Genomic DNA, 66729 nt, shown 5'->3' on the forward strand with positions numbered 1-66729 from the left:
GGGCGGGACTCACTGCAGGTCCCTGCTGAGGGCTGTTTCAGGATGTTCCCATTGTCCACCAGTGGCTTTGTGTCTGCAGAGAGGTTTAAATTTTGATTGAGAAAAGGAAAACATAGTCTTTGAAATTTTCCAGAAAGAAAGGAGGTGAGATTTCACTGAAGAGCCAAGCCAGCTTTCCTCCACCACTCCCTAAGTCACAAACCCGCCACCCCCGGAGGCCAGACTCAGGCTCCTTTACAAACTGAACAAAGGCTTTGCCGCTACAAGAAGGTCACTACTGAAAATGGGTCAGCCTTTTGATCCAGCCAAGATGGGGATCCCGGGGATGGGCACACAGGCACACACTGGCCACACAGCTGGTGGCCCCGAGCTGGCAGGGACAGACCTGGCCCCATGGGTGTCACTGGCCTTGGCCTATGCACCCTGCAGCCATGGAGGGACAGCTCCCAGCAGAGAGGCCTGCACGTCTGCAGTGGGTTTCTGTGATGTAGGCATCAGGGAGGCTGCACCCCCTGGCCAGCGCAGGGGGTCCTAAGGGAAGGGTCATCTCTGGATTCACCTGAAATCTCGATGACCTGATTATTGGAGGTGAGGGAAAACTGGCGAGAAACGAGAGGAAAACTCTGGATAGGATGCTCCTGTGGTTTGGACACGGTCCTCATGTGCTGGAAGCTTGGTCTCCAGTGAGGTAGTGTTGGGAGGTGGCAGACCTTTAGGAGGTGGGACCTAATGGGAGGTCCTTAGGTCACTGGGGGTGTGTCCTTGAAAGGCTTTGCAGTAGTTCTCTCAGGGAATTGTTATAAAAAAGAGTTGAGACTAGACCTCCTCTTTCTGCCTTCCTGTTGCACCATGCAATCATGTCCCCTCACACAGCTCCTTTCATGAGACCATCTGCCATATGCAACTCAGCCAAGGGGATCCCCCCACCAGAGCTGGTGCCATGCTTTTTGGACTTCCATCACCCAAAACAGTAAACTAAATAAGCCTCTTTTCTTTATAAGCTACCCGGACTCAAATATTTTCATGTAGGAACAGAAAATGAAGCAAACAATGTAGATGGGGTGGACCTCATCTTTGGAAGAAGAGGAAATGATTCTTATTTTGAGTTCCAAACTGATTTGGAGAAAACTCCTAATTTTTTTTTTTTAAGAGAGAGAGAGAAGAGAGGGAATTTTTTAATATTTATTTTTCAGTTTTCGGTGGACACAGCATCCTTATTTTATTTTTATGAGGTGTTGCGGATCGAACCCAGCGCCCCACACATGCCAGGCGAACACGTTACCACTTGAGCCACATCCCCAGCCCAAAACTCCTAAACTTTTAAGTGATCCAAGTTGACAACTGACTTCCTAGGAATAAAAGAGCCTATGCGTTATCCCAAGCATGAGATGCCACTTAAAGTTGCATGAAAGGGGCGTTGGATTGAGTTCTGAGTTTAAACTGGAGTCCAGTTGTGTGGCTGGAGAGGTGGAGGAGGAAAGGAAGTCAGGGAGCAGGATTAGGAGGCATTGAGACTCAGGCTGCCTGTGGGAGGCACTGGTAGAAAACGATAGTTGGGGATTCGTGACAGCCAGGACTCTGAGCAGCCTTGGCCCAGCACTGACTGACATCGTTGTTTTAAGACACCTGTCCTCACCCAGATGGCACACAGGTCCAGCCCTAATCTTCTCCAAGGGGGGGCATGAGCTTTGGAGCAGGGAAACAATCTCCTCCCCAGTTCAGACCTGGGCACCATGGCATCAGAGGAGGGGGGATCTGCTCTTGGCCCCAAGGGCACTGCTGCCTGGCTGAGGGCATCACTTATTAGAGTCCCGAGCAGGAAGTAGGGCACTTCCCACTGCCCTGACTGTGCCAAGAGGAGCCTCAAAGGCAGGGTCCACCTTCGAGATACATGACCTGTAAACAAACACCCTAGAAAGTTAAGGGACATCCTGTGGGAAAGAGAGCACAGGGTGAGCAGCCCACTGGGTTTCTGCAGTTCTGTGAACCCCCAGTTCTCCAGGACACACTTCAGACCTCAGAGGGTGCCTGGGATTGTGGACACACTTATGCTCCTCAGCTTTCTTTCCATAATGGTGTTAACTATAAACAGCAGAAGGAGGAAAGGTGCACTTCATCTTAGGGTTGCACAGGGTTCCGCCTGTGGTCAGCTGCCTGCACTGCCCCTGGGCCAGTGGCTTCCTGGCGACTTGTGGCAGGAGCAAAGCGGCTCGCTTCACAAAGGCTGGGAATGAAACAGAGGGTGAGGAAGGTGGGCCAGAGCCCCAAACCCCCTTCCAGGGCACATCCCCAGTGACCTAAATCCCTTCCCCTAGCCCCACCTACTGAAGGCTCCACCACCTCTCAGCAGTGCCACAGGCTGGCCACCGAGCCTGGCACATGGGGGACTTTAAGACCCAAACAATAACGGTACCCAGCCTGCTGTACAAGCCCTGCAAGACCACCTCAGTCATATGGTACCCAGGAAGCTGCCAAGTAGGTGGGGGGCGTGTGCAGCGTGGACATGCTGGACCCGGTGACCCAGGTACCGGCCAGCAGAGTGGGGCACCCAAGAGCTCCTCACTCTCAGGGTGGTGTGCGGTCTTAAGCCTGTGAGTTGTTGATTTCTGGGATTTTCTATTTAATATATTTGGACCAGAGTTGACCTCAGGTAAATGAAACGGCAGAAAGCAAAGCCTCCGGTGAGGCACGACTGTGGCCAGACAGGAAGGCAGGGGCCAGAGAGCAGGTCAGGGACACCCACCCGCCAGCCCCGCAGAACTCTCCCGTCTACGCAGCCCTGGCAGCGTCTGTGCGGGCACAGACACGGCGCGTCCCGGGGAAGCATGGGTGCCCCTCTCCTTCAGCTAGTGCCATCTCTGCTCTCTTTTCTGCGGATACACCCTCACCCATCCATTTATCCTTTACTGCCCTACAGCTTTTACGGTCTTGGAATGACTACTAAAACCCTCAGAGACAGAATGCAGTGGAAGCTGTGGAGCCCCGTCTCTCCTTCAGCCGCCTTCCCGTTGGGCCTGGTCTGTTTGCCAAATTGTTTCTTGCGCTTTGTTTATTTGTTTTTATCAACTGGCTTTTGTTCTATAGGCTAGTTTTGTTTATATTGTCTGCCTAGGTTTGGGCAATAAATATAAGCTTGGCAAACCTCCAGCAGAGACTGTTCAAAATAGCACAAAGCTCATCTTTAATTATTAAAGATAAAATCTGGGAAATGAATAGACGTCAAATAAAACAGTTATTCCACAATGTAAAGAATTCACTGGTGCTTGTTCGTTTTTTTTTACTTGTTTTTCTTGCTGAGCTTGGAAGCCAGGGCCTCATGCGTGCCAGACAAGAATTCACTGTGCCTGCTTTTCAGTGCTGTGGGTCCGAGTCTCCATGCCTATTCATGTGTCCAGTGTTACAGAGCAAGCCATTTTACACACTAAACATCCTATTGAGGGAAAATTTTCATCTTATATTTAATAGCTTATTACTTTCAAGCCACAATTTTTCTCACTATCAAGATGCTTATCGAGGGGCTGGGGTTGTGGCTCAGTGGTAGAGCTCTTGCTCAGCATGTGCGAGGCCCTGGGTTCAATTCTCAGAGCTGCATATAAATAAATGAATAAAATAAGGGTCCATCCACAACTAAAAAAAATTTTGAAAAAAAAATGCTTATCATAATACATAAAATTGTATCTGTAAGACCGGAAGACGCCGCACCTCACGACACAGATCACCAAAGAGGTTCCGCTTTGGTACCAAAGGCTGTGTGTTCAATAGGTCTAAGAGAGGTCGCAGGGCTGAGGTAGATAACAGGTTGCCCGTTTATTGGCAAGCCCTTCCATATGTCATTCCGGAGCCCAAGAAGTTAATTCTAATTGGGGCTAAGGCTTCCCACCAGCAGGGTCTGAACGTTGGCGCCGCCGGTGGGAACGTTTCGTGCCAGTGAAAGAAACAGAGGAGAAAGGGGGTCGTTAGACGCCATGCTGGGGTTTTTCTCTGGGGTGCTGCTGCCGTTATATGTTTACCCAACAGTATCACATAGAATATATCAGAGGCACAAAACGATCCATCATAAATCATTATTATAGATATGAAGGATGCTGCAAAATATAAAGGAGAAAACTGACGTCCCCAGGTTCCATAGAGAAGAACACCGCGAAAGCTTGGGCACGCCTCTCTGCTCTGCTTCCATGAACACTCCCACAGACACCTCTGAAAACACAGGCTGCCAGTCTCTGCACGTCGTCTAGAAGACAAGTTCATCAAAATAAATAAGTAAATTGCAACTCTGGGTTTCTCAGCCAGGCTCTCCACACGAGGAAGATCATGCCCTCTTCACCCTCAGCTGACAGGGCCTCCCTGTCGGGGTCTGTCAAGAACAGCACAGCCATTCTGAGACCTTCAGTGAGCTGCTCCTGGCCTTGGGGTCCGTCGGGGCAGGATGGTGAGCGTGGACTTCTGGCTGCGCTGGGAACCACGTCCCGAGGTGCTGCGGGAGGCCACACCCGTGGGCCGGTCACTCCCAGAGGAGCCCCAGTGACTTGCCTCAAGACTTGGGAGAGCAGCATGGCCTGAGCAGGGCCCTCACACACCTGACCCGCTCAAGCAGCTTCTTTGGTGGCAGGAGGCTTTTTCATGCCACCTAGAGCAGGAGTGCCTTGACCTCAGAGGTGCACCCCCCCACACAATGTCTCCAGAGTAACTGACAAATCCAACCATCATTCTTGTGGCTGGCCTCCCACTGAGCGGACATACAGCAGAGTCCTCCCACAGGAGTCAGAAGTCTAATGACCTTGAGAAACAGCTTGCCATGAACACTTAAAATCTTCTAATCACAGAGTCAGGAAAACAGCCTCCAGCTCTGGGCCTGGGGAGGCCCCTCTCTCCATGGAACTGGGCAGGCTGAACTCTGGTTTCTAGAGAAGCACTTAGTTTGGCTCCAGGACTGAGCAGGGCCAGGCGGGCCGGCCTCCCTCCATGCCTGTGGCCGTGACTGGCAGCACCACCACAGTAAGAGGGCTGCGGTGGCAGCGTGGGACTGGCCACAGTGGAGTTGTGTGCGCCACAGACGGTGACAAATGCTGCAGTAGTTTTTCTATTTTTCTTTTTCTTCTTTCTTGACCTTTTCTCAGAGGGCCAGCTGTTAGGCATGTCCTTGTGCACAGTCGCACCATCCCGATGAACGGCCAGAGTGCGTTCCCATTGTCCCTGACAAACCACCGGGCTCTGAGGCCCTGGTGAGCCCCTGTGCAGTGACATCCCCAGCCAGCAATCTGCCTTCGCCATTCTGTCACGCTCAAGGCCCACCATCTTCTGTGTTCCAGGAGTCCTGCTGGCATGGAGGCCAGCTCTGTACTCCTGTGGTGGACAGGCAAGCTCCCCCCAGAGCAGTGGCCACTTCTCTTTCCAGCTATGTGAGAGCAGGCCCTGGCCGGGGGGCCTGGAACCAGAGGGGGGCAGGAGGGCAGGTGTGAGAGAGCACACCTCTCCCTGCAGGCAGGCGCCTGCCCCAGGGAGGAATCCAGCCAGATGTAGCCACCCTGCTCTCTGGGGGAGGGAGGCTTCTGCTGGCCTGGAGGCGTCTGGGGACCTGGGGGAGGGAGGTCCCTGGCTCTTCCACCCAGGGAGTGGAGTCTCAGGGCCATGCTGACTGGGTGGTGCCAGGAGGTGGGCTGTGGTTTCGCCTCCTTGGTGGCTCTGCTTTCCTGACCGCCAGGCTCCAGGCCTGAGTGTGCAGTCTGCCCAGTGGCCGTCAGAGACTGTGAGCTTCCTGAACTGCCGGCAAGGCCTTGGGGTCTTGGGAATCTGAACGAAATGGGCGATTAGCTGACCGAGCCCACACTTTCCATCAGGGCTCCAGGTCCAGCATGGGGGCCACTCTTCCTCTCATCAGCCATTATCTTTGTCCCCACTCCTAGGGCACCACACCTACTTCATCTCCAGGGCCTTGTTCTCTGCCTGCCCACTCACCCCATCAACCCCGTCCCCTGGTGAGCTCCAGTGATGGCCAGACAGGACCGGCAGACGACCTGCAGGGAGCACGCGGGTGAAGCTGTGGGCTGTGTGACCTCCCGCGTGCTCTTTGGCTTTGCGCCTTTAGCTCATCGGTCACACAGAACCAGGCAGTGGGCCGGATTAGGCCAGCAGGCCATGGTGGGAAACACCTGGTTGTTGCACTCCCGCTTACCACCAGGAACAGGGACCCTGTGGCTTTGAGGCGGTGGCTCCTGTCCCGTCTGTGATTCATCCCTCAGGAGTCCATGTTGGCGTGGGGGTGTGGGGGTGCTGCGCACCTTCGAGAGGTGGAACTCTAAGGAGCTCCTTCAGTCGCTTGAGGGTGCTGCCGTCAGGGGGTGGAGGTGATTCTCACGGGACACCTAGGTTAGTTCTCGAGTCGTGGCTGTAACATAAGAAGCAGGCCTGGCGCTGCTCTCACTCTGCCTTCTTGTCTGGTGATGCCATCTCTAATGTGCTCCCACCGTGATGCTGTTACCGCTGTTGGCCAGTGACAGCATGGCCTCCATTTTAGATTTCACTCGATATGATATTAGTCCCGATTTACCTAACTACACTGACTACCTGACTTTAAATCTGGCTTCATTCCCCCCTCTAATTTGGGGAACTCCTTACTGCTGTAAGGAAAGGGGGCGAAGATCCTTCTGGCTTCTTCAGGCTGAAAAGGGACGGTGTGGGGCAAGCAGTTTGGAGTCCCCCTTTAAAAATCGGGTCTATCGAGTGGTCCATGATAGAAGTCAGATTGAGAAGTAATAGGCTGGAGGGCCATTTGAGTGATGGGTGGTCTATAAGAGAAACAAGAATTCATTAGTACAGGAACCAGACTGATGCAGCAATAAATGCCACAGCACAGGAATATGCCAATGAGTATGATGACAAAGACAGAGACTAACAATGTTTCCCACCAGGAAGTACCAAGGACCAGGAGCTAAGATATTGTTTCCATGACAAAGTTGCTGAGGACATGGCTTCTATCTGAGCATGTAAATCTTTAAGGATATTTGTCACATTTCCAGAATTGTCAGGGATGTAAACACAACATTTAACTTTAAGGTTACAGTTGTCCTTCCCTTAAGATACAGTTTAATAATTTAATGTCATCTGATCTTGCAAAATCCTTTTACTAGTATGACCTCTGTGTCATAGAGAAATCTTTAATTCTGTTACTTAGGGCTGGATAACAATACTAGTAAACACTAAGCCTACCTGTGTAGGTTAGAAATAGCTGTAGGCTTTAAACTAAAAACTACTCTGGCAGTTCTTTTTGATAGTTATCAGGCATTCCTGTCTGAGAATCTCTTTTGCAGCCTCCAGTTTACTTATTCTCGGAAGTTACATTTAACTATTATTATCATTTAAAATGCCCAGGAATAGCTGTGTTTTGGCTTTGACTGTCTTTACTAAGTGTTTAAGATGAAGCAAGTCAAACTGACTTTTGTTTCTATCTATTGTTAACAGTCAGCTGAGTTTCCCTGGGTGTCCTGGGGGAACTTTACAGCAGCTTCTCAGTTCCGCTAGCGCCATTTGCGCTAGGATGGGTCCAGGCCTTGCTTGACCATGTGGCTTCCCTTGGAAGCATCAGGGATGTCTCCCTTTTCTGATGACCCTCCTCTTCACAGCAAAGGCACTGATTGGCTTTCTGTCCTCCAGTGGTCTCATTAATCTCCTGATCGGGAGGTTATGTGGCCCAGAGTTGCAAAGCTCTTTGGAGAAGTCCCCTGTTCCCTGGATTCAGACTGACTCAGAGGGCAAGAGCCAAATACTGGTTTTCTTGGCCCTTTTAATTTAACTTTAATTTTAAAACTTAATCTTAAACATCCAGCAAATAAGTTTCAACAGCCTTATATTAAGCGTACTGGGCTTTAATGTCTATCTCTCTATCCTGTAGGTGATAACTCCCTTATATTAAATTAACCCAGGTTGTGTGTTCTTAAATCAGTACCTCTGAAAAACATTAACAGACAATCTTTAGACCATTTATAAGAAAACTACAAGATGAAATTATCAAGAGTAAAAATATATTTAGTTCATGCAATAGCTACCTTGAATTTGGCAGAGTTATACATTATAATCCCCTGTTTGAGATCCTAGTAATCTTGACAAAAACCAACTTTTGGACACAACTTTAAATGTACTGAAATCTGGCCTACTTCTTTCATAGTCACTTTCATATGCAGTGAGATGGGACACAGAGCCTTATCTCAGGTAAGGAGGGGCTCTTCATAAATCTTAAGTATTGTAGTTCTGAAGCTGATCTTTGTTTTTTAAACATCATTTTACAAAGCCTACATAAATTGTTGCTCAAGTTCACATGAATATTAGCTAACACAATATAATATCACACCTAAAACATGAATTAAAGAAAAGCTGAAAGCTTTTAACCTTTTGTAGAAAAGTAGCAAAGTACTTTTGTGTTTTGCAATAAAACCTTTAAAAAAATCTCTCCAGGTTTTTAACTCCCATTTAATTATGACTTCTACATCAGTGGCACCATAGATTTCCCCACGAGTGGACCAGATGTTCTCACATAGGGGCAACTATAGGTGTAAAATCAAGGGTCTCAGTGTGACGACTTTACTGCATTCAGTGTCCCTTCTTTTTTTTTTGAGTAGACAGAGGTGGAGTAACCCTTACAGTGCAGGGAAGGAATGAGGAGGTTCCCCAAAGCGAAATGGCTTTGGCAGCTGCTGGGAGTCCCTCAGTCTCTCCTTTTACTTACAGGATTAGCTCCTTTGGTTAGGTCCAATCCAGGCAATCTGGCATATCTCCTAACTTTCCCGTAGTCAGTTTTTATCTGCCTTAGGTCTTGAAGGGAGAAGGGGGTATGTACTTTGATCAGCTCAACTTCTCCTCCTGGCATTTCCTGGAGAGGTAATATATTTGGTTTGCCTGTTGGGGCAGACACAGAGAGGCCAGCAGATGGAGATTTTGTGGGTCCTCCTGATTCTTTTTCCTCAGTGAGTCCCCAAGATTTTTTTTCTCTTCATGGCAGACATCATAGGTAAGTCTACTTTACACTGTTGGCATAATTTAGGATTTTCCCTTAGAGCAAAGAAAATCTGAACATACGGCACCTCACACCATTTCCTTTCCTTTTTTTGTAAGTTTTATCAAACTGTAAAATTGTATTAAAATTGATATTTTCCTCTGGTGGCCAGGTTTCTCCATCAGAGAGTTTGTATTGAGGCCAGGCCAAGAAAATGAGGCGCTTTTTCCTGATTGTCTGAGGGTCAAATCTATCCCAGTTTTTCAATACGCAGGCTAGTGGTGCACCTGGCATATTGGAGAGAGAGAAGCTCCCATCTGAGTGAGAAGAAAACAGGACTCAGGCGCCCCCGCCGTGCCGGAGATAACTGTTCTCATTAGGGACGTCTCCCTAAGTTTGAGCCTCCTAAACGGTCCAGAAAACCCGTCTCTCACCTTGCTTTGCCAAGGGGTGTCTGGTCCCCTTTAGCAAAGTGCTAGGGTCTCAGTTTGCCCTGTGCCAGAGACCCTGGGAGAATTCAGACTTAGGGCATTACTGCTTATCCTCCCGGCCACTAAAAACCCATTGCAAAAAGGAATCATGCACTCTTTTGTTGCCTTTGCTCTGTAGACTAAAGGAACCACCTAAGGGTTAAGGGATATCTACTGGTTGTAAGGTAGCAGATTACCCAAGGAGTTGATTCTAAAAAGGCCTCTCTAGCAGCTTAAAGAGAACACGGCACATTTTAAACATTGGGGCGGTAAAACAGACTAGTGGAAGTTACCTATGCATCTTAGGGAACCTGGGCAGATTTTGCTAATTATCCCATGCCTTTCTCTCAGTCCTACAACCTGAATTGCTAACATTTCTGACCTTCGAAGGAAGGGGAGCATCCAGGAGGGAATGGATGCGGATTTGGAAGTGTTGTGTAGCCCGTACGGAAGCAAATGTGATTGGGGCTTTCCCTTAGTGCCATTCATCTACTGATCACCTAGATACCCCTGAGGGCTGTCGGGAGGGGGCTCAAGATAAAGGAACCTTAGGAATACGTCTGAGTGTAGCCTAGACCGGAATTCCGCAGTTGTTCCAAACTCCTTCCTCCACCTCCACGCATCCGAGGCAGATCGGGATTCGGGACACTGTACTCACGCCAATTGCTCTACGGGCTGAGACAGAAAAGTTGGAAGCGGCTTTGGCAGAACCCAACATGCCTGCTCTGTATTGAACAGGTGATTGAGAGCTGCCTAGGCCGGCAAACCTCTCACCGGAGTCTTGAAGAGTGGCGGCTGCACTAATTGCATTTAAGTAGCCGTCGGGTGCCCACCTCACCCTCCAGAAAGAAAGAGAAAGATGCACCTCAGACAGACATGGGGTGCGTGGAGAGGGCTTACCTCGGTGTAGAAGAATCTCGGTGGGACCTCCAACATGTTACTGCTGTTGACCGGTGACGAGTCCTTGCTTCCCCAATGTTGAAGAATAACACCAAAGAGCACGCCGAGGCAAGGTCAGAGTAGAAATTAGAAGTTTATTAAAGGACAGCAGAAAAGACTTCTCCCGGAGGAAGAAGGGGACCCCAGAGGTGGAATCCGTGGAAGTGCGGTTGTCTCCCCTTTTTGTAGTTTTGGTGATGGAATGTAAGGGGAAAGGGTTGGGACACAGGTGGGCCAAACAAGTAATCTGGGCAGGAAGGACTTCATTATCACTCCTCAGGGATGGGCTATCTCCAAATCTGTTGGGGGCTGTTTCCTGGGTTCCATTAACATTTCTTTGGGGTGGACTTTGGCCTAGGGCCTTTCCGGGACTTCATTAACATTCCATGAGTTGTCCTGCATTTCCCGGAATCATTGTCAGCATGGCCTCCATTTTAGATTTCACTCGATATGATATTAGATCCGATTTACCTAACTACACTGACTACCTAATTTTAAATCTGGCTTCAATGCCACCCCACATTAAGTCCTCACCAGGGGTCAAATCGATGGGCTCCCATCTTGGATTCTCAGCCTCCAGAACTATTGGCTAAATAAACCGCTTTTCTTTATAAAATACACTGCCTCAGGGGTCTCCGTACACTCATGAAAACTGGGCCAATGTGGGAGGGCAGTTCAACTCCCAAATGAAGCCCCATGTGAGGGTCTGCTTTCTAGAACCACTTCAGCCCTCTGTGAGTCTTTGCTTGGGTTCCCTAGAAAGCAGAGCCCAGGGACAGGCTGAAGAACTAGCACCTTATTGGGAGGCGTGACCCCAGGACGGCAAGAGAGAAGAAAAAGCACGGTGATCACTGCTTCCCCGGGAGCCACAGGAGGCAGACCCGATGCATAGCAGGTCCCCAAGCTCAGCCCAGGCACTCTCTGGACTGGCCAAGGGAAAGCCAGGCCTTGGCTCTTTTCCCACAGAGGACAAAAGCCAAGGGAGTGCGTCAGCTGGCTGTCCCTGCCTCCTTGCTCCATGGTCCATCCAGGCCTGCTCTGCCACGCACAAGGGAAGAGCTCCGCCAACACCTTCAGCCGTGACCCCTCTCAGGCCGTCAGCGACAGCCCCCTGGGCACCCACGCCCAGCAAGCCCAAGGCCCTCTGAGATGGCTGTCCTCCCCAGCACCTCCAGACGGGCACCCCATCTGCAGGGCCATCCGGGGGGCTCAGGGCACAGAGCCCCACTTGTCAACTCCTCATGACTGGAAAGACTCACAGTAGGCATCGGGAAGCTGGGCGGACCCCGCAGAGTGGACCTGCAGCAGAGGGTTCACCCAGGAGACTCATGCAGCCTTGTCCTGGGGCCTTCTCAGGAGATTTGGAGGGACCTGCTGCTCTGCAGGGTGGACGTGGGACTGCCAATAAAAGCTCCACCCCCAAAGCTCCCCGGGGGTGGGGGGGGCTGTATTCCTAGACCAGAAGTCCACATGCTCCCTCCTGTAACAGGGGCTCCACTGTGCTCAGGTCTCCCACTGCCCACACCACCGTCTCTCTCCCAGAGTCCCTTGCTGACAATGGCCACAGCCCCCTTTGTCACTCCTCTTGGTCCCCCAGCCTCACATGGGTCAGAATTCAGGCAGCTCCCTATTCACAAGCCAAGGGCACAGGGTTTTGTGTGTGCACCATGTGGGGAGAGGTCTCCCGGGAGCCGAGCTGGCTGGTCCCTCTCACCCACCCTGTCTGTGCTAGACACCCGGGTGCCTTGAGGCAGGCCAGGCACTACCAGCCCAGGAAGACTGCCCTGTCCCCGGCAGTACCACTGACCTGGAGGGACAAAGCCACAGGTACCGCCTACTTGGAGAGAGAGCTCTTAGCCTTTTTTGAGTCCAGACCTGCTGGGCTCTCTGGGTCTTGGTCACCACACTAGCCAAATAAGCTTCCTGTGAGTGAATGCCATAGGCTTACCAGGGATGCCCAGTTCCTGCTCGGGGTCCCAGGGAACCCCCAGGACAGCTATGCCGAATGCCATCGTGCTCCCACTCCCAGAAGGATGCCACTGACCACTGTCAGCCCGGGCCGTGAGTCTGCAGCCGAGGTGCACGTCGGCCTTCAGCGCCCACCATTTACCTCACTCAGTGGCACTGATGCAAACTATCCAAGCCCCCGGTGCTGCTGGCAGCAAGCCCAGAGGATTCCCCTGTGCGCCCGAGTGGTCCTGCCACGTGGGCAACAGGGCATCCTGGCAGCTTCCATAGTGGCACAGGGAGGAGTGGGGCTCCTGTTTTCCCTCCCTTCTCCTCCGCAGGGCTGTCTGTTGAGGAGGGATAACAAGATGGGTAAGCAAGCAGTGTTTTCCCAGCCTCCCCTGGACCGCGGAGCTACCGCGGGCCCTAGGGCTGCTGCAGTCAGTTACACACCTGGGCTCCCGCCTTTGCCACACAGCCAGAGGGGACGCCTCCACCCTGAGAGTGACCCAGATTAACCCCTTTGTAGCTCCCAACCAGCCTTGGTCCAGGGACAATGATGTCCCTTCCCTGCGCAGACCCCCCCAGGCCAGGTCACATGCAGGGAGGGCTTGGAGCTACATTCACTGCGGGGCAGACTTGAAGGTGGGGAGCCAGGCAGCACAGTGCCCAGCTCGCGTCCTCCTGGGAAAGGCGTGTGGGCCTGGCATGCCTGGGCAGAGAAGCTGCACCCTGGTCTCTATGGGCTTAGCGGGGAGTTCAGAGATGCAGAGAAGGCCCAGCGCGTCACAGAGGAGCTTGGGGCGCAGAGACGGTTCCAGGAAAGAAGAGAGATGTTGGAGCTTGGACTTTGGCCCCTCAGGACGTGTGGCCTTCCCTGCTGAGCCAGCTTGTTCCCAGGCTGTGTGCCTGCTGGGCAGGTGGCCCTGAGGTCCCGCTGCAGACCAAGGTTCTCTCCTCTGTGATGTAAGTTGTGATTCCTGTTTCGCCCTCACACGTCTGCCGCAGGGGTGAGGATTAAGAGAGAGAATGCGTGTCCAGCGCTGAGTGACGCTGGCCTCAGGAAGCGTGCTTGCTCCTAGGCAGCTCACACCCAGGCTGGGAGCCCCGACCCCAGTGTCCTGCTTTCTTCTTCTTAGTGTCACCTGGGATCAAGGACCCTGGTGGCAACAGGCCCTGCAGGTCCCCAGGGCACACAGGGCACCGGTTCCTGACTCCACTCCAGGAGGTCCAAGGTTAGAGGGTGCCAGCTGGACTCTCCCTCAGTGCCACCCACAACGATGTTGACAGAACCAAGCCAAGGTGGCAGTCTTGGGGACACAGTAGCAGAAAGAGACAGGGCAGCCAGGCCTGCTGTAGGACTTTCCCCAGGCTAGTTCCTCAGAAAACACAGGATGGCCCTTGGACGGTGGGGGAGTCTCCCACCCTATGAAGGAGAAGGGCCCTGGAGCACAACCATCACCTGCACACGGGAATCGCCTCAGGTGCAGGGCTCACCTCACACACGAGGCTCAGACAAGGGGTGACCCCAGTCGTGGAAGGTCAGTGCAGAGGGGGAGGCACCTCAGACGCACAGGGTCTCTGAAGGCCGGGAGACACCTGCAGAATGGGCATCGCTCGGAACCTAGGGTGAGCGTTGTCAGCTCAGAAAGAGAAAAAGTTCACTTGGGCTCACTTTTAGAGGTCTCAGTCCGTAACTGGCGGCCCTTCTGAAAGGTGTTGGGTCTGAGTTGAGGCAGAATTGATGGTGCAGTGGGGTCTGCCAACGGCGTCTGCTTCACAGCAGATGAGAGGGAGAGCAAGAGCCGGGCGCCCCAATCCCCCTCAGGGGCTCCCCACCCAGGGACCCCAAACCCACTGGTCCCACTCTTGAAGGTCCCACCTTCTCTGAAGAGCACCACACTGGGGCCAGCCTTCGACAAGTGGGCATTCAGAGGACATTCCAGATCCAAGCTGCAGCGGGTGTGACCTTGGACGTGGGGTTGGACGTGGAGATCACCCCAGACGTAGGAAGTCACCTCAGAGACAGGGTCACCTCGGAGTCGGAGCTCACCTAGGATACGGAGCCTTGTTGGCCAGCCCCCCAGAGCAGCCAGAGGAATGGGTGGTTCAGAGACCGTGGGAAGGGGCTCAAGCTGCCAGAGAGCAGGAAACCCGGGCAGCCCAGCCCCCAGGTTCTGAGGGAAAGGGTTGGCCTGCAGCTGGCACCAGGAAGGCCAGACACTGTGCCCCAATGCTCCCTCCTCCCCAGCCAAGAGCGGAGCTGTCCCTTCAGTCCCTGGCTTCCTGTCTTTCTTTTCTATGCCTTTATTTCATTTATTTACTTTTATGTGGTGCTGAGGAGGACTGACCCCACTCGTGCGAGGCAAGGACTCTACCACTGAGCCACAACCCCAGACCCTTTCCCATGGTCTTATGACCAACAAGTTTGAAGTTTTCTCAAGTGACATGGTTAGAGGGTGCCAGCTGCGCTTGAGGCAGGCCAGGCACTGCCAGCCCAGGAAGACTGCTCTGTCCCCAGCAGTACCACTGACCTGGAGGGACAAAGCCACAGGTATAGTTGTGGTGGGTTTTTGCTTCTATTAAAACTATGCTTTTAATTTGCAAAATTGACAATAAGAGAGGTTGGTTGGGTACACATTTAATCCTATAGTAATACAAAGCAGATGTACAACATAAAAAAGGCGGAACTTGGGGCACTTATGCATTTATTTATATTTTTGTTTTGATGTACTACAGTGAAGTAAACAAGTCTATCCAGAGTATTGTACTGCAGAGACAAAGCTATGGGAAGCTGACCGCGGTGGCACATGCCTGTAATCCTAGCAGCTAGGGAGGCTGAGGCAGGAGGGCCACAAGTTCAAAGCCAGCCTCAGCAAAAGCGAGGCACTAAGCAACTCTGTGAGACCCTGTCTCTAAACAAAATACAAAATAGGGCTGGGGATATGGCTCAGGGGTCACAGAGTGCCCCTGAGTTCAATCCCCAGTACCTCCGCAAAAATAATAAAAATAAAAACTCAGTAGGCAGCCAGCATGATCAAGATACATTCTTTAACTGGGTGTGATGGTGCACACCCAGTTATCCCATGACTTGGGAGGCTGAGGCAGGATGATCATGAGTTCAAGGCCAGCCTCAGCAACTTAGCAAGACCTTAAGCAACTTAGTGAGAACCTATTTCAAAATAAGAAATAAAAAGAACTGGGGTGTAGCTCAGTAGCTAAATGCCCTGAGTTCAATCCCCGGTATAAAAAGAAAATTATACTGGTTCTCAGTCTACCTCATGTCTAGAAAGAGGCATTGCCCCTAGGCCACCTGCCTGGCTCAGGACCTTCCTAGGGACAGGTAGACCTTGTCTCACCGTGAACACAGCTGCCCATCCTCCTACAGCTGGCTAAGGGTTTCCTTGCCAGGAGCTGCTACCATGCCAATCTGGCATCTGCTGCAGGAAACTGGAGAGTGAGGGTCAGGCATTCCCACCTCCACTGTCCCTAGGACCATGAAGAGGGCTCTGGACTGGAGGGCCAGAAAGATTGACAGGTCCCCTCCACCTCAGAGGGGGCTTTACTGACAACCCCCACCTGCATTTGTTGAGATGATTCTTTTCCCAGTCTCCTGTGTCCCCAGTTTGTGCCCCAGCTAGTCACCCCTCAAACCACACGATCCATAAGGAGAAGAGGCAGCAGAGGCACAGAAGCTGGTGTGAGGTAGGCCCCCGGTAAACTGCTGGCTGACCAAGCAGGGGAGCGGGAGAGCCGCAGAGGCCCGAGCGCAGGGCACAAGCCTGCATGGGGAGGGCTGAGTCGGCAGGAATGGGCCTCTGTGTGGGAGGTGGATGGGTGAAGGCTGAGACCAGAGGCCAGCTTCCTCCACTGACCACATTCCCCAGGCAGCCTGGGACCCCAGCTCATGAACCCTGCCTCTTCCACCTGAAGGGCTGGCTTTCTTCCGGGCAGCCTGCCTCCCCCAGTGCCAGAGGCCGTTTGGCCATCCATGAGTTCTACACTGGATGGAGGTGACGGGTGATCTGCCAGGACTGGCGGGGAAAGGCACTACCCCTGTTCAGTCTAACTGCCCAACACACCCTCTCCGTTCCCCAATTTCCATCTTGATTCAGAGAGAAAGGCATCCAGGGACAAGGCCTGGCCCTAAGGGTCTGCACCACGGGATTCCCCTCTGTTGGAGGATTAGCAGGAACCAAAGTCCCACGGCTCAGCTCCACTATAATTTGAGAAAAAAGGGTTGGTGAAGAAGGTGAGTTTATTGAAAGCTGACCTGAGGAAGACAGAGGGAATCTTTTTTGGTCTCAAATCTCCATGTTCTGAGGGGGCTCAGGGATGTGAACAGTTTTTTTTTTTTTTCTCTCTCTCTTTTGTTGGTTTTGAGGTTTGAACCTGGGGGGGGGGGCACTTTACCATTAAGCTACATCCCCAGCCCACTTTATGAGTTTGAGACAGGGTTTCACTAAATGACCAAGTCTGGCCTTGAACTTGCCATCCACCTGCCTTGGCCTCTTGAGTAGTTGGAATTATAAGCATGTACCCCTGCACACCTATTTTATAAGAAGACTGGGGGTGCAGTGGGTCACAAAGCAGGAAACATAGGTGTGAAGATTTTGCTAGGCTGCAGTAGTCAGAAACTGGTCACAGTCTGGTTTGGTGGTGCCCACTGGGGCCAAGGGGCTGCCCCTTAGCCTCCATTCTCAGTGAGAGCAAACTCCAGGCAGAGCAGAAAAGCTGTCGTCAGAGAGTTGCTTTTAACTTTAACGGGCTCTGTTTCAAGAACTGGGGTGGAGGTTTCTGCCTGGGATTTATACCCCATCTTGGACTAAATTGCGTCTGGACCTGCCCTGCCCATCGGTCCTACCTCACAAACTCCTCACAAGCAGGGTTTCAGTCAGATGTGTTTTTACATGAGCCCAATCCTCAAGTGTCAACAAATATTGTGTGGATGAATGAAAGTTTCCAATAACAAGGAAGGATAAACCATCTGCCAGACACTGAAAACTGAGACCAGAGAGTTCTAGAAGCCCATGGCATTGGAGAATTTATAAAAGAATCGATGTCTATGTCTTTCTACCAAATTTATTGGTGGAAATAGAATGAGCTAAATTTAAGAGGGAAGTGTGACATTAGGTTATGGGCTGAATACAGAGTAAGACCAAGGAAAAGCCAAGGAAGAAGCCAGAACCGGAGGTGTGGATGAGTCGTCTGCTCAGTGTTGTTTTCAGACAATGGAGCCACCATTGACGTCAATGTCAGGGAAGAAACAAAAGGGCCTTTGGGTGTGTGCAGGGAGCAGCCGGGCTGGATTTGCTTGGCATTTGTGTGCCTGTGTCAGGGGAGGGGCAGGAGCATGACAAGAGAAGGGCCAGCCTGACACTGCAGAGTCCAAGACAGGCTTTCCAGGGCTTGGTGGGAAGGACTGCCCAGATGGACTTGGCATTCGCCTCTTTTCACAACTGAGAAGCTGCATGCACACCTTGTCAGGTAGAGGGAAAGAAGGGGCTCACACACCGGAATTCCTGAATGTGGGTTAGCTGGCGTCAGCCACTAGTAGCTTAGTTTACCTATAGGTTACAGGTCCATAACTCTTTCTTTCCTGCCCTCCCTGGTCCCCAGGGGAGCACAAAAGAATATGAGGAAGAGTGGAGGGAGATGCCACAGGGCCTAGGTTCTTGGACTGCATCTAGTGCTCCTTGGGCCCTTCCAAGCCAGGCCAGCCTCCCCTCCCCATCATATTGTGCATTTTCAGGGTCTACTGGCTGTTCACTGCTTGCAGGAAAGTCTCAGGCTCCTAAGCACTCCAATCAGAGGGGAAGTTCTGCTCTCCTTCCTGACACTCTGGACAGGAGACTGGGGTTTAACATGCCTCAAGCTTACCCACTGGCGCTGTCCCCCACATCCCCCCCCCCCACAGGCTGGTGTGTCTCTGTGACTTGCACCTTGGGAAAGCGTTCCTCTTCCAGACGCCTCTTTCCTTGTACCCACTCCTGAAGTTCTTCCTCCTCCATGGGGCCTCTGAGAAGGGCTCTGGCCCTGGTTAATCTGTAATCCACCTCACCCAATTTAGTACTTGATTAAGTTCTCTTTTTAGAAAGCAGTCTTTTCTCCTTAATAATGTGCTTGGGAACAAGGACATTATTTATGTCTTCTGTACCTCCTTACAGTAACACTGACCCTATTTCCAAAACCAAAAATTGCGACACATGATTTAAAAAATAAGAAAGGTCTTGGAAACTGACTGTCCTGTCCATAAGAGGCCTGGGTGGACCTGCACCAGGAGCTGGAGCTCCTGCGGCCGACCAGTCTACGTCCCCGGGGCAGCTCCAGCGCCTAGCGATGAATGAACAAGAGAGTGAGTTGATGAATGAATGGAAATGCGTGGAGAAAGGATGTCCGCAAGGAGGTTCCCGCGGCCCGGGAGCGCGCCTCCTGCTGGTCGCCACAAATGACAAGCCCCCCCACGGGTCTGGGCTTCCGCGGGGCGCGAGGTGCGCAGGAGCAACTCAGGACCCACGCCAGCTCCCCCGCGCCGCAGTGGTACGCGCCACTCGGAGCTCTGCGAGCCGCCGGCTGCGGGACGCCTTGAATGGAAGGTGCCGAGGCCGGAAGTGGAAAGGACCACTCGGGCGGACCAGTGGGTGGCACAAGCGTGACGCGTCTTCATTGAGGAACCGAAGCCATGAACATGGAGTTCCATGTGCGTCTTATGTAAAGTGAGCGACGGGCGCCGCCACCAATGGGCGTGCGGCGCTCGCAGGCCCGGCCTCCCAGATATGCAGATGAGGCGGCGCCACGGCCAATGGCGGGCGCGAGGGGCGGGCACGGCGCGCGCGGTCACGTTTTCCACTATGTGACAGCAGCGGTCGGCGCGGCGGCTGCGGCGGCGGCGCGGCGGCTACTGGCTGCTCTGGGGGGCGGCGGGCGCGGGCCGGGCAGACGGAACGACGGGCCGACCAGGGGACGACAGATGGCGGACGCGGCGGGGCGGTGAGTGGCGCGGCTTGCCAGGCGGGTGTACGGTCGCGGCAGCGGCTCGTCGCTTACGTAACCGCCGCGGGCCGGGCGGGCCACAGGCTGGCGGGCGCGGCGACGGCTCCCAAGGCTTTCGGGGCCGCTTGACGCCCTGGGCCGAGAACGGCCTTGGGAAGGGGTGTGCAGATCTTCGGCCTTACCCAAAATGCAGACGGTGACATTAACACGCACCAAAACTCTGCGAGGTAGGTACTAGTATTCCCGTTTGGCAGATAAGAAACTGAGGTCCAGAGAGGTCAGGCAACTTGCCTAAAGACACAGCTACTGAGTGACTGCTACACCAGACTGTGGTTCTTTGAATGATTTCCTTTAGGAACCAACTCTGCCCCCACCCTTGACCCCATAGGGGAGGAAGAAGGAACCCAGAGTCAGTTCAGCTGTCCCTGGAGACGGCCACCTGGGAAGCTGGCTTCCTGCTCCCAGGCCATGGGTGAGCGTGGTCCAGGAGTGGTGAGCAGAGACAAGAAAGCCAGGCCTGGGAATCCTGAGGGAGACCCCCTGACCTTTACCCAGTTTGCCCTGTCCTGGGCCACTGTGTATTTATTCCTTCTCCCCAGAATGGATGGGGCCCACTTTGAGGTGAAGGAGTCACGTCATCCTTGTGGGGAGTGCCTGGGCTGCCAAGTACAGGCACGGAGGGGCGGGCGGTGGCCTGCTCCCTCTCCAGGAAGGCCAGGGTAAAGGATGACAGCTTGGTTGCCAGGGTTTCTCTAAGCCACACAGAAGGAACCAGTTTGGAGAGCTGATTCATACTCAGAGAACAAGGGAGGCAGAAGGCTCCTTGGAAATCAGCCAGGGCAACCCCTCGGCTTGACAGAAGAAGAAACTGAGGCACGCATGCAAAGCAAGCCAGGTGCACACCACGGCAGGCCCAGGCCCCTTGGGGTCTTCCTATCACCCTGGGTCAGCGTGCCCTCCAGAGGGGCAAGAGGCCTGAGATTGGGTCCTGGGTCCTGAGAGGGCTGGTGCTTGGGAGGAGAGCTTCGGCTCCCCAAATGTTTAGAGCCCCCCGAGAGTCACCATGGCAGGACCCTCCTGGCACAGCCAGTTCACTGATCTCCCTTATTTGAAGGGGGTCCCCACCCTAGCCCACCTGGGCTTCCTGGTCCCAGGCTGAGTGTGGCTAAGAAGGACACAGGACTGTCTGAAGGCTGTGACTGGAAGCGGTTTTTAAGCATAGAGCTAATCACTTTTTGTGAGTCGTGGATTATAATGGAACATGGGACTTCTTTTTTTTCCTAAGTGGTAGCTTGTGTCCTGCCGTGTAGGGATGGTGCTGTGGGTGTTCACAGACGTCTGACACTGTCACCTTAATGTGGTTCATTGATACAGAACTAGTGCAGCCCCAGCTTTCTGTCGATACTAGAGCGCGGGCAGAGACCTGTGCCAGCCGTCTGGCTGCTGCTGGGTGACTGAGTTCTGCCCTAGGCCTAGGTTTCCTCATCTGCTTGGGGAGCCTTGAATTAGGCAGTCTCCAAGGTCCACTTTGACTCCAGGGTTTTAGGTTCTTGTCACCCTAGGGATGATTTTCCCAGGAGAGGTTTCTGGCCCACGCCTGCTTTGGGGTCATGAGATGCCCCCGTGAGGCTATCTGCTGTGCTTAGAAGGTGGTAGGAGAGGCTCCTCTCATCTGTGCTGCTTCTCTCGCACACCGAACTTTCTGGGAGGCAGGCCTGTTGTTAGTGATGATGCAACTTCAGCAGGCCTCACAGACCGCAGGGCTGCAGCTCAGGAAGGTCACTGGGTGTCTGGCAGGACCTCTTAGCGAGTAGTCAAAGAAAGAGCAGCGTGCCAGACTTTGCTCTTTCTTTGGAAAATCACCATATTCCATGAAGTCAACTGGAAACTCAGCCCCACTGTGTGCAGAAACCTCTGTGCCCTGCCCTTGTGGGAAGCGGCCCACCTGAAGACCCCGGGGAGAACCAGCAGTGCAGACTGGGCTCTGCTGGTCCCCCCCTGGGCCCAGAGCGTCCCTCCTGGGACCTGGCCCTCCTTTAAGTTTTTATGCTCATTGTACGCACGTTCATAGCAAAGGAGTCCCTGTGTTCCCAAGCCTAGAGCAGACAGGGAGCAGCAAGGGAGCAGCAGTGCTGGGGACAGGCCAAGACCACAGGGTGACCCAAGCAGCCAGCCGTGCTATGGCCCCCCTGCAGCCTTGAAGGGCTCCACATGCTCTCCCTAGGGGTGACGGAAGAAATCAGGACCTGTTTGCTTCAACGCTGGGTAGAATAAGAACAGCTGAGTTACATGAGAAACAAATGCCTAGTCTCCCTAGAACCCACCAACTCGCAGTCCCTGAACACAGAGGCCTGGGGGCCGCTACTTTGCATTATTATGGTTTTAAAAGCATGCAGGAGAGCCCCAGGGAGGCCTGGACAATGCCTCTCCCCTGTGCCTTCTTCCCCTCCATATTTGGATAGCCCTGGTCGCAGTTACTCAACCGTCTCCATGGAGAACACAGCTGTTTATTTATCAGGACAAACATTTTCTCCAGATTACAGCAGTCTGGCCTCAGGGAGTTGGCTTCTACCAGGAAGTAGAAAACATGTTCTAATATTTGGGGTTGTAAATGCCGCAGGGCTTGCAGACGCTCAGCACAAGCTGTCTGAGCCTGTTATGTAATGCTGGAAAGCAGGCGGAGTGGGCCGGCTCTGAGAAGCCAGAAGGCTAGTGGGCTTCTGGGATTGGGCTGGGGGCAGGGATGGAGGCGGAGGCTGGTCACAAGGGTGTGTTCAGTTCAGGGACATGCATCCTGCTCTGACCTTACAATCTACATATCTGCACTTCCATCTCAAAGAAGTGATCACATAAGTTGCTGAAGTGTTGGCTGAGCTCTGACTTCACCAGCAGTTCCTATCGGGCAGGGACTGGCAGGAGAATCCCCTGCGCCGTGCGCGGGAGGCTGGAGCTGGCCCGATGCTCCAGTTCTTTTTGTTTAACTATGTATCCTGGTGGTGGTTGGGAGGAAGAGGTGGCTGCAGGCCTGAGGTCAGGTATGGATGGCCATGAGACTTAAAGGGCAGTGCCCTGAGCCCAGGAACCCAGCAGCCAGCATCAGCAGCTGATACCCCAGGGTCCCCCCTTCCCCTCCCCTCCAGATCCTGACCTCATCCCTGACTGTGCTTTCTTAATCGCCTCTGTCTGGTCACGGATGTGGCCAGATGACCTGGTCAGGGTGCAAGCCCAGCTTCTTAGTCTGACCATTGTTTGGGGGTAGAACCAGCGGGGGTGTGTGTGTAAAGAGGGCATTAAGGGACCTCTTGGGCTGGCAGCCAGCCAGCCCTTTCTCAGCCAGGCTGGCCTCTACCCCATTGCACCCCCTTAGAGAGCACCCCCACCCGGGTCTGGCAGTGTGGCCCCGGTAGTACTGGGGACACATTTGTAAGTCTGCTTGGACCAGCAGGTCGGTTCTGCCAGCTTGGAAAAATGAGGTGGGTCCATTTGAGAGCGAGAATAACAGGCTTCAGCCCATGGTCTGGTCTGTTGTTCCCGCTTTGGCCAGGCTTGCCCGGCCCTCTCTGCAAAAAGATGCACCCTTCCCCTCAGGTGATCTCGTGGCACCAACGAACCCTATTCACACAGGTTCCCAGGGACTGGAACCTGGGGGCAGCCTGGAGCCCCAGGAGCTCATGCAGAGCCCGGGGCAGTGTAGGGTGCTACAGGCAGCTCCGTTGCCTGGGGGGTGGGGTGTCCCTGAACTCTTAGTCCTTTAAACCAAGCCAGAGACAGCTCCCTGCCAGTGAACTCTCTCTCTCTCTCTCTCTCTGTCCTTTAAATCATCTTTGTGGTCCAGCTGTTTCTCTAGTTACTCAGGTACTTTCTTAGGTTTTTTTTTTCCCCTTAATCCCAGTCACCTATAAGAGACAGGAACTTTGTTTTAGAACTTTTTTTTTTTTTGGTTCTGGGCATTGAACCCAGACCTCTCTACTACTGAGAACATCCCCAAGCCCTTCTTATTTTATATTTTGAGGCAGGGCCTCCCTAAATTGCTGAGGCTAGCCTTGAACTTGGGATCCTCCTGTCTCAGCCTCCTGAATCTTGGGATTAAAGGCATGGCCACTGTGCCTGACAAGCATGAACAATTATCCCCATTTTAGAGATGAGGAAATAAGGCACAGAAAGATTACACACCCAGGAAGTAGTGAACCCAGCTGAACCCTGGCCCTCCAGGGCCATTCACTCACCTGCCCTTCCTTCCTCTGCCGCCTTCCTAACCCTCTCACAGCAGAAAGGACAGACTTCCTTCCCATCTGGAGGGGGGCTGTGGGGATGAGGTGGGGGTCCAGGATGTTCAGGGGTCGGGAGTGCACAAAGCCCTCAGCACCCCTGGACAGCCCCTTAGCCGCTCCAGGAACCTCAGTGAGAGCCCGAGGAAGACCTTTGCTGGCCCCTCATGCCACCCTGCAGTCCCCTGCGTGTCAGGCAGACCTGGTGCTCAGGACTCTCCAGCAGGGCCCATCTCACTTGAGTAAAGCCCCCGCAGGCAGGTTGCTGCATCACCTGCCCATCACCTCCTGCCCTGGCACGGCTCCAGCCTTGTCCACCCTTCCCAAAGTCTGGGCACTGGCCTGCCTGGGGACCCTGTGCTTGCCGTCCTCTGCCTAGAGCGTCCCCTCTCCAGCTGCCCACGCTCTTGGTCTGTCAGCTGAGTCCCCTTGACACCGACTCTGGATGAACCTTAAATGTCCGAACTTTACTGGGACGTACAATCACAGGGTGGCCAGAGGGAAGTAACAGAAATAAGGGGGAAGCCCTCGTTGGTGGCACACAGGTGACACCCTCCTGAGATGATGCCTCGCCTCATAAAATACCCAGTTGGCCACTCAGCACCTTGGAGCCTCATCAGAAGGCTGTCCAAAAAGAAAGGCAAAGCGAAGGGATGGGGGGGCGCTGCCCCCAGCCCTGGCTCCCCGCAGTCCAGGTGCTCTCAGAGCGAGCTCCTTCCCTGCACTTCCTCGTGGGGCCTTTGGTGGCAGCTGGGGAGCAAGGCCACCTCAGGGTGTGGGGCTCCACCCTAGTCCTTGTGTGGTGGAAGGAGCCAGGGACTCTGGCACTGCAGGTGTGAGGCCAGGAGGCCCCTGGGTGTCCCCAGGTTGGGAGGAGCAGTGGCTGCAGACTCAGGTACAAGGTCTTGCCAAGTAGCTCCTGCACGCAGGGCACCACACTCCCCGCCCTGCGCCCTCCTCCGGTGTCCTGGCTGCTGCCTGCTTTGCTGGTTTCCCCTTCGCACCCAGAAATACCTGTGTGCTCCAGCTCCTCTTGCCTTTCTGTGACCCACTAGAAGGTCAGCCCAGGGGCAGGAGTGTGCCCACTGCACCTGCGCGGCTGGCCTCAGCGCTGCAGGCAGGCGTAGGAGGCAGTGCCTGGGGCATGCCCTGGCCTTTGTAGCGTCCTTCTGGTGGTTCACATCTCGTCTTCCCACTCACTGTCCTCTGTGCCAGTGCACCACAGTCTGTGGCATCTTGGGCTTTACGCCTGCAGCGGCATCTGCCAGGTCCGTGGTCCAGCAAGGAGCACCCAGTGCTCTTGCCCTTGTGCAGCTTGTGCTCTGGAGGGGACAAACAGAGCAGGGACGAGAAGGAGCCACGGTGACGTGGCGATGGGGGTGTCTGCAGGAGAATGCCATGGGCATGAGGGAGCAGCACATGCAGAGCCCCAAGGTCAAGGTCAAGGTCAAGGGCTGGAGGAGGATGCGAGACCAGAGGAGGGCAGACCTCAGAGCCGGGCTCTGAGCACCTGCCTGGTGGTCGTGAGCTAGTGCTCCTTCCACCAGAATCGCTCCTCCTGGAGCCGAGCGGTGGAGGCAGGAGCCCAGCTGGGAGCTGAGGCTGGGCCCAGGGCCAGGGCAGTCGTGTGGCTGGTGGCCTGATGGCTGCAGGCAGCTCCTACAGCGGCACTTCCAGGCCTTGCACCCCACACGGTGCTCACATAGCTTGTGCACAGGGACGGGAATTTCTGTGTGCTGGACAAGTGGGGTGGGTGCCCTCAAGTCCCCCCAGAGAAGCTCTGGGACACACTCTGAGCACCGAGGCTGGCGTCCTTCCTCACTAGCACACCTCGGACCTGCTGGTAAACAGTCTCTTCCTCTGAACTCTTTTAATGCTGTTGGGCTGTGCACCTCCCACAAGTTCACATGTTTTTGGGGCTCCCCTGTGGCAGGGGCTTACAGAATCTGGACTTTGTCCTCCTCTTCTCAAGAGTTAGCAGCCTTCACTCTTTCGTTGAAGTAGTAGAACTTCCACCAAGTGCTAGACGAGGCCAGAACACTAGCCTTGCCTTAACTGAACGATGCTGGTCTTTTGGACATAATGACTCCAGATACTGAGCTCCAGCTGTGTGCACCCAACACCCAGCGTCCCTGGCTGAGCCTCCTCCCTCTCCATCTGTGTCCTCTCAAAGCTACACGTGGACGTTCACTTCTGGGCACCGCACACCAGAAGAGATGTGCAGGAGCGCTGCGCCTCTGCCTCCCTCCAAGGCCACCTCTTGTTCCTGTTTGATGCTGGTGGCTTTTTCTTCTCTTCCTGAAAATATGAGTCACATCAGGATGGTGGCCACTGTCATTTTGCCTGGTGCTCATGGCGTCATCAGCTCAGGACGGTTTCTTCACGGGCGTCCTTCATAGTGGTTTCTGTCTCCGTGTCCTGTGCCCGTGTCTTTCGGAAAGGACCGTTACCTGTAGTGTCCTGATTGCTTGGCCGTCTCCTTCATTCCCGTCCCTGGGCCTCGACCATGCGGGTGGCGTTTTCGCCTCAGCCTGTGGCCCTTCTCCTCCTTCCTTGCTTGCGTCATTGAGCCCGTCTTGTCGTGAGCTCCTGTCCAGGAGGGGAGGGGCGCAGTGCTGTCCCCAACGTGCCATCTCTTCCTCCTGCTGTGCGTCTTCTCAAGCACCCTGTGTGGCTCTTGCCTGTGCCTGTGAACTAGACAGGCCTCCTCAGCCCGCTGGGTTCTCCCCACGCCTGGGCAATTCCACAGGAGGTGCTGGCGAGGGAAGGCGCTGGGGCTCAGTGGCTGCTGGGGGGGTCGGCGTACCTGCTGGGCCTGGGCCTCCTGGTGCCCTCTCCACCCCACCAGCCTCACCTCACCCTCAGCTGGTCTGCAACTTGCCATGTGGGATGGCCAAGATTGTCGAACCCAGCTGCTCCATGTCACCTGGGTAGATTATAAAATGCAGCTCCTGGGCCCTGCGTCCCATTTGACATGACTGTGTGCTTCCCAGAGCGTCGCCCCTGCTGGCTGGTGGCTACTGGTGTTCTTGTCTGCCTCCCATAGGCCCTGGGTGCCTCGGTGTTGGGCTGAGGGTCCAGTGCAGCTGGCCCCAGGTGGGTGCTCAGGACACAGGAGGAGGTGGAGGAGTGGGCATGGTCCATCTCCACTGCTGCTGTTCCAGGTGGATGTGCAGGAAGGTGCCAGGGGCTGCGTCCCTCGCTGGCCCCTGCGGTCATCCCCTGCAGTCACCCCCTGCGGTCACCCTGCATACTCTTCTTAATGCTTGGGAACGTGCCTGTCTTTGCCAGCTTCGTTTTGGAGCCCAACATGAATGGATTTGCGGAATTTTCCCCCAGCACCAGTGACCCCTCCAAGGAGCTCCTGGACCCCCAGCCAAGCCAGGCCTTGCTCCAGGAAGATGTGGACATGAGCAGTGGCTCAAGTGGGAATGAAAACTGCTCCATGGGGCGGGACTCACAGGGCAGCGACTGCGAGGACAACGGGAAGGAGCTGGGGATGCTGGTGGAGCCCGCCAACACCCGGGAGAGGTCAGTCAGCCGCAGGCCACGCACCCGTGGCTGTCTCTGTGTGTCTCATCGCCCTGTGATTGGGTCGATTTCGCACCTTTCAGTCATGGTGTGCGAGTTTTTCAAGGTTTCTGAAAATCCTGTTAACGCAGAGTTATTAAAATGAACTGGGTGCATTCCTCCTCACAGAGACAGCCGCTGTCATCAATATATTTCTCATGTTTGATGACAGCAGACACCAGGGACAGGAGCTCTGGGAGGGGCAGCCAGCGGCCAGCCCCCCACATGGGAGACGCACAGGCCCTCTGCCCTGGTTCCCTCCTCTCGGCCGGCCTGGTGTCTGCAGGTGCCGTGCTGTCATCTCACCTGTCCTTCCTTCTGCCCTCCTCCTTTTCTCCTGGGGATAGAACCCAGGGCCTTGGTGTGCCAGGCAGGCGCTCTGCGACTGAGCCACCCCACCTCATGATGTAACCCTCTCTTGCCACGGTGTCACGGGGCCTGTTTCCTCCGGTTGCAGGGAGGAAGCGGGGAGGCACACGGCTGCTGGGTTTGGTTTACCTCTGGCTTCTGCAGCCCTGGTGCCTTTGGCCTTGCAGTGACAGAGCCCCAGGGCAGTGCCCCCACCCTCCCCTGCCCAGTGGCCAAAGGTGAGGCCTGCCAGAACCCCCAAAGGACACTTGTTAGAGGAGTCTAAAGACTTGACACTGGAGGTCAGGCCTGGGGGTGACGGGGCTCCTCCAGGCTCTGCACGACCATGCCCTGTGCACTGGGTGCTCCCTGGCTACCCAGGCACCCGGTGTCCCTGTGGCTTCTCTGTGTGGGCTACACGCGGAGCCCCTCCCAGCTCTACTCTGAGCCAACCTTGCCTGCGTGCTGCGCAGCTCATCAGGAACGTTCTTCCCTCTTTGGGGATATTTGGAACAAATTATCCTCCTCATGCGCACACGCATTTGTAAATCACCTCTGGGACAAATCCTGCTCTTAATCCTGAGCATGGAGGCCCACCGTGGCTCAGGGCCTGGTTTCCATCATTCTCTCTGCCCTCTGCCCCATCGGCTTTGTCCAGGTGTCCAGTCTGCCTCTCACCTCTTCATCTTGCATGAAGACCCTTCTCACAAATTCTCCTTCCTCTTCTCTGAGCTCATGGTTCACATTCACGTCCAGGAAGCCACTCACTGTCCTCTGTCATCCCCACCATGTAGTTCTTTTATCTGTGGGACAGGCAAGGGGCACAGCCCACTGACAAGGTCTGCTCCTTCAGACTGTGGGCTGGCCAGCAGCCCTTCCTGTGAAGGTGAAGCCTCGTGGTAGCTGGAGGGGCTCCGGCACTCACAGGCTCAGGGCAGCGGTGTCACCAGGGCAGCCACCTCCCAGCAGACCACTTGGCACTTCTGCAAGCACTTGTGGTTGTCATGACTAGCAGATGTGGTGGCCATGGAGGGTAGGCCAGGGACCACTGAGCCCCCGCAGGGCCTCCAGGAGCTCCCCAGGCCATGGTTCCTAGGGAAGGACTGTGGGAAGCTCACAGGGACCTCTGTTTCCTGGCTCCACAGCAGCGAGCAGCCTGCCAAAGCGGACACACACCGAGAGCTGGTAAGAACGCTGAGAGAGCTGAAGGTCCACCTCCCCGCGGACAAGCAGGCCAAGGGCAAGGCCAGCACCTTGGCGACCCTGAAGTACGCCCTGAGGAGCGTGAAGCAGGTGAAAGGTAGGCTGCTCGACACCTCCACTCTCCGCTGGGACACGAGGTTTGAACCCAGGTTTTACCTCAGGTGTGTCACCTTTCTGACACTCCCTCCTGAAGTAGCAGAAGGAAATCATAAAATCGTGGGGAAGCTCAACGGAACCTCGCTCCTGGAAGTTTCCTGTGGTGGTGGTGGTGGGCTTTCAGAGGGGAGAAGCAGGTAGGGCAGGAGACATCTGTGTGCCACAGCCAGCGGTGCTGACCTGGGCTGCGTCAGGCCCGTGCAGGAGAGTCCAGTGTCTTCTAGACTCTGACGGGGAGGTGGTGTTGGGATCATGGCTTGAGTCCAGGAAGATTGTCACCTGCAGTTTGTGAGCTGCCAAGGGCCAGAATACAGTCAAAGCAAAGCACCTCTCAGCCTTTTGCTGAGGATCTGCCACCTACAGGTGTAGGTGTGAAGGGCATCACCAGATCTCAGAGCTGTACAGGATGTGAAGGGCATCACCAGATCTCAGAGCTGCTCATTTCACGGACTCAGGTGACGCACTCCCTGTTTACTTAAAAATGTGTAAATTTCTGCCCTTGTGGTCATTTCAACCAGGAAGGAGGGAGGCAGGGCAGAGGGCCACCATCATAAGCACATGGTCATGGGGGCCTCCAAAATGTAGGTCCTGTTCCCGTTTATACACGTTTGGACTTTATATCAGAAAATAGAATATGAGGGCTGGGGTTGTGGCTCAGTGGTAGAGCACTTGCCTGGCGCTAGGTTCAATTCTCAGACCACATAAAAATAAATGAATCAAATAAAGGCATTGTGTCCATCTACAACTAAAAATATTTTTTTAAAAAAGTAAAGAAATTAAATATGAAAGAGCTTTTAAAACTGGCCGTTGATGAATAAAACTAAGACTTTTGTGTGAGAACATTGCGGAGCTCCTCGGGGGTGCAGTGCAGGGGTCCCTGACACCTGCTGCAGGTCCCATAAACATACCACCAAGTCCAGATGCTCCCAGCCCCAGCCCTCCAGTCAGCCTGTGCTCCTCTGGCTCTTCCCACGCTGGGCCTTCCATCAGGCGGGGTCCTCGTCTCTGGGTCTCAAGTGGCTGCAGGTGCCTCTGTCTCTAGGACAGTCAGGAAATGCTGTGTAAGTGCTGGGCACCAGCTGTTGGACCTCAGGCCTGATAGCCAGCAGCTCAGCCCAAGGCCCCTGACTGGCTCATCCAAGGATGGCTCCGCTGTAGCTGCTGGTCAGAGAGGCCCAGAAGCCACAGTTCCCCTGCTGGGGATAGTGCTGTGAGTTTCCAGCGTCTAGTTTTCTCCATTGTTAGGAGAGCACTGCAGGAGTCCTAGAAGAAGTGACCACGTGAGCATCCCAAGCTCACAGCCTGGGCTCCCGCTTTGTGTCATAGTGAAACTGCCTGCCCCTGACCCCTGAGGAATCCTTAGCTATGTGGGTCCATCGTAACGAGCAGGCACAGAGTAGCATCTTGCTGGGGCGGGAAGGGAGGCCAGGTGGTGCTGGGTGGAGGTCACTCTATTCCACCTTTGCTCACTGTCATATCTTGTGCTGACAGCCAGGGGACCCTGCGTGTTCACACACGCATCAGACAGAGCGGGCAGCTGAGGCCCAGTGGGGCAGTAGCTCCCTCCTGGTGCTGTCCTGGGCCCGGCACACAGTGAGCAGGGCTTGTTGCCAGCAGCTGGGGGGCGGGGGGCGTCTTTCGGACGCCTTCAAGCTTCACGCTTGGACAGCTTCTGCTGGCAGTTGGCAGGTGGCTGGTGCCTCTGGCCCTGAGCCAGTATAGGAGGCCCCTCTGCCCTCCCACTTGGGCTCCGCTTCCGGGTGTGCCCCTCTGTCCTGCGTCTTCCCCTCCCTGAGCCCGCGGTCTCTTTGTGACAATTAATGTAGTGTCTACGGAGTGAGATTGCTCCTAGTCAGTGCTGGGCAGGCCTGAGACAGCGTGAGGGCACCTGCTGCCCCTGGGCCTGGGCACCGTGGAAGGTGGGGCCCTGGGGCTGCCTGCCTGGGGAAGGGCTCCTGTTCCCGAGGGAGCAGCTGGAGGTGGAGCATCTGCCCGGCCGCTCTGCTCTCAGCTAACGTGTGGGCTGGGTACCTTCCTCCTTGGCATCTGCAGGAACTTAGGAGCTTGGGAGCTTTGCCAAATCGAGAAGTTTCCTACCTTTACAGCAATTCATATCTTGGTTTGAGAGCACACTCAGAAGGTGGAGAAGTGAAAGGCAGGTAACGTGGCCCTGGGTCCAAAGGTCGCATCCCACTGCAGGAAGCCCTGCTCCGTTCCCTGGTCAGACTCCAGAACGCAGCCCTCAGCTTTTGCCTGGAGAGGGAGCTGCTGGGACTCCAGAACGCAGCCCTCAGCTTTTGCCTGGAGAGGGAGCTGCTGCAGCCTGTGGGCAGTGATGCCCAGGGATAGGCCCTGCCCACTGGGTGAGCCAGTGAGGTGGGCTCAGGTGGAGGCGCTCCCGGCTGAGATCCCATTTGCAATCCTTATAGTCGGGTATTGCTACTGCGCCTGCTTTTTTTTTTTTTTTAACCCAGGGACACTGCACCACTAAGCTACATCCCCAGCCCCCTTTTCACCTAGGTAGAGCATCTGATGGACCACGCCGGGGGTCAGATGCAGGGGCTGCCACCACTGTCCCACGTAGAAAAATCAATGTTGCTTCATGATTTAAGGCCCTTCTGGAGAAAGAACTCTGTGCCCATATTATTTTAAATAGCGTATTTCCGAGTGCCTGTCTGGAGATTGCTCCCATTCTCTTGAATGTAGGTATCTACTTTCCTAAAATATACCCCAGTCTCACCTCTGAAAATAAGACGGGGTATCAGTCGCTTTGTAGAGCTCTGTAAGCGAAGGCCTGACGGAGCTCAGGGGAGCACCCAGCACGGCTTGTCAGGGTGTGCGGCTTGGGAGCTCCGTGTCCAGTCACCACTGTCTGCGTCCATCCCACTTGTCACTCGAGGAAAGGACCGTCCCACTGCGAGGGTGTGCCTTCACTGGGCTTCGCCCACTGAGTGCGACCTTGTTTCTCCTGCAGCGAATGAGGAGTATTTCCAGCTGCTCATGTCCAGCGACAGCCAGCCCTGCTGCGCAGGCGTGCCCTCCTACACGGTGGCGCAGGTGGAGGGTGTCACCTCGGAGTACATCCTGAAGAACGCGGTGAGTCCTGCACGGGGCACACAGCAGGGACGTCCATGCCTCTAGAGAGGAGGGTGACGCCGCGGCTCCAGGACGGTGGTGCCTCTCCCCTAAGCTCTGTCCTCATCCCTGGCGGACTCCATCCCGTAGGTCTCCAGTGTCAGAGAAGCCCAGCTGCTCCCACGCTGGGGGTCCGGGTTTTCATGTCCTCAGCATGAGGAGACAGACTTGGTGACTGTCCACTTGCCCAGACTTAGTGGTCCATGTTTTTTTAAGTATTTTTTTTAGTTGCAGATGGACATAAAGCCTTTATTGTATTGGATTATTTAAATCGTGGCCGAGATTCGAGCCCAGTGCCTCACACATGCTGCACCCCCGCCCCAGCCCTGGTCCGTGGTTTTCTGAGCCCTGTGGAGGTGGGCCTGAATGTTGGGGGAGGCAGGTTCTGTGAGACCGGACCGAAGGACCAACGGAGACCCAGCGTGAGCTGGAATCGGGTGAAGCTGGCCTCAACAGGGCTCCCTCATCCTTCCCATCCCCTTCCTCCAGCCTAACCACCAGGGAGCCTGTCACGGAGCCCTGAGGGCCAGGTGGCTCCTGTGCAGAGCCCCAGAGCCCCAGCAGACAGGCCGGTGAGCAGAGAGGAGGGCTGCCTCTCCACCTTCCAGGTCACCCCACATAGGCTCCAAGAGCTCCATGTCCCAGCCAGTGGAATGCCTGGCACTGCCAGGGTGCCGGCCACCTGGGTTGCTTCTATGGGGCATTGCTGTGTTGTTTCAGATATCATGGTGACCCCAACAGGGGCACAGGGAAACAGAGCTGGGCTGGCCAGGGCCGAGGCCCAGAGACCCCACCTGGCTGCCCCAGCCAGCTCACTCTAGTCTGACGGCCCCCAGTCTGACCAACTGTCCGGTCCTGTCTGGCTGTGGTCACTGGGGTCATATTTTTCCTTTTCAGGATATGTTTGCTGTGGCCATGTCTCTGGTCACTGGGAAGATCCTGTACATCTCTGACCAAGTCATGTCCATCTTCCGCTGTAAGAGAGATGCCTTTGGGGATGCTAAGTTCGTGGAGTTCCTGGCGCCCCAGGACGTCAGCGTGTTCCACAGCTGCACCACCCCTTGCAAGCTCCCACCCTGGAGCATGTGCGGCGGAGTAGGTGAGACCTGGGCACTGCTGTGTCCCCGGGGTGGGGGCTGGCTCCTCCTCACCTCTGCGGGGAGAACACCCACGGAGCCTTCCTGGGGCTGCCAGCTGCCCACTCTGCCATAGGAGAATGGTGAAGAGCTCCGTCTCTTCAGAGTAAATTTGGAGAAACAAACAAACAAACAAAAAAAAGTTTTTGTAAATTCTAGAGAGATTTCCAAAAATGGCAGCGTGTTAGAAATAACGTTTTCCCTGGAGCTGGAAGCTGGCTGCGAGGCAGAGGGTGGGGAGACGCGGTGTGTCTGTGAAGCAGCCGTGGTGGCAGCCTGAGAGTCCGGCTGAGGCCCTCTGGGTGCAGACCTCTGGCTCTCTAGGCGTGGCGCCAGGCTCCCTGGCCCGTCAGCGCCCCACCTTTCTTCCCTGGAGCCAGCGTTGGCCTGGCTGCCCGTGGGCCTCTCCTGCCTGCTCCCCTCCAGCCCTCCTCATGCCCATCACCTGTCCCCGCCTGCTGTGGTTTAAGATGAGTTGTCCCCTCTGAAACTACGTTGAGGTTTGTCACTGTGGTAGTGTAAGGTGGGACCATCAAGAGGTGATGGGTCATTGGGAGGAACTGACGCCTTTCCAGGGAGCGAGTTCTTGCTCCCTCCTGCTGTCTCTGCCTGGCCTCCTCTTGCCTTTGCGCTTGCTGCCACCATCTGAAGCAGCACTGATGGACTCACTAGCAGCCAAGCAGATGCTGGCTCCATGCTCTTGAAATTCCCTGACTCCAGAACCGTGAGCTAAAATAAATCTCTCTCCTTCATAAATCACTCAGTCTCAAGTATTTTGTTACAGCAACAGAAAATGGTACCAAGAAGCAAGGCATTATGATATAACAGTTCTTGAAAATAGGAGGACAGCTTTGGAAGTGGGTAGCAGGCAGTGGCTGGAGCAGTTGTGCAGTGCAAGCTGGGAAAGCCTGAGCATCGAGGGCAATGCTGGTGTGGGCCCAGAAGACAAGGCTGGGGGACGGGAGGGCTTGGCCATCCTCTCGTGGGCCTGAGCAGAAGCAGATGAAACGTGCGTGGTGAGGGCTGTCGGGCAAGATCTGGGTGGAGTAAGGACTACCTTACAGGATGGCGAGCGGCCAGAGAAGCAAAGAACTTGGTGGGAGTCTCTTCACACCGCAGCTGGTGGAAAGCCAGAGCCACGGGTGATGAACGGGTGTCTGCAGAGGAAACCAAGCAACAGGCCCTCAGGCGGCCCTGGCCCCGTCCAGCCACCATGTGGGACAAGCAGGGTCCGGATTACCCACAGAAGGGTTCTATGGAAAGGGGAGCGGAGCGGAAAGTTCTCCACCTCACCACATACAAAGTGGAAAGTCCTGCCTGGGACAGCTGAAGAGATCAGAGGGTTGGAGGGACCCAGGGGACATTCACCAGCACAAGGGGAGAAAGTCCCCAAAGATTCCGGACATCTTCCAGAGACCTTGGAGGCTGGCTTTGCAGCAGTGCCCAGAATGCCAGGGCCTGCCTTGCTGGCAGAAGTCCCCTGCCCAGGGCCACCCGGGCCTTTCCTCCCTGCTCCCACTCAGCCCAGGTGCAGCTCCTGCCAAGTCAGGAGAGTGTGAGCGCTAGGCTTTGAAGGTGTCCCCGAGGTGCCAGTTCTGCAGGCGGCAGGAGGGCTAGCAGAGGCTGGACTTCCATAGTGTCCAAGGGTGCCGTGGAAAGCCTTCAGGCCCAGGCAGAAGCCTGCCCCAGAGTCTCCACCAAGCCTGCCCAGTGGAGCATCCAGGCGGAGCCTCCGCCGTGCAACCCCAGCCCAGAGATGTAGAGGCGGCCTGTGCCCAGGAGAGCCCTGGGCATGAGGGAAAGATGATCCTCCAGCTCCACGACCGTCCTGCCATTGGCTCTTGGACTTGCGGGGCCCTGTCTCTCCCTTTGGAATGGCCCACGCACAGCTTCCTTTGGCTTCACGGCTCACAGCTGTGCTTCGGACTTTTGAATCTGCTGGAGCAAGCTATGCTGTGGGACTGAGAGTGGAATGGTGGTTGGTGGCATCTGAGAGGGACTTGAGTTTGGGTGATTTGATGGGTGGTGTGAACATGGGCTGTCCCTCTGAACTGATGCTGAAATTGGACCAGGGTGGTGGTGGTGGTGGTGGAAGGTGGGTCCTTTGAGGGTGGCCAGGTCATGAAGAGGGATCAGTGCTATTTCTGCAGGTGTGAGTCTCTCTTTGGACTGGATTAGTTTCCACAAGAGCCAGGCTGCCTGCATGTTCTGTCTCTTCAGCCCAGGCCCACTTGCCCTTCCATGTTGCCACCATGAGATGATGTAGCACAAGACCCTCGCCAAGTGCTGGCTATGCACCCTTGGACTTCCCAGCCTGAGAACTGAGAGCCAGTTCTTAAGATCAAGTCTCTGTTCTTTATAATGCACCCGGCATCAGGTGTTCTGCGAGCAATGGAAGATGGACTGAGATGCCACCTAAGTTGGGACGGCACTGCAGAGGTGAGGCCAGGTCTCTGTCCTCACTGACCCCACCACCACATTGCCAGCCCGCTCTCCTGCCCTCTCGCTACGGGCTCGCTCCTGCAGTGAAACCTTCTGCACCCGTCCGACTGAATTGGGAAGACTGGGTCTGGAAGGGCTCCGGTGCTCTCGTGTCGCCCCTACAGCCACTGGGCACAGAGGAGGTGTGTAAGAGAGAGGCAAGGCCCGGCCACCTCAGCCTTCCCTGCCACCTGTCACAAGTTTACTGACCAGGGCAGCTAGCCAAAGTCCCTTTGAAGCATGTGTTCCTCAGCATCTGTCTGCCTGTTCCTGATGATGACTTAGCCCCTCATGGACTCTGACTGCCCAGAGCTGGAGTTGAACTGAAGACCAGGAACTCCTGAGGAGCCAGGAGAGGCTCAGAAGAAGTGGACAGGCTGGGAGCTGCCCAGGCTCTCTATCATAGTCCACTGAGCTTCGGCTCTGTCCCTGCACCAGGGCCATCTGCCATTCGTCTGCGGCTTTGGGTCATCCATCTCAGCTCACTCAAGGGCCCTCGGCCCTCTCCCTCACCACCCTGGGTCTAGGATTGATGGGCTCTCTCAGGCTTCAGGATTTCCACCTCCTCCCTATTTCCATTCCACCAGCAAGAGGGCCAGAGAGGCATGTCACCATCATGTCCCCCCCAGCTTGGCGGCTGGCAGCCTCGGACAGATGTGCTGTTTGCTTAGGGATTGCTTCAAACTTTTGGTTTCAGATGTAGTGCTTTCTCTCCAGATTCCAGGCCGACAGCTGTCCCATCATACACTAAAGTTTGCAGTTCAAGTTAGGAGACCAGTCAGGGTGGGGCGGGCACAGAGGAAGATCACCCCGCCTGTGGATTTACAGGGGTGCAGGCCTGCACCTTCTCCTTAGGATGGTGGCAACCGAATTATGAGCTGAATTAGAGAGAAAACCAGGTGAATTCCCAGAGGCCTTTCCAGGCTGGTAATTTTATATCATTTTCCATAACCAGTAATCATCTACTTTTCCTCATTTCTTCTACATAGAGGAAACCTTATATGAAAAATAAAGGTCTACAATTTCCTAAAAATTTCTTGAAGTCCTTATGGAAGTACCCAGTTCTTCATTGCTAATGAGGTTGCACAATTGATCTCATGTATTTACTAGTTTTTTTTTTTTTTTTCTTTTTGTGATGCTGGGAATTGAACCCAGGGCCTTGTGCATACAAGGCAAGCACTCTACCAACTGAGCTACATCCCCAGCCCTTTACTAGATATTTAAAAGTTTAAAGTAAGACAAGATTTTACAAAGTATTGATGTAAGCTTTCAAATTTCCTGAGTTGTTTCTGTTAGAACAGAATATCCCCAAAATATGTAGCTTTGCGGTGCTTAAGGCCATTTGTGTGTGTGTGTGTGTGTGTGTGTGTGTGTAAATAAATGTCGTGTGCCAGGTGTGGTGGTGCACACCTGTAATCACAGTGACACGGGAGGCTGAGGCAGGAGGATTGCAAGTTCAAAGCCAGCCTCAGCAACTTAGTGAGATCCTAAGCAACTTGTCGAGATCCTGTCTCAAAATATAAAAAGGGCTGAGATGCAACTCAGTGGTTAAGTGCCCCTGGGTTCAATCCCTGGTACCAAACAAAACAAAAATGTCATCACACAGTCAGTCTGTCTTCCAGAGCTAAATTGGTGGTGTGCCCGTTGGCAGCGTTATGTAGAAATCTCTGGCTTAGAGGTCTCACTTTGTGCGTGGGCAGATATGCATCTTATTCCTCAGCTCCGTTCTGTTGCTTCTTCTTAGTGGTACTTCTTATGAGAAACAAATGCCCCGTCTGGATTGAGTTGTTAAGGAGGAATGACTTGAGGCTTTTCTTCCCCCAGATTCTTTCACTCAAGAATGCATGGAGGAGAAGTCTTTCTTTTGCCGTGTGGGGTAAGCCTGGTTCCCAACTTTCCTAACTTTGAACGTGGCGTAAGCATTCCATCTTCAGCACCTGCTGAAGGGTTAAGTGGCGTCTGTGGGCTCCCCCGTGTTCCTGCTCCCTGTCCAGGGTGGAGGCTCTGCATGAGCAGGCCCAGCAGGTGCATTCCTGGAAAGTCTACATGAAGCACTTGAATAAGCTGCATTTTAAATATGTGCCAGACTCTGGGAGCACGGCCAGCAGGGGGTGAGTCCTCCTGCTGCTCAGAGCGAGCATCACCCAAACAGATCTGCACCTGCCAGATGTTGCCCAGAAAGCCCACTCCAGGGCCCTGGGAATCCAGGGGCATGCACAGCCTTTGGTCTGCATGTGCATCTTTCTGATCTGAGTTCTCAGTAGGCTCCTGTTCCAAAATAGGGTGACCAAAGGAGTGCAGGGAGGTGTCAGGAGCAACCTGGCCAGACCCTGGTGCCTTTGGGAGGGAATTGGGTCTCAGGACCCCACTTTGGTCTGATTTAAATGCAAATTGCTCAAGAGAAGGGCAGGAAAACTCTGACCTGTCGGAGCATGGACTCTGACCTGCAGTGGGACAGTCACAAGGGAGAAGCCAAGAGCAGGAGCAGGCCAGCCCCTGCTGCCTCCAGCGGGTCCAGGTCTCCCCAAGAGGAGGTGGTGTCACAGCTGGCAGCTTGGCTCGAGTTGCTGGGCATCTAGTTCAGAAGATGACAGAATCGCTGGGACCTGTTCTGGGGCGGGGTGGGGCTCCCCAGCAGGCGGCACTGCTCCTCTGCCAGGGTTCTGAGGCGTGCTGCTGCTCTTCTCCACAGTGTCGGGGAGAACCACGAGAACGAGATCCACTACCAGCCGTTTCGCATGACGCCCTACCTGGCGCAGGTGCAGGAGCGGCCGGGCACCGAGAGCCAGCTCTGCTGCCTGCTGCTGGCAGAGAGGGTGCACTCTGGCTATGAAGGTACAGCCACAGCGAGACGAGGCGCGCGTCCAGTCGGCAGGCCCACCACGGTCACACACAGCGTCTATGGAACTGACTGCCAGCTTGCCCATCTGCCTTGGCATCTCCCCAGCCTGGGCAGCCCCCATCTTCCCCAGCCCACTTATCAGCTGGCTCTCTCCACCCAGTCGAAGGCACCTGGACACTGACTTCTCTCCCCCATGTCCAGGCCGTGGCTGTGTCCCTCTCCCCTCCACGGATGCTCTCTGTCTTTTGTCCACAATATGAGGTCACCCCTGACAGGTCTGAGGCGCTACAACCCTGCATCCTTCCCCCGACGCCCCAGCCTCATGGGTCCCTCTGACAGGCAGTGATAGCACAGCCCACCTCAGGACCCCACGGTCCCTCGACCCCAGGCATCCCTCCCTCCCACCTTGACCTGCATTTCCCCTCCTCCCCACCCGTCTGGCTTCCATGGACAAGCCAGCTTGTGTGATGAGCCCAGCCCGGGACCCAGCATGTCCTGACACCCAGGCCCCTGCCTCCCATGACAGTCCAGTCATCCCGCCGGCTGCCTCACCAGTAAATGGCTCCCGAGGCCACTGTGCCCCAAAGCGGGATCCCCATCCCTCCCTCAAAGCCCAGAGGACCCAGGGTGTCATTCCACCTTCTTGTGGTCCCTCTTCAGCAACTGCTTTGTGACACTGTAGTCCTCATAGGTCCTCACTGTGGAGATTCAGACCCCTGGGAGGCAGGTGCCCTCTGTAAGGAAGCTGAAGGGATCCAGTTCTAGCCCCATGACATGATCTTCTCTTGGTGTTTAATGATGACTTTTCCTTTTTTTTTGGTTATCAGTGGTCACTCTACCACTGGGCCGCATCCCCAGCCATTTTTTATTTTTATTTTGAGGTTCTTGCTAAATTCCTGAGGCTGGCCTCAAACTTTAACTCCTCCCTCCTCGGCCTCCCAAGTAGCTGGGATCACAGGTGTGGCCACCCAGCTGGCTAAGGATGACTTTTGCAAAACAGCTCTTGGTGTGATAGAAGGTGTCTTAAGTGTGTGGCTTTCTGGGCGTGGCTGTAGCTCAGGGGCAGAGCACTTATCTAGCTTGTGAGGTTCTGGGTTCAAACCTCAGCACAGCAAAAATAAAAATGAACAGTACGTGACTTTCTTCAACAAGTCCCATGTATCCTTCCAAATACACAATAAGGATTCATGGCAGGTACGTGGGTTTCAGCAAGTTATTCCCCAGACTATCAGTCTCCTTCAAGAATGAAAGATGTGGCAACTGAAGAAAATTTTGGCTCTATGACTTCCTTTATGCAAGTTACCCTGTAGACTGGGCCCCCATTAAACTGGGCCTTCTCCAGTACATAAGTACTTGAATCCAAATTTTGAATCCAAATGTGTAACTCATTTTTCTGAACTCACTTTGTTGAGATCACTGCAGGTCCATCTTAAAAACCACGACACAGCCTCAGTGACACTTTGCTGGAAGCCTCTGTGTGGGCCCCATGGCTCTGTCACTGGGGTGGCTCCCCGTTAGCAGACCATGGCTGGCCCCAGAGAAGCTGGGCGGCTGCCTGTGGTCATCAGCCAGAGCCCTGCTCTGCTCTCTGTGTGGTGGGCACTGTTGTTCCACGTGCACGGTGCATTTTTCTTTAGCTGCTGATGGTTATGAATCTGTGTGGCGTTGTCTAGTACTTGTAATATAACTACGTTAAATATGTGATTCTTAGAATCAGAAATTCATGCAAACTTCTGTCCTTTCAGCTCCTAGGATTCCTCCTGAGAAGAGAATCTTCACCACGACACACACTCCGAATTGCTTGTTCCAGGACGTGGATGAAAGGTGAGGGGCGCTGGGCGGTCTCCTCTGCCTGCACACCCCTGCTATGGTTCTGTCGGGATCAGTAGCACATGCCTCTTACCATCAGGACTTCTCGAGAGACAGCCAGGGTCTCATCATCATGTTGGTGATCACTTAATAACAACAGCTGCATTAATGTCAAGGAACGTTCATGTTCTTAACGTTAAAGCTATTTACCTTAATCCCAGGTGGCACGTTTGCTGTACTTATAATCAACAAAAAAGCTTAACTGTATGTAGCCATGTGCCACATAGTGATGTTTTGGTCAGTGACATACTGCGGTGGGACAATAGGATTATAATGGGGCTGAAAAATTCCTATTGCCCAGTGATATCACAGCCTAATGTCACAGTACAACCCTTGCCCACAGTTGAGGGGGATGCTGGTATAAGCAGACCTACTGTGTGCCGCCTGTCCTACAAAAGTATAGCACTGCCAAGTGCAGAGGTGCACACCTGCAATCCCAGGGACAGGTGGCTGAGGCAGGAGGATCACAGGTTTGAGGCTACCCTCAGAAACTTAGTGAAGCCCTAAGAAACTTAGCTAGACCTTGTTTCAAAATAAATAGGGCCCCTTGGTTCCATCCCCTGTCTAGCACACAGATGCCCCATGTGGTCCTTGGCCGTGGTGGACAGCCATTCCTAGTTCATGTTTCTACAGCACTAGACTTTTTATTGTTGTTTAGAGTCTACTCCTACTTATCATCAACAAATTTCAATAGGAACCCTCCCCACGCCCCTCCGGCTCACTGCGTCTCTTGGTCGAGACAAGCAGCCATGTCTGGGGACTCACCTCTACTCTCTAGGTTTGTGAAGTATACCTTGTGCCGTGTGTACATGACAGAATTGCCTGATGACACATTTCTCAGACCAGGTCCCTGTTATTAAGTGACGCGTGGCTACATAGGCAATGACGTAGTTTTGAAATCATACCAAAAACTTTGTGAGGTATGGGTGCCATGATGGGGCTTCCTGGAGAGCTGTTGAGGTTCTGACTGAGCCTGCCTAGACTCGGGGTGAGTGAGTGGTGTAAGCAGGGACAGGTGCCTGGGCCAGCGTTGGGTTGAAGCAGGAGGTGCCACAGGCAGGATCTGAACAGAGGCCTCTGTCCTGTCTGAGGCAGCCATGGGGGACACGGTCCCCTCCATCCTACTTGGGCCCTCCTGGACCTGCCACACAGTGCTATAGCTGTGCCAAGGATCCTGGTTGGGTTCAGGAGCACTGGGCTCCGAGTGGGTTCTGCCCTGGCCCCTGGGCCTTCTCTCAGCTCCTTAAGAAAAAAAAGTTGTGGTGGCAGTGCTTGGGGAGCAGTTGGTCCTCAGGAGCCACCACAGGAGGCAGAGGGAGGCCCCCGAACAGCAGGCCTCCAGGAACAGACCGGTCACCACCCAGGTGCCAAATAGGACCAGGCTCTCCTCGCTGTCTCTACCTGGACTGCACACCAGGACCCTGCTCCTCCCGGAAGTCCTGCCCGGGGCGGCCAGGGGGCCCTTCCAGCCCAGGTTGCTCAGGTGTGTCCTGCAGGCCACCTGTGACAGCATCACCCAGGGAGGCCTCACCCTGCAGCTTCCTGGTCTGGGTTGTGACTTGATGGTAGAGCACTCGTGAGGCCCTGAGTTCAATCCCCACCATCACGAATAAAGAAAAAGAAAGATGGAAAAAACTCTGTGGATTCCTGGGCACCACTCTGCCCTGCCAAGCCAGGATCTCAGAGGGTGAGACCTGGACCAGCAGGTGTGAAGCAGCCCCAGGAGGCCTCTTCCTCCAAGGCGTGAGCGCTGACCCACCCCTGAGCAGGCAGACGTGCTTGGCATTTGGGGCAGGCTCTGCAGAGTTCCTGGTCAGTCAGAGGGCCAGGGTCCTTCCTGCTGCCCCACCTCTCCCTCTCCTCTTCCTGTCTCTGCTCCTCTGGCCAGGCCTTGACCTGGGAGGGTGCCAGGAGCATGCCGAACATTCTGCCTAGAAAAACGCTAGGCCTGGGGACTGTCCAGATGAGGAGGAGAGTCGCAGGGTGACGCCAGGCCACAGGAGCCCAGCACGAGGCTTTGCTCTCGAGACCCAAGGCAGGCTGCCCTTCCCCGTGGGCAAGGAGAGCTGCTGGGAGGCGGGAGGGGGCCGTGGCAGCCCAGATTGCAGGCAGCTGCTGCAAACAGAAGCACAGGTGCAGCAGTTCTGACCCCCACCCCAGGGATGGGACCCACTCAAACGAACATGCACCCAGAGAGCAGAGCGGCAGTTCCAGAGGGAGCACAGGCCCCAGCCAGTCCTTGCAGCTGCCAGGGGAGCCACAGTCAGTGACTAGACCCAGCAGCTGGAGAAGCCAGAGGGGAGCCCTGGGCTGGGAAGGGTGGCTCGGGAAGGGGTTCCTGGGCGAACCGTTAGCAGACATCCACGCAGGACACCTCTGTCCAAACTAATGAATCACATAATAAAAGAAAAGATCTTAGGAAAATAAAAACAAAAGCAGCATGATTTATTTTTTTCAGGAGACAGATCACAAACCTGAGGCACTGGACTCCTCTCTTGCTACTGGATTGAAAGACTAGCTGGTGCCGTTGTTGGCTCAGCTCCCAAATTTCAGTCTTTGGAGAGTTCAGTCTGCCCCCTTCCCCATGCGGGGAACAGCTGCTGAGGTGGCCAGCCACTGCAGCACTCCAAGACAGCCCCACTGACCGCCGTGTCTGTTTGCCTTGCAGGGCGGTCCCCCTCCTGGGCTACCTACCTCAGGACCTGATGGAGACACCGGTGCTCCTGCAGCTCCACCCCAGCGACAGGCCCCTGATGCTTGCCATCCACAAGAAGAGTAGGTCCTGTCGTACTGTACGTCACTCGGGCTGTGGCAAAAGCTATGGCAAAAGCTAGTGCAGATTGGGCCTTGGCCCTGAGACCAGAGCAGCTCGGACAGGTCAGAGCTGATGATGCGGAGCTGGTGGCAGATGCGCTGCCTTCCCGCCCAGGCCTGGTATCGCCTGGGCAGAATCAGAGCAGGCTTCCCGTGGGGTCAGCCGTCCCTTGCCTGTGGCCTGAGTCTCTGATGTCTCATTTTTACTGTTGGCTTCAATATCTGAGGGGAGTTGGGGGAGACCAGTTCAGGGGAGTGTCCCTGAACCACCCCCATCCCTCACAGACCAGTGACACTCTTAGCAGAGATGAAGCAACTCTGCAGGACATGACCCTCTGGCTGTAATTCAGAGCAACTGCAGTGGCTTGAGGTGTCTGCCACCTGCCAGTGTGCCTGGAGCCCAGGCCAGCACACCTGCGGGCGGGCGGCTGGTCTCTGCGGTGCTCACCTTTGCTCCTCCCTGCCGTAGTCCTGCAGTCCGGTGGGCAGCCTTTTGACTATTCTCCCATGCGCTTCCGCGCCCGGAACGGGGAGTACGTCACACTGGACACCAGCTGGTCAAGCTTCATCAACCCCTGGAGCAGGAAGATCTCCTTCATCATTGGGAGGCACAGAGTCAGGGTGTGAGTGCTCCCGGGGCTTCACACTGGGTCTGGGGCACTTCCCACCTCAGATGGTATAAGCAGGACCAAACCACCTCTTGCCACTAACTCAGGCCAGGGAAGGGGAGACTTGGCCCAGGTGGGAGGGACCTCATTCAGGTAGAGCGGGGAGCAGCCTGGGGGAGCCTGGGGGTCTAGGGGAGGAGGCTGAGCGTGGACCTTGTGTACTCACCGTCTGGAAGGCCTTTGAGTGGGCCCATCTGAGAGATGATGAAAACCACACAGGGGCCCTCTGAATGAGGACGTGTTTGCTGCGCCCCCGTGTGCCGAGGAGAAGGCCCTGCAGCCCAGCGTTCAGGAGCTCGCGGAGCAGATCCACCGGCTGCTGCTGCAGGTGGGTGCAGCCCTCTCCACTCAGGTCTGAGAGGCGCCCTGCCCTGGAGTCCACCCCTCCAGCATGCACCCATGCTGCCCTGCCCTGGTCCCAGCACTTCTGCTCAAGTGGCTCTATCTGTCACCTTCTGAATGTCCCCAAGGAGCCAGTTTGGACATGTCTTTGTCCCCCCAAATCCATGGCTTTTCCTGGCCTTGCATTTGGTACCATATGCAAGCCAGGAGCCCGAGTGAGCCACTGAAAGACACCGTGTGCAGACTCCTCAGTCCTCCCAGGGCCACATAGTCCACACATGACCTCCCACAGTGTGGGCTTGTTTCAACCCAGAGTGCTGGACAGTAGCACTGAGGGACTTGGGGACATCACCCTCCAGAAAAATCAGTGAAACTACAGTCCACCCAATCACTGAGTACGTTTCTGATCCTCAGTTACAGGTCACAGAGCCGAACTGTAATTTCATTAATGTTTACTTTTGAAACCTCGTGATAGGCTGGGCTTGGTGGCCCATGCCGCAGTCCCAGCTTCTGGGCGGGGCTGAGGCTGCAAGATCCTAAGTTTAAGGCCAGCCTGGTCAACTCAGCAAATTAGCAAGACTCTGTCTCAAAATAAAAAATCAAAGGAGCTGGGGATGTGGCTCAGTCTGAGTTCGATCCCCCTACTAGTGGTTGGGAGAACCTTTGGTAGAACTGTCGGTGGCCATAGCTGCCTGTCAGTGAACAGTTTGAACACATCCTTCTCAGTGGTGTCTCCTTGGTGACAGAACATCTGGTGATGGATGCTGCGGGTGGAGGCTAGGAGACCTCTGAAGCCTGACCTCAGGGTCAGGCCGTAGCACTTCCTTCTCCTCCCCAGGGGCCTGGGTCAGGTGCCCTCTCTGTGAAACAGGGTGTGGGGGGACCAGTGCACACTGCATGAGTTCACCCACCCCCAGCTTTGCTGCATCACTCCACTGTGTCCAAAGTGCTATTTGCTGTCCCCCCAGCCGGTCCCCCACAGCGGCTCCAGTGGCTACGGGAGCCTGGGCAGCAATGGGTCCCACGAACATCTCATGAGCCAGACCTCCTCCAGCGACAGCAACGGCCACGAGGAATCTCGCCAGAGGAGAGCCGTATGTCCCTCTCTGTCCTTCTCCCTGAGCAGATACACCCGCGGACACATGTAGGAGGTCGGCGCATGGGAGACGGCCCTGGTGGCCAGTGGGGCCTTCATGGCCCCCGCCGCTCCTCCGCAGCTCTGTCTGCCCTGGGGGTCAGCTGACAGTCTCCTTGGAGTAGAAGCAGCCAGGGCACATGGCCAGGTCTTCCCGGTGCACTTCGTTAGGGCAGCAGGATAGCGGTGAAGGCCTCCCTGGAGGCTGGGAGGACCTCATGGGCCAGGGCACTTTCTCCCCTTCCTTGAGGGCTGACACATAAGCCCCCTCAGGCTCTGCCTCTCAGACCCCTCCTTCAGAACTTACCCAGCCCACCCTGGGTCGTGGGACTGTTAGAGCTGCTCTCTGGCCCCACTGTGGGGACAGACTGCAGGAGGTCTCCTAGAATGAATAACATGTCTGTTTTGTTTTTCTCAAGGAAATTTGTAAAAATGGTAACAACAAGACCAAAACCAAAACTCATTTTTCTCATGAATCTGGAGAACAAAAGAAAAAATCTGTTACAGGTAAAAGCAAAGAGGACAACTCTCTCTTTCCTTAGTAGCACTGAGCTATGGCAGAGCAAAGGGCTCTTGCTGCATCTTGGTGTGTGCTGTACCCCTGCAGTGAGAGCAAGGCCCCTGTAGCCACCTCCATCACCCAGGACAGACACTGGTGTCCCAGCAGTACTGGTGGCCTGCAGGCCTGTCGGGTGGGACGCCAGGCGTGTTTCTGCTGCCCAGGCCCTGCTGGGGGCTGTGCCTGTCCATGGTGGCATGGCTTGCCTCCTTGCCTGCAGGGTGGTCCTGCAGCCACATGCTCACACTCAGCCCTCACACCACACACCACTGCCCTAGAGAATCCGCCCAGCTGCCACGATTCTCAAAACCAGACCTGTCCGCAGAGGAACCCATGCTAGGATGTTGGCACGAGGCTCCAAGGGAGCAGATGTCATGTCTGTGCTGAGAGCCAAACAGAACCACAGTATGAGAGGCAAGAGGCCATTATGGTCACTTGAAAACACTGTCCTGCTCCGGAGAAGCTAAAGGCACCTGGGGTCTCACTGGTCCCCAAAGTCAGCAGTCCAAGTAAGAACTGCCTGTCCTGCTACTGGGCCGCAGGGACAGCCAGGGCCCAGTGCCTGAATCCCGCTCAAGCCTGGCCCTCATGCAGGCGATGGTGCCTCTGAGCCCCTCTGCAGCGCCCTGGGATGTGCACCTACTGGCTGCTGGACGTCAAGCCATCACGGGGTTTCCACGTCTGTGAGACATATGGAGTCGTTGGCCTATCTTTGGGAAGAATTAAAATGCTTTATAAGCATAAAGTGTCTTTGGGGGGAAAATGTCAGATGAAAGAACAATTTTGTCAATTTTTCAGAAATGCAGACTAGTCCTCCAGCTCAGGCGCAAGCTGCTCCTGCCACAGAAGAGGGCAGCCGGGGAGCCTGCATGCCCAGGGCTAGTGTCCCCGAGGAGCTGGCTTGCAAGGAACAGCCCACCTGCTCCTACCAGCAGATCAGCTGCCTGGACAGCGTCATCAGGTACACAGGCCCTCCTGACTGACGTCCACCCTGGCCTCCTGGTGGCCGTGCTGCCTGCCCACATGGACCCTCTGGCCATCACCCAGGTACCTGGAGAGCTGCAGCGAGGCTGCCACCCTGAAGAGGAAGTGTGCGTCCCCAGCCAACATCCCGTCACCAAAGGCCACAGCCAGCCCTGGGCTGCACGCAGGAGGTACCCCGTCTGTTCAGAGCTGTGTGTTGTGTGAGCACCTGAGCCCTCCGTGCTGAACCCCATGCACCTGAAGCCCTGCAGCGCCCGTCTTTCCCCCTCACTTATTGGGAGTGGTTTCATGGATATGAAGCCAGGGCTATCTTCAAAATTATCAAAGTGGCTAGAAAGTCAGCAACCTTTGTGCAAAAGCTAAAGTTCAAGGTGACCCAGGTCTTGGGATGCTGGGCTTTGAGAACAGGACCCATCAGTGCTGTCAGAGGCCCAGAGACAGCCCAGGAGCCCCCTGCAGAGGGCTGTGTCTCCTGGTTTGTCACCCTGAAGTGGACTCCGCCCAGACTGCTGGGTGCCATGGTGCTGCTGATGATCACCAGCAGGGTCCCACGGGGTGTCCCATTGTTCACGACACACAGGGTGGGGACTGCTTGCCATTGCTGGTCAGATTCAGGAGCCCCTCCCCACAGACCCCCAGAGGGCCACGGGCTGCAGCCTGCGCCTCTGACCCAGGCCCCACAGCCACCTAGCAGCAGTACACCTGCAGAGGACTGAGATTAACGCATGAGGCCATCCTGCTGTGGAACTCCCTCTTCTCACCTTTCTCCTGTGAAGGGCACTGAGCACAGGCACCAGGGCCAGCCGTCTGTGGCACGCACGTGTGTGGCTGACACGCAGTCCACAAAGTCCCGCGTAGCCTGAGCCTATTCCTTCCATTGTCTCTGCAGGGGCAGCGTCACCCGCCAAGGTGAGCAGCCGCAGGGAAGTCAGTGCCCGCCTGAGCTCGCTGGCACTGCCTGGCAAGGCTGAGAGCGTGGTGTCCCTCACCAGTCAGTGCAGCTACAGCAGCACCATCGTCCACGTTGGGGACAAAAAGCCGCAGCCTGAGTCAGGTGCGTCTGTGGGTTCTTTGAGGACATGCCAAGCAGTCTGATCTTAAAAATAGGGAGGCCCTTGATGTCCACCTCAAGTCTAGCTCAGCTTATCAGAAGACCCTGCCTCAGCCCAGTGAGGGTTCCAGGAAATCCTGTTGCGCACAGTGCTCACGTGGGGTGTGGCCCCCAGGTCTAGCCCACAGCCACTCCGACCCTGCCGCGTTAGCCCGTGGTGGCAGCCCTCTGCTCTGGTTGGCTGTGGACAGGGAGAGGAGTACCCCTCCTGGGTGCTGAGGCAGCACTGGAACGAGCCCGCCTTCTCACCCCCTGGACGCCCGCCTCTGCCGCGCCCTCCTCGCCCTCCCCACTTCAGGGCAGGACCCGTGATGTAGCAGAAGTGAGAGGGACAATGAGGATCTGAGAGATTCTGTCCCTAAGTGTCCCTTTCAGGGCAGTCGGTGCCGCCCGCCCGTCCTCCCTGCCCCTGCGTGGAAGGCGCAGCACCTCGGCCGCCTCCTGTGTCTAAAGGCTGAGGACCAGGGCTGGGGCTGGGGCTAGGCTCAGAGGCAGGGCGCCCGCCTGGCACGTGTGAACCTCTGGGTTTGACCTCAGCCCCACGTTTGATCATGAATAAATAAAGGTACATCCACGACTACAAAAATATATATTTTTAAAACAATAAAAATAAGTAATAAAGGCTAGGGACAGCTGTAGAGCGTCCTCAACACAAGGCGAGGCCTGAGGTTCCCCAGGGTCCATGGGAAGAGGCTCTGACTCCTGAGCCACCTGGCGCGGGCGCCCCTGGCGCTGCTCTGTGCCCTTCACGGTGACCTTCCCAGCGGGCTAAAGGAAGACACTGGGAACTCCATCTTGTGCCATGGGCGTCGGGAAGTAGCCACTCGCCAATGACCTGTGCGTCGCTGGGGTGATGTGGGACGGAGTGGGGGGGCTCGTGCAGACCAGAGGCCTGTCCTGTTTCAGAGATGGTGGAGGACGCAGCGAGTGGACCCGAGTCCCTGGACTGCCTGCCCCACAGCCTCGGCCAGGAGAAGGGGCCCCTGCAGAACCTGGGCCTCACCAAGGAAGTGCTGGCCGCGCACACGCAGAGAGAGGAGCAGAGCTTCCTGCAGAAGTTCCGCGGAGCCAGGAGACTCGGGGTGCTCCCGGCTCACTGCCATTACTACTCACGAGAAAGATCTGGGGGGCCCTCGAGTGAGAGCAGTAAGTGCGGGCGCCCCACTAGACGTGGGCTTGTGGCCTTGACTCTTGGTGGTGGAGCTCAGTGCTGGCTTCAGAACGCAGTGTGTCCCAGGAAGGGTCGGGGGAGAGCAGCTGCGGGGGCCTCACAGCCCGCAGGTCAAATCTCAAGGACTGGCCGCGTTCCCAAGGAAATAGCGCTGTGAGCAGCGGCGCAGTGCGGGCCAGCCCCTGTGGAACGGAGCCGGCTGCTGCTGCTGCGCCGTACCCAGGCCTTCCTTGCCCGGGTAACTGAGCACGTGCTCCACCATGAGCCACTCCTCAACCAGGGATGGTTTTTCACTCTTCCTTCTCACCTTCATCGCCACACTCAGGATTGCCCTCCCTGATCCTGAACAGATCTACCCTATGAGCCCAGCTTATCCAGAATTCCAGCTCCCACTTGTCCCCTTTCCCTAGCAGTTTGTGCAGTGCACAGCTTACAGAGCTGCCCGGAGCGTTTTGCACAGGCCTGGATGTGCTATCCGAGGAGCCCAATGCTTTAGCCACTCTTCCCCCCAAGGGAACAGACCTCCAGTAGACCACATGGAGTCTGAATCGCAAAAGCAATTTGCTTGGGCTGGCTTCAAACAAAGGTGTGGAACCCCTGGACCCAGCTGACAGGAGGTGTCCCCACACGCTGTCTGCCAGAGCCCCACGTTGCTGGCATGAAGTGGGAGGGAAACAGATTCCTGGGACAACCTCCCCCACGGCCAGGAGGGCACTGGAGCCCACTGAGCCCTCATCCTCTTGAAGAGGGCCTTGTGCCAGCAGCGCCTGCCGTGGCAGAGGAGGAGCGTGGTTCCCGGGGCACATGGGACTGTCATCCAGCTTTCTGTCACTGGGACAGTTACCTGAGGGTTCAGAGGGTTCAGTCCATGATCGCTTGTCCCTGTGCTGTGGGCCTGCAGTGGCCCGGCGTATCATGGCCAGAGGGCTTAGGGGAAGCCGAGAGGAAGAGGAGCGGCTGAGGTCCCAGGCCAAGGGCAGGGACCTCAGGCACAGGGCACAGGCCAGTGGCCTCACGTCCTCCTCATTCCTACAAGTTCTCCCACCTCCCAGTTGTTGGCCTTTGGGGACTCCCAGGAGCCAAACCATAGCCACCTCCCTCTGATCTTCTGGCTTTGGCACAGGTGTTGACAGGTGAAGCAGGAGACCTCTCCTTTTTAGGAATAACAGGGAAAAGCTCATAAAGTTAGAGACACGGTGGATGAGGTCAGCGGTTCTGCCTTCCACTTTCACAAACCAGTGTATTTTTTTTTCCCCCAAATACTGGGAACAGCAGAGGCTTGCCAACTTTTTATTTATTTATTTTGAGAAATAGAAGTTTTTCGTACCACTTTTCATAGAAAGGGCCTGGTAATATCAGAAGAAGAGAAGGAGGGTGGTCGTGCAACTCAGGGTGGTCCTTCAAATGACTTTAGTCGTATGAAAAATCTAACATTTTGCCTTGGTTTTCTCTTTACCAAGGGCCAGGGACACCCTATGGTGGACCCAGGGCTGGCATTCGGGAGCACAGGGCTGGGACGCAGATGTCTGAACCCTCAGGTGTCAGGGTTGAACCACGGGAGCCACACACTTGTAATACTTACCTCTGGTTGCTTTTGTTATTGTAGCTGCTCCTGGACTAAGAAGTACTTCTGGGATAGACTCATCTTGGAAAAAAATAGGAAAGAACAGAAAACTCAAGTCCAGAAGGGCCAGGCCTCGGGGACCCTCCCAGAGCGCAGGGCCTGGAGGGCTGGAGCCCCACCGCCGCCCACTGGCCAGCCTGAGCGCCACGGCCTGGTCACCCTCAGACACGACCCAGTCCAGCTGCCCTGCTCTGGCCTTCCCCCCTGCGGTGCCCACGTACCCCCTGCCTGTGTTCCCAGCGCCGGGCACCGTGGTGTCACCGCCTGCAGCTCCCCACACCAGCTTTGCGGTGCCCGCCCTGCCTGTGGGTCCCCGGCACGAGTTGGCAGTCCAGCCCCTGCCCTTCAGCGCCCCTGTGGCCCCCGTCATGGCCCTCATGCTCCCCACCTATCCCTTCCCACCAGTGGCCCCAAACCTGCCCCAGGCCTTCTTCCCCGGCCAGCCCCGGCTCCCCTCTGGAGTGACTCCTGGCTCCCAGCCCGAGGTCCCCCAGCAGACCCCACTCCCCAGGCGGCCCTGCACTCGCCCAGCCACCCCCCCGTCAGCCACAGTGGCCGCAGGCAGGGCCTCCCCGCCGCTCTTCCAGTCCCGAGGCAGCTCGCCCTTGCAGCTGAACCTGCTACAGATGGAGGAGCCGCCCGAGGGCAGCGCTGGGGCCACGGCGACCTGGGCCCACCCTGGGACGGCAGCTGCCAGGCCCGACTGCACACCTGGCGCTCCTCGGGACCAGCAGGCAAAGGCGCCCCCCACAGTAAGGCCTCCCCGATGCCCTTCTCCAGGCAGGCCAGTGCCCCCGGGTCTCAGCTTTGGTGGCCGTGAGCGCGGGGGGGTCCCACCAAGCTGGAGTCAGCACTTCCCAGGGGCTCCGTCCTGTCGAGTCGCCGACTCGGAGCTTTTCAGTGTCTTGGAGTCTGAGGGAAGGGTGACGGACTGTCTGTGGTGAATACAGAGTCCAAATAGCCGCATGTGACTCGTGAAGAGCGTCTGTGGGCCTCAGATTTCTCAGTGAGTTTCCTAAGATGACGCCCAATCAGTTTAAACACGACACCTCTGCCACCCCCTGAGGGACAGTGGTGGAGGAGGAGGAAGGGGACCCATGCCTTCCCACCCTGAAGCCAGTGCCACCGGTTTCCACCTCCAGGATTGTAGAAATGACCGCCACAGTTCATTTGCTGTGCTCAGGGGAGGAGCTCTCTTGGGGTCCCCTGCTTTGGCAGGGGCACAGGGCTCTACAGAGCAGTGGGTCCTTCAGGGTGTCTCCTGCCTCCTGAGTGTGCTGCGGGGTGCTGGCCTGCCTTCTGGGTTTCAAGGCCCAGGGCCGGGTGCTCTCGCGGACAGTGCTCTCGCGGACAGTGCTCTCAAGTGTAGAGCCTCACCACGCGGGTGGTGGGCCTGGGGGGCCCTCGCTCCACGTCTGCCGCCTGTGGTCTTGGGTGACTCCTGAAGTCACGTCCGATTCAGTGGCTGTCATGGAGCACAGCCCAGTTCTCCTGTAGCCCCAGTAGAAGGACCGTCTGCCCATGTGGCCGGTGGAGGCTGGCTCGTGTCCGAGCCCCCGCAGTGCCCCTCCAGCCCAGCCCACTCCCCCCAGCCTCACTGTGCTCTGTGGGTGGCCGAGCCCCATGAACAACGCTGTCTTCTCCTTGTCCCTAAAGCGAGAAGAGCCCTCAGATGCACAGGAGAGCGACGCCCTGTCTGTGTCCAGCGAGCTGCTCCACCTGCTGCTGAGTGAGGACCTCCGCTCTGCCACGGGGTCAGCCCTGTCTGGGAGTGGGGCCTCGGCCACCTCGGGTTCTCTGGCCTCCAGCTCGCCAGGCTGCAGCGCGTCCCAAAGTGGGGCTGGTATGCTTCCCTGGGGGCGTGGGCGCGTGTGGACAGGTGGGCGCGTGTGGATAGGTGGGCGCGTGTGGACAGGTGGGTGTATGTGGACAGGTGGGTGTGTGTGGATGCGTGAGTGTGTGTGGATACGTGTGGACAAGTGGGTGTGTGTGGACGCGTGGGTGTGTGTGGACATGTAAGTGTGTGTGGACACGTGGGTGGGTGTGGACGCGTGGGTGTGTGTGGACATGTAAGTGTGTGTGGACACGTGGGTGGGTGTGGATGCGTGGGTGTGTGTGGACACAGTGTATGTGGACGCGTGGGTGTGTGTGGACACGTGGGTGTGTGTGGACGCGTGGGTGTGTGGCACACCTGGAGGACTCACACAGGAGGGCCTCTACCAGAATCGTAGGCTCAGGGCCAGAATCACCCTGCCTGCCCCCAGAGGCCCACAGACCCCCAGGGGTCCACTAGTGTAGACGTGTGCACTGCCTGCCTACCACCCTCTCCCAGCCTGGTGACGCGGCAGGCCCGGGCCAGTCGGAATGCCATACCTTGCCTGCTTGCTTCCGTTTCCTCTGTAGGCCTCACCCCCACCAGGTCCCTGCTGGGCCACCTCCGTCTCCCTTGGTAGCAGTTTATTCTTCTCAGCTACAAACCTGTACAGAGCAGGATCATTCAAATGACTGGAACCATGATGACTTGGTGGCCCACACTGTCCCCAGGACTGGAGCCCCTTCTCCCCTGAGTGAGCGTTCCTTGGCCCTTGGCTTGTAGAGAGGTGCACCGTCACCTCTGCCCACGTGCGCTGGCTGAGGGCACTGTGGGCCAGCTCCTCCCCCGCAGGACACTGCCTGTCTCTGGATGTCCATGGTTAACAGAGCCTCCCCAGGCAAGCGGCCCTCCACGGGGCTAGTAGGGCCCTCATTCCATCCATCGTCCAGGTCAGTCACGACCTGGACAGCTGCGCCCCACCAGCACAGCCCCCCTCCCAGCTCCGCCAGCCCAGCTCTCCAGCACTGACATGGCCCATGCTTCAAGGTTTCGACTCCCCATATCATGTTTTTTTAAAGGCAGTAGTGACACCAGTCGTACCAGCAAATATTTTGGAAGCATTGACTCTTCAGAGAATCATCACAAAGCAGAAATGGACAGGAGCAAGGGGCAGAGTGAGCACTTCATCAAGTACGTCCTGCAGGACCCCATCTGGCTGTTGATGGCGGACGCGGACGACAGCATCATGATGACCTACCAGCTGCCTTCCCGGTAAACACTCAGAGCCTCCTGTGCTTGGAGGGCTGGCCCGCTACTCACAGAAACAGCAGGCCATGCCTACAGGTGACCGGCTGACACCCGTCAGCAGGCCCTGTCCTGGACCCCGCGAGGGTAGAAGAGAGAAGCAGGGCTCCCCTCCAGGTACCCGCTGGGAAAGGGTAGCCTCCCCTGGTGCCATGCTCAACTTTTATGACACATTTGTGCCCTGTTACCCAGTCAGCCTGTGGGCTAGATGTGTGTCTTGTCTGAGAGTTGAAACCAAGGGTCAAGGTAGGCCGTCTGCTGCTCTGTGGTGACCTGGGTCTGTGCTTAGGCACCGAGTCCACGTCAGGCTGCTCTTGGACCTGGATGTGGTCCCTGTCCTTGGAGAGCACCGCTGAGTAGGGGAGGCTGGGGTAAGGGACGGTGGGAAGGAAAGGTCAGTTCCATGGTGAGGAGAGCTGAGCCTCTGGTGGGCCGGGGGTCGGTTCCATCTCTGAGAGCTGCAGTCCAGGGCAGCACTGGCCAGGTGCAGGGGAAGGTCATGCTGCCTGTGGCCCAGGTGTAGGACTCTCCCAGGTAGCCACGCCCCTGCAGCGCCCAGCCCAGAGGACCAGGCTGCCCCTGCACATACTGGCTCCCTCTCAGTCTGACCCAGATCACCATTTTAATAGAACGACCACAGATTGTCTGCTAATGAGATCGTTACTATAAATGAAGGAATTTATCTTAAATAAAAGGAAATTTGCACTAAACAAAATGATCTAAAACTGTCACGAACATTGGAAGAGTAGGTAGAAATGAGCATGTTCTTTGAAACAAACCCGACCGGTCCATTCTGAAGCGATCTTATTTCCAATCCTCCTGAAGGGATCTGGAGTCAGTCCTGAAGGAAGACAGAGAGAAGCTGAAGCTGCTGCAGAGGTCCCAGCCCTGGTTCACCGAGGGCCAGAGGCAGGAGCTGCGTGAGGTCCACCCATGGGTCCAGACAGGGGGCCTGCCCGCAGCCATCAATGTGGCGGTAAGCTCACAGACCCACTCTTCATCAGGTCCCAAAAGTTCACCAAAGGACACTCACTGTGCTATCTCTGCAACTTTTCTGTAAATTAAAAAATCTGAAAATAAGTTTATTTTTTGAAAAAGGAAAAGCTTCTCCAACTCTGCCGAGCCTGCCTGGAGGGGCTCCCTGCCGCTGGCTCTTCAGCATGGTCTCCTGGGGTCTGGTGGCGGCTCTCAGCCTTGGGCTGACCTGGGAGTGCTTCCCCTTCGGTTCTGTCTGTATTTAACAAGCAAAGCGCCTCTCCTGCACCCTCAATTCCACCCCCGCGCATCCTGGTCCCAGGGTTTCAAAGCCACGCGTGCACTCCAGTCCCTCTCCCCAGCCTCACCCCTGCCACACTGGCCTCTGGCCTTGGCGCTGCCTCCCCTGGCCTCCCTTCTGTGTGAGGCTCCTTCCTCTAGGTTGGCCTCCCTGCACCAGCGGGGGACAGTGGGTCCCTAGGCAGTCTAGTCTTCTGGAGCTTGACATGTCCAAAATCAAGCTCCTGATCACCCTCAGAAAGAGCCGTTCTGCCCTCTCCCCCATCTCACTCCTCGGGCACATGCTGGGCTCCAGTCACTCCCGCCAGCCACCAGAAGATCCTGTCACTGGCTTTGCAGTGGATAGAAGCCAGATGCTCCTCACCCCTCCACTGTCCCCCCCCCCACACAGTGGCACTGCACCTGCATGTTGAGGTGGCTTCCCAATTGTGGTCAGTGCACCTCCTTGTTTCCCAGAGTCAGGTCACCAGCTCAGAGCTCAGGTCCCTCCCATCTCTGCCATCCAGACCTGCCACCATCTCGTCTCCTCTCCAGTTTCCCTCCCCTCCAGCTGCTCTGGCCTCTTGGCTGTTCCCAGGGTCCCCCGACAGGTACTGCCGCAGGATCCTCGCCCCCTCCCTCTGCCAGGAACCCTCTCCTCGGGTGGCCCGCCTGGCGCTGGCTCTGGCTGCCTTTGAGCCTCGTATCCCTTGTTGCGTAGCACATGACCCCAGGACCCCGAGGCCTCCTGGGGCTGGTGCAGCCCCTTGGGCAGCCTCCTGGGGTCACGAACTGAGAGCAGCTTCGCTGGGCGGTTCTGGCCCAGGGTCTCATGAGGGTGAAGGAAGGTTCCGCTGAGGCTCCTGTCACTTGACCCCTGCCTTGAAGGCCACAGGCGAGCTGGTGCTAGCTGTCGGCAGGGGCCTGGTTCCTCACAGGGGAGCCAGGGTGATGTGAGGGCATGACGTGCAGCTGTCCCCCCAGGAGAACCGGGGAAGTGCGCACTTCCTGAAGAGCCCCACGCTCTTCCTGAGTGCAGCCGGGCTTGAGGGGGGTGAGGCACCACCTCTGGAGAGAAAGGTGGGAGGAACGTGAAGCCCCTGCAGCCCTTTCCTGTGGCTCTCGTGGACGTCTGTCCAGCGCCGCAGCATGCCGCACCGTCCCCAGGCCCGCCCACTGCGGCCTGGCACTTTCACCCTTAGCGTGCTGTGGCCCACCCTCCAGACCAGAGTCCAGCTCCAGGCGCAGGCAGACGCCCACACCTGGTCACCTGCATCCCACTCAGTTGGAGCCTCTGCAGCCAAGGCCCAGCCCCAAGCTTCTCACCTGTCACCTTTCTTCCTTTAAGGAATGTGTTTACTGTGAAAGTGAAGAGAAGGGCAGCATCTGTGTGCCATATGAGGGGGACATTCCTTCCCTGGGACTCAGCGATGTGTCCGACACCAAAGAAGAGGAAAGTGGGCAAGTCCCGAGGCCCAGGGAGGAGGGGCAGACGTAACCCCGGCCAGCGGCAGGGACCTGCGTAGACGGTGCCTGGAAGAGACAAAGGTCTTCACATTTGCTTCTAACGAAATGGACATAGATGCTTACATTGCTTTTTGTCTGAAGCGGTGATTTAAAACTGGAGAGTAGGAAGGGCTTAGGAAGAAATATGTTTTCATATTTAAAATATAAACATGGAGTTTGGGGGTGGAGCAGAGATTTTGGTTGTTGCTGGACTTGAAGAAGATGGAGACCCATCCGTGGACGTTTCAGGGAAGTTGCCGCAGTGCCCTTGGAAGTTCTTCAACCACAGTAAGACCTCTGGTCCAGTTCACCAGCATCCACTGGCCCCTGTGGGTTGACCCAAGACATCATGGCAGGCTGTGACAAATGGCCAGGAAGCCATGAGTGGCTCTGAGCTGAGGACTCCCGTGTTCTGGAGCTTTCCCAGGGTGTCTTTAGATTGGATCAACTTCTGTCCTCAGGGGATTGTCCCCAGTGGTCATTAGTCCAGCCAGGTGTTGGTTCATATACTGCAGAGGTAACAGCCTCTCCTCGTGTTCTTCAAAGGCTTCACATGAGGTGGTGTGCACCTAACTCGCCGCTTGGCTTCCAGGACCGCGGTGGTGGACGTTTTGGTCTGACGTGCTCCTGTTTGTAGAGAACAAAGTTGAAATGCTCGCTTCAGCTTTGAATAGAGCCCAGTGGTTTATGTGACCGGCTTCATCAGACTGATGCCCGCCCAGATCCTGGGAGCATTTCCACATCGTCCTCACACCCCTTCTGACCAGATGGTCAATAGCAGAGAGAAATACGTGACCCAGTCATGTCGTCATATCTTCATGGTGACCTCCCTCTGCAAACCAAGCCTTGACCACTTTGCAGGGGACCCAGTCATGTCTGGGCTTTGGTTGGAGCCTCTCAGACATCAGCTCTGACCCAGCAAAGCCAGTGCCAGCTCCTGGCAGAGAACAGCCTTGGCGACTGGGAGCTGGCGGCCCACCGCTGCTGACTCCATCGCGTGTTCCAGGACGGTGGGCTCCCCTCCCCCTACACCCTGGGGCTGCCTGGCCCTATTTCATGTGCCTGTCCTCTCTTGGTACAGCTTCAGGTCTCTGCTGTGACATCTGCCAGCACTGCCAGCACTTCCAGATTATCTGAACTCTTGGGGAAGAAGACCAATCTGTCTGTCCGACTTTATAACACCTCACGTGGCACCAGATATCCCAAAGGCTGCTGGGAAAGTGTAATGTTCGTCCCTGTTGTGAATAAGAAGTTGCAGCTGGTGAATCTGTTCCCTTAAAATTGGAATGAGACCGTGATGCTTGATAGGAAGCAGGTTTCCCTGTTCTTTGGAAAAGAAACAGCTACAAGAAAGGTGGCATCTCCTCATAAAACCATTTTATGCCTGAATGTTAATACTATTTTTTATTAATACAAGAACACTTTTTTTTTTTTTTTAATTTACAAAGCAACAGCACCTGCAGTTGCCCAAGCTATGGTGGTAGTCTGTGTGTTCACGAGCATGGTGGGCGGCTGGCTGCCTCCGCCTCAGATCCTAAGGGACAGATGGTAGACTAAGGTTACACTTAGGGTTCCAAACACAAAACTGCCAAAATGCTCTCTCTCCTGCTGTGAATGTTTTCCATCAGCATTATTGTATTTACTACTTGCTCACTGGTTGTTAACTGCTCAGAAGTTGACTTCATAGGGTGATTTTGTGAATTTGTTTACATGATGCCAAGCATCGAGTCCTGTCTCTCTAGTGTGTGTGCTTACACGGGTGTCAGAAAACCTTTTCTCTGTTTTAAACTGAGCCTTCTTTTTAATATATTCATGAGAAGATGTGTAAATAAGCTGTCAGAGTTTACGTGATGATTTGTTGAGCCTTGCCGGACAAGTGGTTTGTTCATGCACAAACCAAACTCTCCTCACCCAGTGCAATATATCTGTGTGACTGCTTGTGTCTTTTTATCATGTTTTTGCCTTTTAGAAAATTGGTAAATAAAGCAAATATATTTTTATTTTAAGTTGCATGTTTGTTTTGTTTTGTGGTAAAAGATGATCAAGAGGTGTTTGGGTATTTTTGTTTGTTTTTTTTATGCAACACTCCAGCAATTCTGAATCAGGGAATCTTGGACCCCAGGGGTCACGTTGTTGCTTCCCTCCTGTGGCCCCCTTGCTGGTCCCTTTCCAGTCTGCTCTGCCTCTCTCCAGCACTCTCACCTCCCTGACCCCTTCACAACAGGCCATGGAGTGAACTCCTGATGAACGTGGACTCACGCAGTCCCGTCCTCCCTCCTGCAGCCTTTTCACTCGCCCGTCCCGGGGTGTGCTGCCTGGCTCAGCGCCAGAGCCCCTCTCCACTCTGCTAGACCCCAGGCCCCGCTCGGTCAGCCCCCACCCCCGTCGTCAGTTCCAGCTGGACTGATTGCTCCGCCATGGAGCTGAAGGCCAGGAAGTCAAGATGCTGTCCCCTTGGGAACAAGACAGGCAGGGCACTCCTGACACACCTCCTGCCTCCCCACCTGCTGGGGGGAAGTCTTGTGGAACCTGTCCGCGGAGGGGAGGTGTGAGGAGGCCTGCTCCCCTCTTCCTCCCACTTCTTATACAGAGGGGTAAATGGATCCTGGGCCCAATGCTCAGCCTTCCCGGAGCTGCCTGGGCAGGAGGTGGGCTGAACTCTGGCTCCTGGCCTGGCTGTCTGACTACCAGTGCTGATGGAGGGACCTAAGGCAGAGTCCTAGTAACACCAAAGTGGCTGCAAACCTCTGAACTGCCCGATAGCTGCTTCACCGAATCCTGAGCACCTCTGGAAGATCTGTGACCGCATTTTTCTCAACCATAAAAACCCTCTCTATTTCTAAACCAAAAGGAGACTCTCGGAGTCTCCTGGGCAGACTGCTCACAAGGGCCTGGACATCTGCAGGCTGGTCACTGCCTTTGTTCCCCTGGGAATTTATGGCCTGTCACTCCTGCTGCTAACTGGTCAGCCTGTGGCCACCATGGCGCTGCTCAGCCTCTGCTGAGCTCTGTCCCTGGCTCTAGGGGGATCAAAGGGCCCAAATGCTCAGGAAGTCTGTGCTCAGGCAAACTTTGAAGGCAGAATCTGTCCAAAGGACAAATGGCAGGAAGTGGGTTGGCTAGGGGAGGCCTGAAGAAGGAAGGAGACAAGGCTTGGTGGCCCCAAGATGAGGTAGCCAGGTTTCTGGGACAAAGTCCAAGCCACCCGACAACAGACCCACTAAAGGAAATTGAGATTGACTCTGCAGGAGGGCCTCAAGCGACTTCAGTCCAACACAGAAGGACTCTGCTAACTCCAGCACTGGCCAGTCCTTACCCTTTTCCTTCTCAGGGGTACTTGGTCACACGGAGGCATGTCTCAGTCCTCTTTCCTCAACTCTAGGCAGTATTCTTCAGGACTCTTCAGCACCCAGGTCCCCAGCCCTCACTTCTGTTAGTATGCTTTTAAAGTCAAAGTGAAGACATCATGACCTGTAACCAAAACAGAGTTCCTGAATTTCCTCACATTGAGAATAAAAACTACATCTGGGCCTGCACAGATGCCAAGGAGCTCAAACTAATATGTCACTGGGCAGTTATGTCTACATATGTATATCACCACCTGGTATTTGGTTCTAGAAATTGTCCTTTCCTCTGTAAGACTGGCAGAGACTCAATCATCTACCTCTTCTCCCTAGTTTGATCAAACTGCTGAAAATCCCTTTTTCCTTTTTCCATTGTTGATTGATTTCTTATTTGGGCTGGCAGCTGAATCTGGCCAGTCTGGATTGGCTGTCAGTAACAACTATAAATAAGCCTTCCTTGCCTTCTCTGTAGATGGATTTTAAATCTTGAAACCCTATAAACAGCATTACATTGCTGTGACTATAAGAGAATTGTTGCTCCATAAGCCCAAATTGTACTAAGAGACCATTTCTTTTCTCGGGCTGCGTTTTTCCTGGAGTTCCTTATCGCCTTTATTTTCACTTGTACCACTGGGCTTTATCATATCCTTTTCTGCCCCTCATACCTAATTCCCCAGTCAATCTCAGTGTCTTCCTAGAGGCTCCCCCAGTTCCCGGATCATGCTATCCCAGTGGGAACACTTTCATGGAGAGCATCCTAAAACATTTTTGGCCTGGTTCACTTAGATAATGGGAGAAATACAAGTTTGCAAACATGGGAGTGCAAAAATCATTACTGAGTTTATTTTTTCCTGTTTCTTAAACTAGTTGAAACTTAATTGTACTCACGTGGGAGTCTCCTTCCCTGAGAGGTGATGTCTAAGTGGTAAAGGACTTTAAGGTCACAGGCCATCTACAGGCTCCATTAGGATCCACCATTCAGCACCATCCCCCATCAGTCTCACTATTAGGAGTTGGGGGAAGACTGACTGGGTGTCTGAGCAGCCTCCCTGGAGGGTACATGGAATAGAGCCAGGCTTTGGAACTTGTGTGTGTGTGTGTGTGTGTGCGTGCGTGCGTGCACATGCTGGATAAATGATAGGCTAGGGGAAATCTCAGGGGCCTGCACATTCAGGAGTAACCCAGAGGCAGAGTAGGAATAGATAAGAGTGGGCCAGAGGGGCTACCAGGTGATGAGAGGTCAACGAGGTGACTTTGGGGACTTTCAAATCTTTTGACCCAAATCATATCTGTAACCTGTGATGGTTCTTCTGTTGGGGAGCTACAGGTTTGCCGGACCTGCCTTCGGGAGAATGGAGGGTGAGGATCTTCTTGCCCAGCTGTGGTGTCCTGGGGCTCTCCTCTTCCAACAGCCTTCCAGCCAGGCTACCAACGCTGGCCCTTCCCTACTCACTGTTCATGGGGTCAAGTTCTGTGCTGGAGTGCTGGGACGTGGAGAGGAGTCCTAGGCCAGCACTGGGCCCTTGAGCAGGGTTGCTCACAGCCTGGAGGAGCTGACAATCCCAGCAAGGGAAAGTAGTGCAGGACTAGGTTAGGTGCTGCTGCGGGGATGGGTGTTGGGCTAGACCCAGCTGGACGGGGCAGGCATCTCCCAAGGACATGGAGAGGAAACTGAGACCTGAACAGTGAGGAGGCCCTTGCTGAAGGTGGGTTCAGAGCCTGTTCAGGAAGAAGGCTGGTTGAGTGCAGAGGCCGGGGGGCCAAGAAGCCATCTGGGTGCACAGGCTCTGACAGGCTGCGAGGGGCATGAGAGGACAGGTCAGGGTCCCCAGGGCGCTGCCCAGGGGCGCGGTCCCGCGGCCCATGCACCCCACGGAGAGGCTGGGCGGCCAGATGGGCGGCGAGCTGTGGGGGTCGCGGGCGTCTGGCCAACACAAGCGTGTCAGCTGAGGCCCGCGGGACAAAGCGGGCGAGACAAAGGCGCGGCCAACACCTGTCGCTCTTGGCGCTGCCGCCGCTTTTCTCCGCTGAAGCGGCTGCAGCTGCCAACTGTCACGGGCATCAAGTTACGGCGGCCAGACGGCAGTTCTGGCGGGCCGGGCGGGAGGATGCGGGGGCCAGGAGCGAGGCGGGACTTGGGGGGACAGCACGGAAGGGATTTGGAGCAAAGGAGGAGGGGCGATGGAAGCGGTGGGGGCCAGGGAAGGGTGGGCTCATGGGGTGCGGGAGAGAACAAGGAAGGGCTGTGCGGGGTGAAGGCGAGAGGAAGAAGGAGGTGTGTGTATTGGGGGAGGTTGAAATCGAAGGGAACTGTGGGGGAAATGAGGGGAGCTCTGGGGGAAAGAGGGATGTGACCAGGGACCTACGGACATCCGGTGGGGGAGCCAGGGCAGGACTGGCAGTGTGCGGGGAGGTGGGGGCTGCGGGGGGTGGGTAGGTGACCAAGAGAAAAGAACCTAAAGGAAGATCGGTTTGGGAAGGAGCTCCCGCGGACCTCCCCATACTAGGATTCCGGTGCAAAGTGGCAAGCTTGGGTGTCCACAGAGTCCGCAGTAAACATGAGGGGATCGCAGGGCAACCCTACACTGGCTGCACAACTGATCCCCACTTCCCTGGGGCTTCGCACCCACCCCAGCCTGGACACGAAGTCCCCTCCAGATCCGGAGTCCACGGACTTGACTTTGGTTCTGCTTCTCCAGAACCCGGCCACTGGCGACTGGCTGGAGCGCTACTCTTGGGAGGCACGTTTAGGGAACCAAGGGAGGAGCTAACGCAAGGATGGATGGAGGGATAGATGGATGGATGGTGGGAGGGAAGAAAGGAGGAAGGACGGCATGAATGGGTCAGCCCCCTCTCGCAGACACAGCAGACCCCGGGGGTCCTATGGCAGCCGAGAGCAGGAAACAAGCTTGCTCAAGGCCGCTGCCCCCGGGTCACCGCCCCCCGGGTGCAGCCCCCGCGGAGGTCGTTGGAGGCGGGGCTGGGGGCCCCGCCCCGCCAGCTGCCGACCGGCTGGGGCGGCCGCGCCGGACAAAGCACGCCGCTTCCATTGGCCGAAGCGCGCCTCGAGGCTGCCCGCTAGAGTCCGCACTGCCAATTGGCGCATTGAGATGCAAATAAGTGGCTATAAAAGGGGCGGGGCCGCTGCGAGCCGGAAGACGCGAGGAACTGAGCGGGACCGCGGGACTCCCCCGGTGCTGCGAGGGGCGCGGGGGCTCGCCGCCCTAGCCGCGCTCCTGGCGGTGAGGGCATGGCTCCGCCCCTGGTTCCCGGCAGGGACTGTGCGGGCCGCGAGGACGAGGACTGCTGGGAGGCCCGCGGGGACCGCAAGGTGCGGGTGGGGCCCGCCGGCGGAAGGGCGAGTGGGAGGCTTGGCGGGGCTGGGGTTCAGTGACCCGCTTCCCGCAGGCCCGGAAGCCTCTGGTGGAGAAGAAGCGGCGTGCGCGGATCAACGAGAGCCTGCAGGAGTTGCGGCTGTTGCTGGCTGGCGCCGAGGTGCGGCGGCCCGGCGGGCGCCCGTGGCTGCGGGGAGGGCGGGGTGGGTCCCGGAGCGCGCGGCCAGGCTCACCGCTCTTCCTGCCCGCGCAGGTGCAAGCTAAGCTGGAGAACGCCGAGGTGCTGGAGCTGACAGTGCGGCGCGTGCAGGGCGCGCTACGGGGCCGAGCGCGTGGTGAGTGGCAGCGGGGCGCGTGGACCCGGCGCGGGTGCCTTCTCCCAGGATGTCATTGCCCTGAAAAAATACCTCTCTCCCAGCGACGTCCCTGCCCTGTCGGTAGCTAGGGCTCCCAAAAGCAGGGTTCACGCCCCCTCCCTCTCCTGGGTGAACTTGGTACCCATGGCCAGGGTGGACCTGGCCACCAGCGTCGCAGCTCATGGCGTTGGGCGCTGCTCTCTTCCTCCCACTCACAGAGCGTGAACAGCTGCAAGCGGAAGCGAGTGAGCGTTTTGCTGCTGGCTACATCCAGTGCATGCACGAGGTGCACACATTCGTGTCCACATGCCAGGCCATCGACGCCACGGTAGCAGCGGAGCTCCTGAACCACCTGCTTGAGTCCATGCCGCTGCGCGAGGGGAGCAGCTTCCGGGATCTGCTGGGGGACACCTTGGCAGGGCCACCTGGAGCCCCTTGGGGAAGTGGCTGGCCCCCCGGAGGGGTCCCTGGGTCCCCACTGCCCAGCCCTCCAGGCCTGGGGGACGACCTGTGCTCTGACCTAGAGGAGGTTCCAGAGGCTGAACTGAGTCGGGTGCCTGCTGAGGGAAGGGACTTCATGCCTCCAGCCCTAGGTAGCCTGACTGTGGCCCGATTACCCCAGAGCGTCTGGAGGCCTTGGTGACAAATGCCAGCCAGGGACCTGCAGGCACTGGCTAGGCCTGCCTGAACTCTACTCCCTCATCCTTGGGGTTCAGATGTGGAGTAAGTTTGCAAGACATCTCCTAGGTCTGCCCTTCCCCTTCCTCCAGTGGATGGCTTGCAAGGCAGCCCCTGATGACCAGCCCAGTCAGGCCCTAGTCCTGTATCTTGAGGGAGTTACTTTCCCGGAACCTACAGCTCTGGGATGGGTAGAGGGAGGGAGCTACAGGCAGGAAGAAGAATTTGGTAGGCTACCAGGGCTCTCACACATTCACCTGCGCTAGCCCTTTCTGGCAGTCTAGTGACGGGGGTAGAAGTGACAGAGTGATGCTGAGCCTCCCCAGGGCTGGACACTCAGGCCACGGCCCCCTGAACAGAAGCTTGAATTTGCCACTTCTGCCAAGATCCTAGGGAGAGGCTAGTAGTTCTGCAGTGTTGCTCTGAGCTACTCTCTGTACAACTTGTTGGTAGCACACCTGAGTTTGTGATTGTGGTTGCCATCAAGGGTTCCAGTTGAATTAATAAAGAATTTTGGAGTTAGCTACCCTTGAAGTATTACTGATGTGTCATTAATGTGTCAGAGATGTGGATACTAAAGTAAGCACATTTTTTTTTTCTCCGACACTAGTGAATGTCTTTTAAAATTTCTCACCGTTTGTTAGCAAAGTAAGTTAATGTGATGGAGGTGGAGACACCTCCACTGCCTGGCAGGTCCTGAGGCCTGGCCTCCTTTTCCTGAGGAAAGAGTTCATGGGCATGGGGTTTGTCTCCAGGGTAGCTCAGCCATAGGGAAATGGCCCTTCTTTGTATCCTTCTATTGTTTATGAGCTTCCAGGAATAAACACTAATGCTAATTGCTGGCCATCTGGCTTGAAGTGTCAAAGACCTGGCTTAGGATCCACGAGCACAATGCAGATGTCAAGCTACTTGCATTATCACTTTTTGATAAGAAGCTTTCCCCGGGTGCCATTGATTTTGGGGGACAAGGAGACCCACCTAGTTTATGGCTTGCAGTGCTGTGGCCGCAAGCACCTTGAACTTGAGGTCAAAGTGGACCCAGGAAGTTAGAACCCCTAGGGATGGGCAGCTGTGATGTAGAAACCTGCCCTTTCAAGCTGGGGAAGGCCTGCAGATAGCACAGGGTCAGTCGACAGCAATCACTGCCACAGCCAAGCCCCCTCCTGCTCCAAGACCCCAAAGCAGCTTGTTCTCACTGAGGGTTGGGTAAGGTTGAGATGTAAGGATTTAGGATTGACATATGGGTCTCCTCTTGGGCCATTTGTCTTTAAGAGAATCTTTCCCAACAGCCCCTTTACCAAAGTCTCTCAGCAGGTCCTGGCCACCAGGGGTTCACCCTAGTTTCCCTATAGTTCAATCCTAGACCTCTGGCCCTGGGCTATAACCAGATGCAGCTTCATTTTAGTAACTGGGGCTGAGCTGTCGAGAGGGTTGGGCCCACCAGGAGGACTGGAGGAGTGGAAATGTTACTCCTGGGGTTATTTTCATAGCCCCAGAGAGTGATGCACAGGGACACAAATAGGTAACACGCCTTCCTGTTAGCCCTACCTTGTGAGGCTCCCAACAACATCCACTGGGATGAGCTCTGGTGCTGGAATTGCTTGGAACAACTCTACTCTGACATCACTCTCACCCCATCTTCCCAGAGGCCCTGGAAGGTTGGTCAATGAGGATGCAAGGTGCAAGAGGCTGACCTGGGGTAAAAGGGCCAGGACCTGCCCAAGGTCAAAAGCTGCTGACCCAGAAGTCAGGCCCTGTGCTTCTCCAGTCCAGAGTCAGCCTCTCTAATCTTTAGAAGCAACTTTTGCTTTCTCTGAAATAGGAATGACTCCCACAGCCATGACCACCAAGTTTCCTAGGGTGAGAGCCGCTTTTGCCCAGGGCACAGCCTAGAACCTGGGACTGCAGGCTTTACGCTCCGCCAGACAACTATCTCCTGTGGCCTCCTCACTCCACGGCCCCTGGGTTCCCTCACAGGCCTCCTGCTAAGCAGTCGATGGCCTGGCTTCCTCCTTCTCTGAGAATTACCTCCTTGTCTCAAATCCCTGGCCCTGTGTATTAGTCATCTACGGCTGTCACAACCAATGACGATGAACTTGATTTAAAACACCACATGGTAGCTGGGTATGGTGTCTCAAAATAAAAAAATAAAGGGCTGGGGATGTAGCTTAGTGGTAAATTACTCCTGGGTTAAATCCCCAGTATTCCCAAAACATGTTTATTATCCAGAAGTTCTTTAGGTTAGGGGTCCCCCACAGGATTTGTTGGGCTCAGATTAGGTGTTGGCAGGCTGGTGTGCATTCCTGTCTAGAAGCTGGAGGACAATCCATTTCCTCCACCCACAATTCTGGGTCCATGGCCCCCTTCTCCATCTTCAAAGTCAGCAG

The 66729-nt window shown here is 55.7% G+C and overlaps 2 protein-coding genes and 1 non-coding gene across 6 annotated transcripts; 2 read left to right on the plus strand and 1 right to left on the minus strand.

Annotated features, from left to right (window-relative positions):
• Positions 1–19208: 19208 nt before the first annotated feature.
• Positions 19209–58635, plus strand: Per2 (period circadian regulator 2). 3 transcript variants are annotated; one of them, XM_027951745.3, is made up of 22 exons: positions 19209–19332; positions 26895–27134; positions 28667–28821; positions 31855–31976; positions 32913–33114; positions 37457–37508; positions 38325–38467; positions 40220–40298; positions 43012–43118; positions 43627–43780; positions 44045–44153; positions 45136–45261; positions 45722–45809; positions 46660–46822; positions 46909–47015; positions 47735–47899; positions 48863–49102; positions 50734–51503; positions 52408–52594; positions 53644–53836; positions 54695–54845; positions 56472–58635. In XM_027951745.3, the coding sequence occupies exons 1-22, from the start codon at positions 19313–19315 to the stop codon at positions 56619–56621; spliced, it is 3723 nt and encodes a 1240-aa protein (XP_027807546.3). In that variant the 5' UTR covers positions 19209–19312; the 3' UTR covers positions 56622–58635. The 3 variants fall into 3 exon arrangements, with proteins under 3 accessions (XP_027807546.3, XP_071475607.1, XP_071475608.1); XM_071619506.1 differs by having other exon boundaries at positions 28670–28821; XM_071619507.1 differs by having other exon boundaries at positions 26943–27134.
• On the minus strand, positions 36763–36836 carry Trnat-ugu (transfer RNA threonine (anticodon UGU)). The gene has a single exon. It is a non-coding gene; the product is annotated as a tRNA-Thr (tRNA).
• Positions 58636–63132: 4497 nt separating the features above from the next.
• Hes6 (hes family bHLH transcription factor 6) lies at positions 63133–64876 on the plus strand. 2 transcript variants are annotated; one of them, XM_027951694.2, is made up of 4 exons: positions 63133–63304; positions 63382–63468; positions 63562–63643; positions 63883–64876. In XM_027951694.2, exons 1-4 carry the CDS (start codon positions 63224–63226, stop codon positions 64305–64307), a joined length of 675 nt encoding a protein of 224 aa, XP_027807495.2. In that variant the 5' UTR covers positions 63133–63223; the 3' UTR covers positions 64308–64876. The 2 variants fall into 2 exon arrangements, with proteins under 2 accessions (XP_027807495.2, XP_071475428.1); XM_071619327.1 differs by having other exon boundaries at positions 63562–63603; positions 63883–64094.
• Positions 64877–66729: the final 1853 nt, after the last annotated feature.

This window comes from Marmota flaviventris, chromosome 11 (assembly GCF_047511675.1).
Source record: "Marmota flaviventris isolate mMarFla1 chromosome 11, mMarFla1.hap1, whole genome shotgun sequence".
NCBI lineage: Eukaryota > Metazoa > Chordata > Mammalia > Rodentia > Sciuridae > Marmota > Marmota flaviventris.

What these genes read in the sequence shown, in the direction of transcription:
- Per2 (XM_027951745.3), top strand. Translation starts at nt 19,313, where the DNA reads ATGGCGGACGCGGCGGGGCG. An exon ending in TCTTTCTTTTGCCGTGTGGG is followed by an intron (nt 37,509 to 38,324) that starts GTAAGCCTGGTT and finishes TCTTCTCCACAG; the next exon opens with TGTCGGGGAGAACCACGAGA. An exon ending in AAAGAAAAAATCTGTTACAG is followed by an intron (nt 45,810 to 46,659) that starts GTAAAAGCAAAG and finishes TCAATTTTTCAG; the next exon opens with AAATGCAGACTAGTCCTCCA.
- Hes6 (XM_027951694.2), top strand. Translation starts at nt 63,224, where the DNA reads ATGGCTCCGCCCCTGGTTCCCGGCAGGGACTGTGCGGGCCGCGAGGAC. An exon ending in AGGCCCGCGGGGACCGCAAG is followed by an intron (nt 63,305 to 63,381) that starts GTGCGGGTGGGG and finishes CGCTTCCCGCAG; the next exon opens with GCCCGGAAGCCTCTGGTGGA. An exon ending in TGTTGCTGGCTGGCGCCGAG is followed by an intron (nt 63,469 to 63,561) that starts GTGCGGCGGCCC and finishes CTGCCCGCGCAG; the next exon opens with GTGCAAGCTAAGCTGGAGAA.